At 37.0% G+C, this 71,897-nt stretch overlaps 3 protein-coding genes, 3 long non-coding RNA genes, 2 other non-coding genes and 2 pseudogenes across 11 annotated transcripts; 6 read left to right on the forward strand and 4 right to left on the reverse strand.

Annotated features, from left to right (window-relative positions):
- Positions 1 to 17,579: 17,579 nt before the first annotated feature.
- LOC147945159 (uncharacterized) lies at positions 17,580 to 20,204 on the reverse strand. Its single transcript, XM_087511352.1, has 6 exons — positions 19,549 to 20,204; positions 18,962 to 19,091; positions 18,586 to 18,876; positions 18,237 to 18,473; positions 17,720 to 18,038; positions 17,580 to 17,584 (listed from the first exon to the last, which is right to left on the reverse strand). Exons 1-6 carry the CDS (start codon positions 20,202 to 20,204, stop codon positions 17,580 to 17,582), a joined length of 1,638 nt encoding a protein of 545 aa, XP_087367478.1.
- Positions 20,205 to 21,522: 1,318 nt separating this feature from the next.
- LOC104783426 (pre-mRNA-splicing factor SLU7-B pseudogene) lies at positions 21,523 to 22,571 on the reverse strand (annotated as a pseudogene).
- Positions 22,572 to 29,480: 6,909 nt separating this feature from the next.
- TRNAV-AAC (transfer RNA valine (anticodon AAC)) lies at positions 29,481 to 29,554 on the forward strand. Its single transcript has one exon. It is a non-coding gene; the product is annotated as a tRNA-Val (tRNA).
- A 2,730-nt stretch (positions 29,555 to 32,284) lies between these two features.
- LOC147945160 (uncharacterized) lies at positions 32,285 to 34,346 on the reverse strand. The gene is made up of 4 exons (XR_015596230.1): positions 34,091 to 34,346; positions 33,415 to 33,543; positions 33,034 to 33,109; positions 32,285 to 32,595 (listed from the first exon to the last, which is right to left on the reverse strand). It is a non-coding gene; the product is annotated as an uncharacterized LOC147945160 (long non-coding RNA).
- A 521-nt stretch (positions 34,347 to 34,867) lies between these two features.
- Positions 34,868 to 37,753, forward strand: LOC104779471 (uncharacterized). 3 transcript variants are annotated; one of them, XR_766478.3, is made up of 6 exons: positions 34,868 to 35,131; positions 35,538 to 35,583; positions 35,691 to 35,764; positions 35,900 to 35,964; positions 36,548 to 36,658; positions 37,397 to 37,753. It is a non-coding gene; the product is annotated as an uncharacterized LOC104779471 (long non-coding RNA). The 3 variants fall into 3 exon arrangements; XR_766479.3 differs by lacking the exon at positions 37,397 to 37,753 and adding an exon at positions 37,267 to 37,331; XR_015596373.1 differs by lacking the exon at positions 35,538 to 35,583 and having other exon boundaries at positions 34,929 to 35,131.
- On the reverse strand, positions 36,798 to 37,375 carry LOC147945161 (uncharacterized). Its single transcript, XR_015596374.1, has 3 exons — positions 37,238 to 37,375; positions 37,035 to 37,119; positions 36,798 to 36,937 (listed from the first exon to the last, which is right to left on the reverse strand). It is a non-coding gene; the product is annotated as an uncharacterized LOC147945161 (long non-coding RNA).
- Positions 37,754 to 38,604: 851 nt separating the features above from the next.
- Positions 38,605 to 39,980, forward strand: LOC104779472 (expansin-like A3). Its single transcript, XM_010503834.3, has 3 exons — positions 38,605 to 39,024; positions 39,107 to 39,401; positions 39,493 to 39,980. The coding sequence occupies exons 1-3, from the start codon at positions 38,904 to 38,906 to the stop codon at positions 39,866 to 39,868; spliced, it is 792 nt and encodes a 263-aa protein (XP_010502136.1). The 5' UTR covers positions 38,605 to 38,903; the 3' UTR covers positions 39,869 to 39,980.
- Positions 39,981 to 43,175: 3,195 nt separating this feature from the next.
- On the forward strand, positions 43,176 to 43,249 carry TRNAV-AAC (transfer RNA valine (anticodon AAC)). Its single transcript has one exon. It is a non-coding gene; the product is annotated as a tRNA-Val (tRNA).
- A 4,073-nt stretch (positions 43,250 to 47,322) lies between these two features.
- On the forward strand, positions 47,323 to 48,516 carry LOC104779473 (expansin-like A1). Its single transcript, XM_010503835.2, has 3 exons — positions 47,323 to 47,546; positions 47,634 to 47,928; positions 48,020 to 48,516. Exons 1-2 carry the CDS (start codon positions 47,423 to 47,425, stop codon positions 47,864 to 47,866), a joined length of 357 nt encoding a protein of 118 aa, XP_010502137.2. The 5' UTR covers positions 47,323 to 47,422; the 3' UTR covers positions 47,867 to 47,928; positions 48,020 to 48,516.
- Positions 48,517 to 68,742: 20,226 nt separating this feature from the next.
- On the forward strand, positions 68,743 to 69,581 carry LOC109132410 (putative defensin-like protein 254; annotated as a pseudogene). The gene is made up of 2 exons (XR_015596099.1): positions 68,743 to 68,986; positions 69,137 to 69,581. The product of XR_015596099.1 is annotated as a putative defensin-like protein 254 (transcript).
- The last annotated feature ends 2,316 nt before the right edge of the window (positions 69,582 to 71,897 follow it).

Here is a 71,897-nt window from a genome sequence, read left to right on the forward strand (position 1 = left end):
AAAACTCTCTGTCAGTTTCGGGTAGCTGCTACAACTCCCTCTCAACTTGGCGATTTATGGTGGAACTAGGGTTTTCCCCAGTGGACCTAGCTTCCAAAATTGATTCAACTCACGGTCAATGTCTGATTCCACTCATCCTTCACGCACCGGAGAGGATTGTTCCGCTAATCCCTCCGCCAAGATCGGACAAACATCTTCTTCAGTCCTCAATTAGGCAAACGGTTGTGACTCTAGGGTTCTCCCTAGTGGACCTAGTCTCCAATCCCGAATCAATCCAAGACCACCGGCGATTTTCGCCGACCTATCACTCAACGGAGTTCTCTCTGCCGTTTCCGGTCAGCCGCCATAACCTTTCTCCCCTTTGGTTTTCGATAGTGAAACTAGGGTTTATTCGAGTGGGCTTTGCCCTTTCTACCGGCCCGTTAAACTTATTAAATATAAAGCCCACAGTTCTTGAGCCCAGCCACTCCAGGGTTTTATTAAGGAACAACATCTTGATCCCGCTTTCGTTGAACGGTGGATGCCGGCACTCCTTCAATCCCCTGCTCCCAGACCCCGTGACCTCTGCACCTTGTAATGCCCAATATTGTAACATCGGGGATAACCTCCACGCAATGGCCGATGTATCTCCAAACCCATGTAAGTCCATACATGATCCTTTGTTCCATGTGTTGAAGTCATGTTTTAGCCAATGGTGTGATCAAGATTATTTATTCTATGGTTTCCATTTGATAAGTAATGCATCATTGTTGCTATGGCTCTACATTAATTCCCTGCGAATCATGGTCTTAGTATCCCCTTTGGCATTGTTTTTTGAACCCTCTTGTGGGAAGTTTGTTGGTATATGGATCCTGAATCCAAATGACCTTTATGAGTACGGCTTTGCTATGATCAAAACCAACTTCGATCCTGTGATATCTATAGCATCTATCCTCAAGCCTCTGAGCACCTTCAACCTTGCTCAACCTACTGTCAAGCTGTTGGTCCTTGTTCTCCAACCGGATATAATCTCAGTTTTACTCCTTATCAAACGCCAAACTGTCCTATGACTATGGCTATTGTCTCATCCACTGATTTGATCATGGAAGAGTTTGTTGACAATCTTGACCTCACATGTACCAAGTTTCTCTCAAGGATTTGGCTCAAAACTCTCAAGAATCTCTTGTCGACCTAATCCTACTTTTATCTACTTTTCTTGTTGTTGTATTGGCATTGGGGAATGCCTTCTTTCCTTGTTTTTAAATTTTGTTTGTATGAACTTTATCTCAGTTGAATAACGGTAATGCAAGTTGTTTGACAAAAAAAAAAAAAAAAAAAAAAAAAAAAAAAAAAAAAAAATACTACATTGATTTTACATGCAGTACGAGAATCGTTTGAGTAAATGTGTTTTCACAGTTACATTAAAGTTTATATTTAAGAGTTATACGTACATGACTCATATGTAAATTGAGTACGTGTTTGTTATTGATTTAATTATGTACCTATGTAATTTCTGTCAAATTTTATAAATGGTATAAATATTTAACATTGATACCAAGCACAAATATAGTATGTAGATACATCATGAATACTTGGTGCATTGTTACGACTCCTGCATCATAACACACTAATGTATTATTAGCATACACAAAAATAGTATATATGTACCTCAGTACCTACATCATGAATACTTTGTGCATCATTACGATTCATCATAACTACACACCGATGTATTAGCATTCTATGTTTTAAATGTTTGTATACTTACTTTGATATTATATGAATTAAAATAAAATTACCTAGGTATGCCGATGCAGAGTGAAAATATTTTTTTGAATGCTACATGCAACAATAGTCCCTTTCAATTAGTATTATTCTCTTCTCATACATAGGTTTTGAGACAGCTTTAATTTGCGAATCGTTTTTGTTTTGCCTTGCACAAATTTTAGTTTCATCAACAAAATTACACATAAAATTACCAAACATCGATACCTCAATTGGTGAATATTTTCTCTAACAAAGTATAGAGATCGTTGGTTCGAGAGATGGTGTTAGGAAAGAATCATATAAAATACTCTGGTTTCTGTCTCGAAAGAATGTACGGACGTATGCTCTGAACATTAAAAAAAAAAAAAGATTGCAAATTAATGTTGTATGATATAATCAATGTTAGAAACCGTGTCAATTTGGAGAAATATTTACGATAAATTATTGCTTCTGTGCATGAGGAATTATATCAGCAAATCTGTGTGAATCACTCTTTAAATCATAATAAACGCATTCATTTTATTTTATTTTTCTTTGCCAACTACGAATAATTTATGGTTTTATTTATCTATTTCTGTATACATTGTATTTGTTTGGGGTTTATCAACTTAGATTTTATACACCACCTATAAGATTAGGTGCCTTTTCAATTTATAAAACCATACATAATACCAGTGTTCAAGAAAGCGCTCGGCGGTATGTGGGCGGTGACTCAGCGCCTAGCGCCTAGAACGCCTAGTCGGAATTTTAAACGTTTTTAGACGGTTTAGGCGTTTACAATATGAACATTATATATATGATATTATATATAAAATTATATAAAAATATATGTTAGAAGAAATAAATAATAATAAATCATAAACTAAAATTAATAAAAATACATTTCTTTAATTTAGATTAATAACATATAAACATTTATAAATATTTATATGAATATAAAACTTAAAATTTTAAATATATGTAGTTAAAAATAAAACATACATTAAAATAAAAATTTTGTGATTTTAGGCGGTCTAAGCGGTCGTCTAGGCGTCTGCTGAGCGCCTAGCGCCTAGACGGCGCCTAAACGGCCGCCTAGACCGCTTTCTTGAACACTGCATAATACTACTTCCTCTCAAATTATTTTCAACGCAAAAGTAATCAAAATGTACGTATAACAACAGACACATTAGTGGTGGTTACGCTAACTGTTTAATACACAATCACTGTTATTTAAACATTAATCATAACATATTACTTTGATAAAAAAAATCATAACATATTAATATTATTAGTAATTTAATTAGTAGTACCCGACAGAATATTTATAATTCCGATTTTACTCGTTACTGATATTTTATTTCAACCTGTAAATATATCCTTACAAAGAAACACAAAGATGATAAGAATTCTGATTCGACCCATCAGCCATCGCTATCTCTCTGCTATATCTGTTATTTTTTCACGAACTACAAATATACCTACGATCAATAATAGCATATTTTCCTGTTTTCAGTTGAAATTGTTAAGTGATTTAACTTAAATCTGTTCATTACTGTCCTTTTACTGTGATAATCAACTAGCTAGACATACATCATCTCCGCAATCTAGCTATTATTTTTGTGTAACTGAAATATAAAAATGTTGAATACATCAGCTTCTTTGAGTGTAACCATATTATGTAACGAAGAACAACTCCCAAACATATTTGCCAAAGTTGTATACTAAGGATATTTAAATTTATATTCTGTTCTCTACAACTACAAGTACATATTTTGGTTTTATTTTTTTAAAAAGTGTATATTTTATTAGTGCGTTTAGTAGGTCATTAAAATAATTATTAGATTATCATCATTTAAGCTAGATAAACTACTTCACGATTTTTTATATATTTTATTTTATAGATTGCAATCAAGTTCCCTCATTGATTTCTCCTTCTGGTGGAAGACAGGAAATGACTGTGGTATCAAATCATCTGTCACAAAAATAAAAATAAAACATACCAAAAAGCTATAATAATTGAGAAACAAACACATAAAATAAAAATGATTTAGAAGAAAAAGGAAAAAAAACTTATTTGTTTAAACAAAAAAATGTGAAATGGCCATCAATTGATATGAGGTGGCAGGGAGACCACTCATAGTTGGTAGGGGCACCTAAAAATTGCATGAATACCAGAATTAGAATTATTCCTTTTTCTTTTATCTCACCTAAAACTCCTTTCTAGTATTTATTTTTAAACAACTTTTTAGGATTATTGTTTATTAAGAGTTAACGACATTATTATGGTATATATTGAAAAAGAGGAAAAAAAAAAAAAAAAACAAGGTTGACAATGGTGTGATTGAAGGCATTTACGAAAAAGCATAGAACAAATGCCTTTTAGTCATTTCATTAATGCAGAAAATTCATGATTATCCGAAGCAATTTTTATTTTTTTTAGACTTCAGTAACGCTTTTAAGAGGACCAGCTCTAATTTAAAAGCTCAAAATTGAGAATGGACCCAAATAAATGTATCATTTGTTTATGATATTGACACTGTATGATATCTTGTAGGAAAAAAAAAAATCCATTTAATATACACTGCAGATATTTTGTGAAAAAAATAAAACTTGAAAGATTATAAGAAATCAAATTATCGTATGAAAAATCAAACAGTAATTTATATGGACATGAGAATAATTAATTAATTACTCTGTGTATTATATAATTAAGTGGAGGTGCGTGTAGCTTACGAAGCAGAGAAAGTCGCGACAAACAAAAACAGCTGAAGACAGCCTGGAAATTGCATACGTGTCGTCCAAGCATGAAAGTGAGCACCTTTCCTACTTTGCCCACTGCCCGCATCCCGAGTTTGAACCGCCCGCTTTCTAGTCCCACAAGCCATGTGGCATTTTGTTATTACTCGCTGCAACTTTCTATTAGCTGAAGTAATTCCTAAAGCAATACAATCATTTCTTTTATTTTTGTGTGTTAATTTGGTAACTGGTAGTACCTATTATAATCGAAAAAAATCAGAAATGTATGAGGGAAAATATCACAAAAGTATAAAAAATAACACAATTGGAGATAGCATCACTTTATTTAATTAAAAGGATAAGATTTTCTAAATTAGTTTTGTTAATAAAGAAAAAAAAAATTTTAAAAAATTATAAAATAAAGGGAAAATAAGAAAGGTCCCCTTAAAATTCGGTGGTCATTACTATTGTGCATGTCTTGGTGTAACATTTGATTGTATTGCGATATAAATGAATTAAGCTTCACAGACTAATAATTAAGGTGCAAATATACTATAATTAGCATTGGATCCGCGTTACGCGCGGAAGTTAGATGAGGGTGTTTCTTTAGTTGTTTTGTTAATTTGTTTTTTGGTTATGTATTTTTCTTCTTTGCGTCTGGTTATGTTGTTCGTATGTTTTCCTTTGCTCTTTTATTGGTTTAATTTTTCTTCTATCTTTTTTCAGCTAGTATAATGAAGTTAATTTTAAGATATTTATTATATTGAAATTATCATGATCTATTTTTTGATTAAAAAAAAAGGAATTAGAAGGTAAGTTTATATAGTAATAGTTGATCTCTCGCTTTAGTCGTTCGTTTTACTTAATTAAAATTAATTATCTTTTTGTCGTTGTATTGTTCTTTGGTTTTGTTATATGTGGTTGTAGGTAATCTTTTTATTATTTTATTGTTTAATTAGTTACTTGTAAGAGTAGTTTTTTGTCAATTGTTTTGTGTTTGTAGTGATTAGGTAGTGATTTTTGATAAAAAGTGTATAAAAATCTCGATTACTTACAATTCTGTTTTTCTTTTTTTAGGTGTTTCAGCTGTTAGGCCTTATTTTCTGTAAGCCTTAAAATTGTGTTGGCCCATTGAGCCTTTAGTGGTATGTTATTCAGGTGGGATTGGCTTTGTTCCCTTTGAAAATATGATGTCTCGTGAACGGATAGCAGAAATTTCATTTTTGGGATCTACAGGAAAGTATTTGAAACTATTTCTTGACGCTTGTAATCCTTCTGCAATCATCTCTTTCATCGATGCACAATTTTTTTTTTTTTTTTTTGGGTGTCTTTGGGTGTTTTCCTCTTCGCTTCGCATCTGTAGGAATTGGTTGTACCCTGCTGTTTTCGTTCCAGGTATGTGTTAATTGGTGTGCAAATCTGTTCTTTTAAAAAATTGTTTTGTTCCTTTCATTTCCTAATTAATGTACCCATTGTTTTTGAGTTCTTAGTTCTAAATTTTTGTTTCGGTTGGCCCTAGTGTGTGGGTTTCGAGTGGATGTGAATTTTGTGTTGTCAAATTAATTTTTCGTCTCTATGATGCTTTTTAAAAAAAATTTGTAGAGTGTATATTTTTGTGGCTTGTTTAGTAAGTCTTGAATTTAGGGTTAATGTGAACAAAATGGGGTATTCGAATTTTAGCATCTTTTCCTTCAACTAACGGGGTGTGCATCTCTTACATTTTTTTGCTGTTTGGTGATGGTTTTTTCAATTGTTGGCGAGTAATGTTAATTGAATTTTACTTGTGTTTCCCTGATCCTCTGTAAGTGTTTGTCTTTTTTTCGTCGCAGTTGTTTTTTCTTTAGATTTTTAAGTAGTCCTGTTTTTCAAAGCCAACTATTTTTATTATATAGGTGTCCTTGAAGCTAAAGAACTCTTTGCATATTTCTATCTCCTAGTGGTCATAATACTTTTAGACCTGTTTTTGGGATGTTTTGTGGGAAAATTTTTCAATATATGTTCATCTTGTATGTTCTGGTTTTGTTGTCATTGTAAGTGGTGGACTTTTTTTTTTCTCCAATCGTTTGTATTCTTGCTATACTTTCAGTTATGTTCTCTCGTTCTCCTGTTTAAATTCTTTTGGAGGCGTACGTAATGTCTATGAAAGAGAAAAACAAAAACTTTTATTTTGAATTTTGGAAATTTTAAGAGGATTATAACATTGGTGAACCTTATTGTTATTCCTTAAGCTAAAAGAAAAAGACAAACTTGATCATTTGTTTGTAGTAGTAGCAGTGTGTGCATCTATTCTCCATGTCATTGAGTGTGCAGATGATAGTTTGTTGGACTTTTGCCAATGTATTGTAGTAGGACTGTAGTTTTTGGACATTGACTATGTGTAACGACTTCTTGATATCTTTCCAGCATTGATCACTCCTTGCTTTGTTTTGTTTCCAGCCTAGCTTGTCGAGCCAACATTTTCCTTCTGTTGTGTCACCCATGCACAACTTAACAATTTCGTAAAGGTAAATATCGTTGTTGTAAGAACCTTCTGCTGCCTTTTTCAAGTGTGCCAACCCTTCTTCTGTGTTGTTCTTGTGAAAGTACTCTTGGATCCCTTTAATGTAGTGTATTAATGTAGTGTACCTGCAAATTTCCACTTGCAATGCATTTTTCCATGAGGTCTTGGTATTTCGTTAGTGCTGCTAGTGGATTTATGGCTAGTGGCCTTAGGTTGATTTTCTTGTAAACTCGGTAATTTTGGGCTGCTTTAGCAAGATGTGGTGATGCTTGCATAACATGCCTGACGATTGTGCGTGAAATCTGAGCAACTCGAGAGATAATATCTCCGAACACGTCGTCTGGTAGTTCTTCAATAAAGTAAGCTGTGTTTCTAAACATTTTTTGGAAGTTGTGTGTATTTTAGTTTAGACTTTTTTCAAAGTTATTTATAAGTTGGAAATGTGTTGCAGTTACGTTTATGTGTGTTGTATTATTTACTGTTGGCCTCCCTTTTTTCCTTTATGGTTGTTCCTTTGATATTCACGTATTAATGAGTTTTGCCGTTTTCTTCTTAATCATTAAATTATTGCATAGTGATGTGTGTAGTTTGGCTTTAAATTTATGGCCCTTTAATTTTGAAACCGTTGACAACAACTAGAAGTTTGTTTAGAAAAGAATAATGGTAACACATGTGGCGTACCGTTGAAATCCATTTTAAAAAAAAAGTTTTCTATCAATTTTTTAAATGTATATGTATGATATATTTGTGCCTGATTATATTTTGGTATTGTTATGAACATTAGTAGACATCATTTAAAGTATTATTGAATATTTAGTGTCTGTTGGTTCCATTGATGTGTCGTTTTATTTTGGAATTATATTTCCTCTAATTTTTAGAAAGCCTTTTTTTCAAATCTGTACCTTCTTATTAATTCCGTTTGGTTTTGTGTGTTGGATTATTTAATTTCAGGGTTTTTTGATTAAAGTAATGGGGTTCTTATTTGTAGCAGTATTTTTCAGTGTTAAAATTCAAATAATATTTATGAAAATGAATTTTGGAGTTTATATTTGTAGTTATTATAACCCGTTTAATTTTTTCACATGAATTGTTGGGCTTATTAATCTGAGGGAATTGCTTAGTGGGTTGTGTTGAAAAGTTGGCTTTATTAAACTGAGTGAGTAGCTGATGTGGCAGCATCAGGAGTGAGGAAACTGCATTTTATATATATAGATTCCACCCTTATAATTGCATGAGATCATTTTGAGCAATATTCTTTGAGATAATTTGTCTTGTTTTCTGAAAAAAAAATTGTCTTGTTTTATGTATCTTTCAAGATAAAATGCTAATAAAAGTTCTTGATTCTGTTAGTAATTTAATAAGACAAATAACATATTTTTAAAATAAATAAAACAGTAAACACCTGTTAGATGTTTTATTATATTATATATATGGAAAACCTGACATCACATTTTTGTGTAACTGATGTTTTTACCATCTAACATTTTATTTAATTAAAGCTATCCATAGTTTTCAATAATACAAGGAATTTATACAGAAGTCGGAAAAAACTATGCCAATGTGAACTTCACATTAACATCTCGAAATTCGTTTCCAGAAGTTTATTTTTATAAGCTATATATATATATATACACTGTATATTCTATATATCTATGTGTTAAAAATTCTATAATAGACAAAACAATTCAATATCGTACGATTACATGAATACCCGTGCATGGTGAAAACTGAAAACATAAAGGGTTTGATTGGTGACAATTTTTTAAAGCTTTACAAATATATAGTTTTAATATTTATTAATCACAAAAATTTTACCAAAAACTTTACCCTCAGTTTTTCTGTACAGCTTTTATTTACAGTTTTTTCTTACAGTTTTGCACTATTCCCTAAAATCTTACAGCTCTAGCTTACAGCTTTTTTGTACAGCTTTTTATACGTTACCAATCAGACCCAAAAATAAAATTGGTGAAAAATCGATTGGCCAGATGTGGGGGACACAACGCTTTAGGATAACAAGATTTGAGATCTACGACGTCAAAACGATTTAGAAAATAAATGTATTATGACCTTCAAATTGCTTAATGAAAACGACAATGCACAAAAGAAACAATAAAGTGGAAGAGAAGTGAAGAGAGAGGAGGAGGACCAACGATGTCATGCTTTAGTTGCTTACGTTGGCTTCAGGTGCAAGACGCATGAAGTCCTCATGAAAAAAAAAGTGGCTCCGCTAGCTATTATGGCTTATCCATAGTGTTCGGTGTTTTAATAAAAATATATATCCCTGTTTTTTTTTTTTCTATTAGCCAATCAACAGAGTGACTTTTTTCAACAGAACTCATTTTATTACATCATAACACACATCGAAAGTAATATAAAGTGAATGGTTGCAGCGGTCAGGGCGGCCAAATCTGTCTGCGGACTGGACCGCTTTTAATTTACCATTCAGCAAATATATTCCACAGTAGTGCGGTCCAAATAAAATAGAGACAAGACCACTGCGGACCAACTGCGGACCGTTTTTGTATACAAATAGAGTTGGTCCGCAGCGGTCTGTAGTCCACCCCAAAAATAGAGCGGTTTAGACCACAGACGGATTTGGCCGTCCTGACTGCAGTTACCATTCAAACCCAAAAGCTGGTCTGAACGAAATTAAAGACATTTATAAATAATTATATATGCCGACATGCAGACATGTATTAGATTGCGACCCGAGAAGGCGACATGCGCAAATCTATTTGATAAGACTCGGAATCTTTCATCATAAGATATGGCCTATCTTTCCTCTATTATTTCTCAAAATATGGTTTATCACTTCACTAGCAGTAGTATGTCTGAATTTTGTACGGAGTTATCTTGAAACTGATGAAATTTCTTAACCCAAATCATCTATATTCGTGTTTTACTACGACCACACCAATTAGAAATCTCATTAACTGTACAGCCCAACAACATACCGAAGAGTCTAATTCACAAATTAGGTTCTCTGATCTTGTTTCTTAAGAATATTACTCTACCAATTTATAATCGTATTGTTTATTTTTTTTTTATGATAGATGTATACTCTTTATTCTTTAACATCAAAATGAGATTCCAAAGATTGAACACTGGTGACATTCCAAAGATTGAACACTGGTGAAACTCTTGGCTATTTAATAAGTTAAACGTTGTGTAGTAATCATTTGAAATTTTGAATATGGTCGTAAAAACAATTCAAAGACCACAGTATGTTATTCAACAGCTATTATAGTTACCTTGTTCTCAGTCTCCATCAACAATTTTTGAAGTTTCTTACGCTTTGTTTAGATGTGGTCGCGTGTCTCGATGGTCTACCATGCAAATCTTATTCCAAACGATGTGCAACAGAAACGTAAGAAACTTGTTTGGAAAGTATTCAACGATTCTGAGAATTTATTTTTTTTAACTTAGGTGTTCTAGTTCATAAGACGCAGATTACTATTAACAAATATTGTTCCCTCATGTTTAAATTTCTTCCACATGCAAAAAGGTCTTTTATACGTTTCACAGATTCTAAACTCACAAGCACTATGGTTCCTTGCAGCTCTATGTAACGTTTAGAGCTATAGCTGATGGTGTAGAAATGGAAATTCATAAAAAGACCCTATTCAACGTTTTTTTTTTTTTTGCACGAATACTAACATCAATTAGTTTTTTTTAGTCGTAACATCAATTAATTTAAAACTTCAAATGGGTAAAAATGCTTTAATATCTGATGGTAAAATAATTAAACATGTTATCAACGATGGAGAGGTATTCTATACCATACTAATATATATACTAAGAATGCACGAAAGTCAAACATGATTTGATTAAGTAGCTTCTGGTCATCTTTTTTCCTTTTGGTAACGTATTTAAAAACTAAAAGAACAAAAAAATCTCTTGGATTTACCAAAAATAGATCATAGTCAATTAGTCATCCATCATTCCAAGTCATCAAGTTGACATCAAATCATATTCTTATGCTATTTGCAGATATAATCATATGTAACGTGGATCCTCTTTTTAATAAAAGGGAAATACATAACATTATTTTGGTAGATTTTATAATTTTAATAAATGATTATAAATAGGTTATACATAAATTATAGATTAATCTATATATTAATTGGTTACAAGTTGATAATACATATATTTAATATATTAATGATAACAAATAAAATCTTAATTGTAACCGAAAATCTTAAACGGGATATTCCAAATTGATAGTTCATGGATATTCCAAACTTTATTTTCGGAAGGTCACGTAGTTTCCAAAGATCTACAATCACAATATTACAAATTTATTTTCTTGAGATATTTTTGAGAGACCACAACGTTAACCAAATTATTAAAAGGATAAAAATATACTCTCAATCATAAAAAGAAAGTACAAAACTTTTTTTTTTGTATAATAAAATGGAAGTATATAATTTTTATATATTGGTTACAAAATAGATAATATATTAAATATAGGTTGGTTACAAAAAAAAGTTAAAGATGAAATCCCTGGGTTATATGAAATTACGAATACACTTAAGAATATCTCAAAGAATCCTCTTAAAGATAATATTTCAATGATTTATACAATTTCAAAAAAAAATCTTGATTATTCCATATATTGTTACACCATATATAGTGTTAGACATAACAATATATTATTAGGCGTAAAAAGGAATAAAATCTTGGCAATTAATCACACTTAATCGTGATTTCCGAGATTTTATTGTGGATTTTAAAATAAAATCTGACCTACACCCTTCCAAGCGGAAGGTGAACTGGAAGTTTTTCGGGTCAGTGGGTCAACAAGTCGGACCGATTAAATTACGGGTCAATTAGTTTATTAATTTGATTACATTTTATGAATATAACATCTACTTTTCTATAAATATATGAACAAAACATACATAGTTTTTTTTTTTTTAGTAAGACAAAACATAAATAGTTAAGTACTAAACAACTAAAATTAAACTTTTAAATGATTAGATAAAATAACTAATTGATTCTTTTATAAATAACAATATTTATTTTAATTTGTTTTGAGTTTAAAGTGTGACCAAAATAAAATATTTTAATTTGAGACCGACAACCCCGTCTGATCCGCCGGTTCAACCACCGGTTCACGGGTTTTTAGCGGGGTTTTCTGGTTTTTTGCTGGTTTTATTTGTTAGGTTTTTAGAGGTTACCCGGACCGGAATATCTATCGGGTTGTGGTTGGATCGAACCGACCGGCCGGTCCGCTCATGATTAGAAAAACATTGATATAAATCATTCAGATCTCTATTTACCAAAATACATCTCTCATATTCATACAAAAAAATAAAAAAAAATAACAATCGTTTCTCAGTTTACAATGCTAAACCGTCTTATAAACTATAGTTTATTTTGAAATTATAATATAAATAAAAGGAATTTCAATCTGTGCTCTAGCACGGGTCCAAATCTAGTTGAATCTGTAAAATGTTAATGCAAAGTCTTTTTTTTTTTTGTCAAACAATGCCAAGTCTTATGACATGGATGTTCGACGTCGTTCAGTTATCACCGTTCCTTACTTAAACAAGTAAAACGCTGTCGTATAATCTATCAAAGGACTAAGGGCAGTTGTGTAATTTTATAGACAGCAGAACCGCAGAAAGGATTCAAAGCGAGAGGGGATAGAGTGAGAGAGAGCTTCGATGACAATGGCGTCAGTGAGGGAGGGAGTTTCACAAAGTCGCTGAATCTCGTCTCGATTTCTAGCTCAGTATTGGGATATGGAGAACCGGAGATCGACGGTTGAGATGACAAATCCAAGAATATGTAAATTATGAAAATTGAGAAGATTCTAGAATATATAGTTTAGGAATATTTACATTTATCTAAATATATTATTTTACATTTACATTATCCTAGTTTAGGAAATCTCTTGTGTATATAAAAGAACATAAGTTGTAACATTATAATTATGAGAATCTAATATTAATTCTTCCTGAATACTTTTGTGTTCTTACTCTCATCAAATTTATCATGGTATCAGAGCCAAGTTCGCACATACTCAACCCAATCCACAATCTATATATGTAAATATTTCTAAACTATATATTTTAGAATCTTCTCAATTTTCATAATTTACATATTCTTGGGTTTGTCATCTGGACTGTTGATCTCCGGTTCTTCATATCCCAATAAAAATCTTTATTACAATAATCACAAGATGTTAAAATAAAGACCTTTACAATAATCACAAGAAAACTATCATATATTTATGGTTATGAAAACGTTTATTTTTCCAAGATATTGTCTTCGAAGTTGACGATGGTTATATAAGTAATGAATGAATTAAAAATCGAGGGTGAAGTTGACGCGGAAATGACGATGGTTAATATAAGTAATGAATGAATTATATATGTTGTCTTCTTCTTAATCGAGGGTGAAGACAACATACAAGACATTTAAGATATGAAGACAAAGAGAAGAAAGCACAAATTGACAAACTTATGACGGAGTGCAATGTTTTTATTCCAAAATATTTAAAATCACAAATTAATATTACAAACAATATCAAAAATCACTAAGACAAAACCAAAACTAATTATAAATTTATAATAGATATGTACGGCTATGTGATCTATATCACCTACTAGATATCGCACACAAGCTATCTCACCGAAGTATAAAGATGTCTATTTTCTAAATTTTCAAACTTAAAATGTATAGTATTCTAATATCTTTTCAAAAGTGTAGATTTTGCCAACTTACTCTAAAAAGTATCTCAAAATATCTGGCTTTTTCACTCAATCACAAAATATATCTCTTCATCTCCAATTTTATTCAATTCAAGGATCTTGCTTTTCAACTCCGTTTTTCGAATTAACTTTGTTCTTATGTGTGAACAATAAGAACAAGATGATTGAGAAAGCTAAAAGTATTGGGAGTATATTGGAAAACAAGATGAGTATCTTGCGGACTAACTATTATAGATCATCAAAGTCCGTTTAGGAAACCCAAACCAAAGAATATTTTAGAAATTCTACTGTGATAAAGATAAGAGATTTAGAAGATTTATTTATTCATGCATGTTTATCTATTTTCTGTTCTAATTATGTTAGACATAAGTTAGCTTCTAGATATATTGTATCAATTCTCTTGAGATCAGTAACACATAAAAAAAAGTTTTCCCCCAAATAATTTTCTAGTTTCCATAAAGAGTCAGATGATAGAATCAGAATTCAGAAGCTTCCCCTAGCTCACCTTGGCACCAAGATTTCCTCTTTATGAGAGTCATAAACGTGGGTGCTTTCGTGGCACATTTGGAAGAGGTGAATCGGTGGTTTCAGATGCACGGTCCAAATCTAAAATTAAGTGGATAAAACAAAAGTACTTTGGCGTGGGATATACTAATATCATCTACATTGCATGCACAACCTCTGTGAATGTTTTAACATAAATTTAAATATAAAATGTGTTGTAAGAGCATTTGTAGTTTGTTAGAGATTTTCAGGGTATGAATAGTTGCAGCAGTTGGGACGGATAAATCCATCTGCGGATCAGACCGTTTTTTATTTACTATTTATTATTTGTAGTCCGCAGTGGTGCAGTCTACATAAAACAGAAACAAAACCGCAGCGGACCAACTGCGGACCGTTTTTTCTTACAAATAGACTTGGACCGTAGCGGTTCGCTGTCCACACTTTGAATGGTAACTGCGGCCAGGGCGGTCAAATCCATTTGCGGTCTGGACCGCTCCATTTTAAGGCGGTCTACAGACCGCTGCGGACTAACTCTATTTGTATGCAAAAGTGGTCCGCAGTTGGTCCGTTGCGGTCTTATCTCTGCTTTATTTGGACCACACCACTGCGGACTACATTTACTGAATGGTAAATAAAAAGCGGTCTAGTCCGCAGACGAATTTGTCCGCCTCAACCGCTGCAACCATTCATAGCAAGGAATTGAATGGTAACTGTGGTTAGGGCAGCCAAATACATCTACGGTCTGAACAGCTTCATTTTTAAGGCAGACTACAGACCGCTGCGGACAAACTCTGTTTATATGCAAAAGCGGTCCGCAGTTGGTCCGTTGCGGTCTTGTCTCTACTTTATTTGGATCGCACCACTGCGGACTACATTTGCTGAATGGTAAATAAAAAGCTGTACAGTCCGCATATGGATTTGTCCGCCCCAACCGCTGTAACCATTCATGACCTTAGAACAGAGCGGTCTGGACCGCAGACAGATTTGTCCGCCCTGACCGCAGTTACCATTCATACCCTCATAGTCTCTCAAATATATTATAGTAATATCAATTATTTAGTTTAGTTATTTGTTTAAAATTTAAAAGAAAAATAAAATTTTAAACCAATTATATATTGCCATGTGTATAGATAGTTTCTCATGAGATTTTCAAAAATTCTCATTTGAGAATCAATTCTCACTTCTCACTCCTACTTTTTATTAATTTTTACTTCTTTTATTGGTGAGAACTCATTTGAGAGCACACCACTGTACATGCCCTAAATATCTTAAAAGCAATAACAAATTCAATTAAAATATTTTTATAAAGACATTTTAGATATAGTGTCTCAGACCATCTCCACTCATGAACAACTCATTCAAATTACTTAAAATTAAATATTTAATATTTTATTAATAAAAGAAAGTTATCTATTTAATTTTAAAGTCAACAAAAACTTCAGCATATAAATGATATTCTGAAAGTTCATGATTTAAACATCCCAAATTTGAAAGTTCAGTATTTTTTTGACATTTTTCTCGTTCTTAAAGTAATTAAAGAAGAAACGTTTCTTTAGTTTCTCTTTTCTCAGTTATGCATTTTTAATATTTTTTATTTTTTTTAATTAAAAGCAACCCTCTACAAATAACCAGTGGAGATGCCTCACATTTTCCCAGAAAAATTATCTTACAATATTAATATACATTTTGTAATTACTACTCCATCCGTTTCAAAATATAGGATGTTTTAACTAAACCAAACATATTAAAAAGTATTTACTTTTAACAAGTTTAACCAATCAGAAACAATACTGCATAATATAAAATACTAAAATAATCTAAAAATTGCATAGAAATTTGAAAACATCATATATTATGAAACAAAATACTTTTCTAAAACATCTTATATTTTGAAACGAAGGGAATATATATTAAGACACTCATAAATCTAATGGAGTTGCTATAATAAATAACAAAACATCTTTATTGGCTTCCTGCGAATTTGTTTACCATAATGTATATTTCTCTCAAATCAATTTTTTGAATCATCTTCATTTTTTAATGAATCAGGAAAAAGAAAACACAAATTAAACATTATTAAAAAAAATATAAAACTAGGGTAGTCATTTTAAATAAAAATAAAAGCATGTGTAAATATTATACTTTAAAATGAGAGAAAATAAAAATATATCATATACTTTCAAATTTTAAATTAATTTATTGTAAAATAATTTTACGTTATATTTAGTTTATATGAAAAGGAATTAAATTCAAAGGAAAATTTTATATAATGAAATATATTAAAAATGGATAATAATGTATTTGAGTCTAAAATTCAGCCGAGACGTCCTTCGCGAAGAGGGTGCAGGAGGCTATATATAAGGCTAGGCTCATTAGGGACGTGTTTGATTCCGCTGATTCCTCTTCACACAGTCCTTTTTTTGTTTTCAATCTAATATAGTAATTTATTGAAATACTATCAAGACATTGATCGCTACTTATCTTCGTATTTTTTTTTGTTTGTTCACAAATTGGTTTTGTAGTCAGTAGACAAACCAAGATTCATACTTTTTATTCAGCCACAGTCATCTATAATGTTAGTCTTGCAAGAAAAATCTTATAGTTGTTACTAAAACAAGACTCGTAATGTTATTCAGCCAAAGTCATCTTTAATGTTATTCCCTTTTTTTTTAATTGTCGTTTAAGATTTTTGCACACAAATTAAGGAAATTATTAAATTTTATGTTTTGCCCTTTATTAATATATTTTATAATTTTTTTATTGATTGAAACTTTAAAACAGCAGGGATAAGATTGGAAAATCTAACATCAAACATCTGCATTGAAAATCTAAAACGACAACTAATATGAAACAAAAATTAAGTCATAGAACGACCACTACAAGAAAACAAGCGTTTAGCGACTCCAACAATCGTCGCAAAAACCTACTTTGCGACTACTATGCGACTACTTCAGATAGTCGCTAAAAAATGGTCGCAAAATTTAGGTGTCTTAAAATGGTCGCAATTTTACGACGGAATTATGACTGCTCTTATATAGTCGCTAATAAGCGACTCTTTACAGACTCTTTATTTTAGGAAGCTTCGGTCGTAAAGGTAGTTACAAGTCAGTCGCAAGTTAGTGATTAAATTGTTTGACCATTTTCAGACTCCTTTCTTTCGTCGCAAAATAGTCCTCGTTCATTAGTAACCATTTTGCCACTAGTCTGATAATTTCATAGAAATAATTTTGGTCGCAATTTGGTGACATTTTAGCATATAATAAACCTGTTTTATCTATCAAATTTGGAATGAATCACAATAAATTAAAATTGAAAACCAAATTACCACAAAAGATATCATAATCATTCATTAAACATAAATATTAGCATAGTCATTGTATTAACCAAAAAGATCATCCTAAAGCAAAAACAAGTAAAAAGTCTCAAACAAGCAATTCATGTTTTTTTAGCAAAGACAATGTTTAGAACTTAGTAAGTGGATAAAGGGGATGTGGTGGCTGGTGTTGTGTCTAACTTGGTGGCTGGTGAGTACCTGACACGGTGGCTGGTGGTATGTTGTCTTCAGGTGTGGTTGCTGGTGTTGTTGCTGGTACTCTTGGTCGCAAGGAAGCAATAATAGTATCATATGTTGGATCTTTCTCTTTCACGTCGATGAGAAGCTCTTGATGCTCCTGCTCACGTCGGGCATTCTCAGCATCTAGATGAGCTATCTTCTTGCGAAGTTGTTCATGAAGCTCGAGTAGTGATGGTGGAGAAGATTCTGCATAGCTCTCCTTCCTTTTCCCTTTCCTTAGTGTCTCAACAAGAGATCCAAGACCAAAAAGGTTTCCCTTCTCATCTGTTTGAGTACACTAAAACAAAGAAAAACATCAAGGTTAGAAACAAGTCTTAAGAAATCAAAATGCTCAGCAAATAAAGAAACCATGCGGATTAAGAAAACTAAAATATGGATTAAGAAAGGAAAATACTCATTCCTTTCATCAAAATAAAGAAAGTTACCATTAAGAATAATCATACACACTCATCAAAATAAAGAAACTAAGAGTTACCTTAAGAAAGATATCATTCTTTTCATCAATGCTGAGAGTACGATGAGTTGAACGTTCAGAAGAATTCCCTGAATTTTCTGGACCATCATCGTCCACTTCACACAGTCTCTCCTCTAATGTTTTTTCATAAGTCTCAGCTACTTGTTTAGCTTTTTGATCAACAAACGATCCGTCAGCTCGAGTATGTGTCTTCATGAACACTTCAGCAAATGATACCGGACGGCCCAATTCTTCTTCCTACAAAGAAATTGTGAAATGTTAAAATCATGGAAACAAGGTGTTTAGAGTGTTATAATCATGGAAGCAAGGTGTTTAGGGTGTTAAAATCATGGAAGCAATGTTAAATTACCATTTCTTGATGAACTTGCACATATGATTTCTGACCGGCAAGGTGTTTATGGACTCCAAGACCACCACGATCGGAGTTTCTGCACTGCGAGGCATTTGAGCTCCTCTCCATTACATCAGGTTCGTTCCAATGATCACACATCTCAGCCCACAGTTCTGCACTGGTGATCCAAACAGGTTGTTTACCACTGCTTTTAGCTTGACTAACAATGCCTTTCATTCGCTTCTTGGCTATCTTTAAGAACCCCTCTCTAACAAGCTCAGTAATCCCAGTATCCCAATAGAACTTCCGCTACATATTACAATTGAGTTAAGTTAGTGATGATACTAAGTCAGTTATGAGAGATAATAAAACTTTGAAAGCTATAAGACATTACCGCAAATGTCCTGAAATATCTCTCTTGAATGGGTCTAGGAGTAACCTTCCAGCTGTAGTAAGGACCATCAAATTTCCTTCTAAATATTCCAGAGATCACCCGAGAAATTTTTCCTTTGTGTCTGTTAAACCTGTCACAAAACAAACACAATCAGTCTTAACCAATACAAAGTAACACAATCAGTCTTATCGAAACAATCAAACACAACCTCTAACTTAATCAACAAAACAATCAATCTCAACCTTCCACTAAGAGCAAAGAGAACAATCTCAATCTCAATCTCAAAACAAAACAAACAATCTCAATCTCAATCTCAACTTAATCAACAAAACAAACAATCTCAAAACAAAACAATCAATCGCAACCTACCAAACAATAAAACACAACCTCTAACTTAATCAAACAAAACAATCAATCTCAACTTAATCAACAAAACAAACAATCTCAATCTCAAAACAAACAGTCAATCGCAACCTACCAAACAATAAAACACAACCTCTAACTTAATCAAACAAAGCAGTCTTTCATTAAACCTAATCAAACAAAAACAAAGTCTCAACCTAACTCTAAGAGCAAAAAGAAATTACCATAGAGTCTCAACGCCGGGGATGGGATCGACAGACAGGACTGGGAGATGTTGTCGGCCTGGAAGAGCTAGCAGAACATCTAACAAAGCTTGGTAGTCTTGTTTGGCCGGATTAGGAATAGGGTTTTCTTCTTCGGCAGGATTGGGATTAGGGTTTTCTTCTTCGTAATCCTGTTCCATGTTTAGGTCTGGTTGTTCTTGTATGATTGGAGGAACAGGAGGCGGTGGTTGAGGAGCAAGAACTGGTACTTGAGAACCAACCCGCGGTGGTTGAGAACCAACCCGCGGTGGGGGAGAACCAATCCGCAGTGGTGGAGAAGCAACCCACGGTGGTTGAGAAGCAGGAGGCGATTGTTGTGTCCTCGGCGGAAACTGGGACGGCATAGTTCTATATGAATTAGTCACGGACTGAGAGCCTGATGGATTCGAGGAGTGAGACGACGTTCCGACACCACTTCGACCTCCGCGTGAAGTCGCACCATTCGAGGCGTGATTAACCGCGGCAGAACTGGGTTCCCTCGCACCATTGGAGGCCTGATTAACTGCGGCAGAACTGGGTTCCCTCGCACCATTGTAAACCCTAACACCTCCAGCGGATCTGCCTCCGTGACCCCTAACACCTCTAGCGGATTTGCCTCCGCGACCCCTACCAGCCATTAGAGAGAGTTGAGAAAGAGGAGAGATTTGAGAGAAGAAGAGGAGAGATTTGATCGATTGAGAGGACAAGAGGAGAGATTCGAGAGGAGAAAGAAGAGAGAGTTGAAAGGTTTTCGACACTTAGTGAAAATAGAAAGAGAGAAAGAAGAGAGCTTGTTGTGTTCTTTGCCTAGTAATTAACGAAGAGGAGTCGCAAAGTGGTCGCAAAAGAGACACATACTAAAAAAAGGGGGGAATATTACGCGCCTAAAACTTGGCAAAAAATAATAAAGTGGTCAAATAGAGTAACACAATGGTCACAGAAGGGTAGCGACATCGTCGCAAAATTAGTAGCAAGATAGTCACAATACAAATTTTTGGAATCTATCATTTTTGCACAATTCTATTGATATCAATCAACAATATGGACTCATAATTGTCTTATAGAGTATATGGAATAGTTTATGACCTTTAAATATTGTTTTCATATCTTTGTTTTGCAATTTTCATAAAATTACAAACCTTCTTATGAAAGAACATGTATACTCTTTACAATGATTTAGATATTATGAAATTTTTGTGTCTAAATACTAAAATGGAAAGCTTTGACAAAGTTTATATGACTGATATTGATCAATTCAAAGTGGAAATGTGTATAGAAACATGTTAACATTTCTCTAATGTGAAATTTCAAATTCAACAAATCGAGAGTTGCTAAGGAGTCGCAAACCAGTATCTAATTCAGGTGTTAGACGCTAAACAGTCGCAAAAGTGGTTGCAAATAAGTCGCACATGTCGTAGCACCTTCGTCGCAAAAAATAGGAGTTAGCAAGTTATCGATAAATAAACTTGTGACCGGAGTATAAGTTGCAAAATCGATGCTAATTTGTGATTCTTTGTTTTTTATAAATTACTGTCACTGAACAGTCTCAAATTGCGATTGTGTTGCGACTATAATGTTTCCGTCGTAAAAGTGCGACTGTTTTGCTTCTTCTGTAAATTTCGTCGGGAAACAGTCGTGAATGAATCGCTAAGTGGTCGCTATTTTTTACGACTGAATTAAGAGTCACAATTGGTAGTCGCTAAACGCAGGTTTTCTTGTAGTGGACAACTAAATTAAAACGGAGTGAGTATTTGTTTTATAAAAAAAAAAGACAATGTTGTTTAAATGAAACGTAATAATTAAGGTTTCTTCAGCTGACAATTGACATGGTTAAAGAGAATGAAACGAATATATTTCAGCGGACCCGCCTAGTGAACTCTCTTTATAAGCCTCCGGCCTGCCCGGTCATACTCGACTTGTCTTTCACTTTGTCCAAGCAAAAGCTCCATTGGGATGTCATCTTTTGTAGCTGCTGCATTCCCGTACTTTGCCATGATTGCGTCCTTTCTCTGAGATTTCTGGTTCTCCTTTGCAACCTTAACCCTCTTATAAACCAACTCAGCTTGGGAAGGAGCCGCTTGCATATGCATGTCCTGTCCTTTTTCAAAAGCTTCACATGAATAGGTGTTTAGCTGTTTGAACTCCAGAGTTTGGCCACTTTTTCTATATTGGTTATCTCCTAAACAAAAGTTATCATTCGGATCTGCATCCGGGAGCGGATCTTCACGCATGGATCGAGATTTAGGGTCGTAATAAGCTGAGTTCACATCAAGGTTCACCAAGTATTTTGCAGTGTCTTCTCTGATACGCAGATTCCTTACAGTTCCTGTGCTACCACCATCAGTCGTACGAACACGTTTTGTAACCTTAGCAAAATCCTTATCAAGCTTAACTTCATCAACCCTTAAGTCGTCGTCTTCTTCCTCTCTATCACTTGTTGCATCGTTATTGTTCTTCTCCTCTAGTTTCTTAAGGTGCTGCTCCTTGAGGTACTTCTTTCGTGCAGCCTCTTTCGCGTCAAACAGATCCATCACAAAACGGTAGTTCGAAGGATCATAACCGTTCCATCGGTCCCTCTTACCATCGTAGTCCAATATAATACTCTCGATTTTCTCATCAGGTGCAATGTTCTTGTCTGTGTATTTCGCTCCAACCTTGCGAGGTCTATCCATACATGTTTTAACATCATGCGTCATTGCACCACAGCTCTGACAAGCTCCCTTGCAATATTTCTCGGCTTGGTCAATCTTGGCACATCTTTGATAGTATGTTTTTGTGGAAACGGTTTCGGTTTTCCAATTCTTTTGATGCTCCAGACTCGGGTTTTCAGAATTAGACTTGGTATACCATGGAACTTTTGACAAAAACTGAGGTGTGTGAGGATTGATTACCTTTCCATCCTTGTCTACCTCAGGTGGAGCAAGCCCTGCTTTACGAGCTTCCTCTAATTCGTTTTGCTTCCTACGATCTTCCCTAGACTTAAAACCAACTGAAGCTGTCGCCATTGTTGTTAGGTCGTTTCGATTTACTCTTTGCACAATTGCACGCAACAATTAGAAAGAAAATTAACGGCTGCAAAGAATGAAGTTTGGTGGGATTTGTGATAAGAAACTAAGATCCCTAAATAAACTCTTAAGGGAAAGTTTTATCTTTCTCCCGTGAGCAATCATATTTATAGTTAGAGCTTAACATAATTTTTTAGGAAATTCTTTTAAACCGGAAAAGGAAAAAACTAATGAAATTTCTAATTTAACTAAAACATAATTTGTAAACTTTCCTTCTTGAATAAGAGTGTCCTTTTTCTTTTTCTCGACAGTTGCTTGTGTAGAGGATCAAATCTAAACATGTCTTGTCTTGTGCTTCTCATTGTCTTCTTCAATTCCTCTTTCGTTCTTCTTCCATTTTAAGTGTAGAAACAAGAGAGGAGAAGCCATTATAATATGAAGACAACAAAAAAACACTAAAAACAAAAAAGAAGAAGCACAAATTGAGTATTTGAAAATAATTCAATTCATAAATATTACTGGACAACAATATTACACAAATCACCAAAGCGATAAGTCATATAATACTTTTACCGATTTTTGGTTGTTGGCTAATCAGCATAGGCTGATTCTCAATAATACTGGCTTCAGTTTATCTCTCGTGCTGTATATTTCTATTTTAGCCAAGCTTCAAACAAATCTGAATTTTGTGTAGTGGTTGAATTACCAATAACGCAATAAGTAACCATAATCTTTCTTAAGTTTATATATCCACTATCAAGAAAAGAGACAAGTGCTTATTTTAGAACACTTTTCATAAGTTAGTTAATTATCTATAAATCATCACATACTTCTCCACAACTCAGTTTTAAGTCTCTAAGAACAAGATTGAGCTAATCGCGACTTTGAATTACTCGAAGAGTACGCAAAAACAAATATGAAAAACGAGAAAAGAACACAAGCGATTTAATGAGTTCAAGTCCAGAACCGGGAATGCTACGTCTCGCCGGAGGTATTACTCCGGTAATCTACTAGAACGATAAAGAGAACAATTCTGTTACAAAGCTCGAATCCTCTCTCTCACCTTCACTCTAGATTAAATCACTTTTCTCTCTGATTAAGATCTAACAACCTCTTAATCTCTTATTCTTTAAAGATAAAATCTGAGTAAGATAAAACAAACCCGATCTTAACCGACTCGAGCTTGATCCAAATAGAGAAAACAACCCTCACGTGAAACCCACGTGCTTTCTTCTTTGTAATTAAACCCTCTCTTTGACCGAGAGACTTCTCAACACTTATGCATTCCTTATGTAGAATCTGAGTCACAACACCACAATTCTCCAACTTGACTCTGATTTTCACCCTTTGCTTGTTCTTTTTCTAGTTCCTGGACTACCCCCTCCGGTACTTGAGCTCCACCGCTCAGTGTTCAGTAACCCGGTGCATCTCTAATGCTCCACTCAACTTCTCAATTGGCAGCACCTTCGTAAAGATGTCTGCATAATTGCATTCACTACCAATCTTAAGTACCTTCACCCGACCTTCATTGATAATGTCTCTTATGAAGTGTAACCGGATGTTGATATGCTTGGTCCTCTCATGGTGAACTGAATTTTTCGCCAGTGCTATTGCACTTTCAGAATCAGAATGAACCTCCACGAATCTCTGAGGATGACCAAGCTCACCTGCTAAACCTTTTAGCCAAATAGCTTCTTTAACAGTTTCAGTCAGAGCCATATACTCTGCTTCAGTTGATGAGAGAGCAACTACCTTCTGTATCTTCGACTTCCAACTAATGGCATTGCCTCCCACAGTAAACACATAACCTGAGATCGATCGCTTAGAATCTCCATCTCTTGCATGATCCGAATCACAATAGCCTCGCAATAAGAAATCATCATTCTTTCGATAACAAAGGCTTCTCTTCTCAGAACCTCTCAGGTACCTCAACACTCCTTTAGCTGCCTCCCAATGACTTTTAAGTGGCTTTCCCAAGACCCTGCTAATGACTCCAACAGGATAAGCCAAATCAGGACGAGTATCAATCATTGCGTACATGATACTGCCCTTAGTATTAGCATAAAGAACTGTCTTCATCCTATGAAACTGATCGTCATATTCCTGATCAGTTGCAGCTCTTAACTTGAAATGTGCTCCCAATGGAGTCGCAACTGCTTTTGACTGATTCATATGAAAAAACTTTAGGATCTTCTCTACATAACCAACCGGAGACAACACCAATGTTCCAGCAACACGATCTCGAGTAATTTCCATTCCCAAAATTTTCTTGGCATCACCCAAATCTTTCATCTCAAATTCCTGACCCAACAAAGTCTTCAATTCTCGAACATGAGATTTACCAGTAGATGCAATCAACATATCATCAACGTATAACAACAAATATATATACGTACCATCTTCAAAACTTTTCCAATAGACACATCTATCATAAGCACTTCTGTTATAGCCTATCTCACTCATGAATGCATCAAACTGTAGATTCCACTACCTAGGAGATTGCTTGAGACCATACAGAGATCTTTTAAGGAAACATACCTTATCAGGATGATCTTTATCTTTAAACCCTTCTGGTTGAGCCATTACTATCTCTTCATCCAAAAAACCATGTAAGAAGGCTGTCTTCACATCCATCTGTTGTAGCTCCATATCAAACTGTACAACCATTGAAAGCAGATACCTGATTGACACATGTTTCACTACTGGTGCAAATATTTCAGAGTAGTCTATTCCCTCCTTCTGAGAATACCCCTTTGCAACTAAACTTGCCTTAAACCTTGGTGCTTCAACTCCAGGAATTCCAGGTTTTCGTGTATAAATCCAGCGACAACCGATTACCTTAGCACACTCTGGTTTGTCTCCTAAATCCCATGTGTGGTTCTTTTCCATTGATGACATCTCCTCTCCTATAGCAGCATTCCATTTTTTCCAATCAGGATATGATAAAGCTTCTCTATATGACCTTGGTTCTGTCCTGCCTTTATCCTCAGTATAGTAAGCAAAACCCGCCATATAAGATTCATGGTATTTTTTATTCACCTTGATAGCTCTTTTCCCTCTATCTCTGACCAACTGGTAGTCACTTAAATCTTCCTCGTCATATTCTACCTCTGCATTTTCTTCTATTGTTTCTTCTTGATTTAGAGGTTGCAATGGCACCACTTCTTGTTGATCACTCGTAACTCCACCTTGATCAACTGAACCTCGATCAACTCCACCTTGCTCTAAGGATTCTGACTCGAGCCTCTTTATACATCACAGCTTCTCTGAATACCACATTACGACTTATGACACACCGACCTTCTTCAGAAACCCAGATCTTATATCCATTTACACCCTCTGGATAACTCGTGAAGTAACCCTTCTTTGCTCTTGGGTTTAATTTTCCTTGGTCAGCATGAACATTGCTGGTTTAAATTGTTTAAGCGGAAGTAAGAGCAAGGTTTGATAGAAGTAAAGTAGAGAGAATGTGATAAAATATGAGATTCTATTAGAATAGTGTTTACAATGTCGACTAAGAGCCTTAAATAGAAGAAAAACTAGGTTAACAATCCTATACACTCGACAACTTGTAAATAGGGACATAAAGAGAGAGAAGGGATTGATCCCAAGGCTGATAGCGACGTGACTTGGTCTCCCTAAGGGAAACTATCTCGTGACTTTATCCTCCAACGGCTCCATAACTTCTTCGAGATCCTTCTAATGGGCCTTGTTTGAGTGTTTCACCTCATCTCTTCTCATTACACTCGATAGGCCTCGGCCTTAATGGTATTCGTACGGATGACCGTACGGACAACCTCAAGTCTCGAGTCTAACATGGTCAATAAACATAAGCTAGACAACCAAACCTTCTTAATGAGCTTAAATCTGGTATTCTTGAAGTCCATCTTTCTTCAGGAAGATCACCCTCAATAGCAGTTGAGGGAGATCGATTTATCAAATACACAGCGGTGGAAGCTGCCTCAGCCCAGAACTGTTTCTCCATTCCACTTTCACTCAGCATGCTTCTCACCTTATCCATAATTGTGCGGTTCATCCTCTCAGCAACTCCATTTTGCTGTGGAGTGTAAGCACATGTTCTATGCCTCACTATACCTTCATCCTTGCAGAACTTATCAAAGTATTGATTACAATACTCGAGCCCATTATCTGTCCTTAACTTCTTTACTTTCTTTTCTGATTGTGTCTCCACCATTTTCTTCCAAGTGACAAACTTCTCAAAAGCTTCATCTTTCTTTTTCATAATATAAATCCATGTATATCTTGAGTAATCATCAATAAACGAAATAAAATACTGACAATTACCCAATGATGTTGGATTATGAGGAGATCCCCACAAGTCTGAGTGCACATAATCCAGCTTCTCCTTTGTCACATGTTGAGCTTGAGGAAAACTCACTTTGTGGTTTTTCCCAAATACACAATCTTCACAGAACTTCAATTCTCTGATGACTTCCCTTTTAATACACCCTTTCTTGACCAAATTTTCCAAACCCTTCTGACTCATATGTCCAAGACGACTGTGCCACAGTACAATCTCATCATTCGACACTTCTGAAACATGAGATTCACCTATCACCGTTTCCCCTTGAAGAATGTAGAGTGTCTCCCTCTTTTCTCCTCTTAGAATCGCGGAACAACCCATTATAACCTTGAGAATACCATTATGAGACTTAAACCAACATCCTCTATCTTCAAATGTGCCCAATGAGATCAAACTTCTAGACATTGTTGGTACAAACCTCACATCAGTTAGAATAATAAAGGTACCATTTTGATTCTTGATTTTCACACTTCCAATTCCCTGAACTTGAGACATCGAATCATTGCCCATCTTCACATAGCCTGAGCTTACCTTCTTGAACTCACATAACCAATCCCTCCGTGGAGTCATATGAAACGAGCAACCAATATCCAATACCCATTCATCAGTTTTACTTCCAGATGTAACCAAACTCTCACCAACAGCCACTAGAACCATAGCTTGATCACTTGAATTTGCTATCCCAGCTTCTCCATTGTCAGAACTCTGCATCTTTCCTTTGTTCATCTTAAGCCATTTAAAACACTGTTTCTTAAAATGACCCTCCTTCCCACAGATCCAACATACGCGTTTTCCATCTTTAGACTTCGATCGAGACCTTCCTTTACCTTTGTTACTTTGACCACTGTATTTCTCTACAGATCGACCTCTGGTAAAATGTCCCTCACCTACAGATTTACTGTTCTGAGCTACTTCCCTTTATTTCTCTCTTGCCGCAACCATAACATCATCTAGCCTCAGTTTCCCTCTCCCAGTACTATATTTCAAAGTCTCTACCAAACTATTGAACCTAGCTGGCAAAGAACTCAACAGGATTATAGCTTGTACCTCATCTTAGACTTCGATCTGAAGATGATTTAGATCTGCAACGATCTTCAAGAAATCGTCAATATTATCATCAATCTTCTTACTCTCCTGCATCTTGAAAGTATAGAAATTCAATTGAGAGTAAACCCGATGCGGCAACGTAGTAGGCATGAACATCTTGTCTAGCGTAGACCATGCCTCAGCTGCAGTTTCACACAGTTCAATGTTCCGCAACACCTTATCCGCCACATTCAAGAAGATCACGTTCTTCGCCTTATCACACCGTTCCGATCTAGCTAACTCATCCGCCTCCCGTTTCTTCTTCTTTTCAGGATCTTGTTCTTCCTCTTCCGTGAGTGGCGGAGACGGAGCTTTCTCCACCATCACATCCTTTAACCCGATCACACTTAGATGAGCTCGTATCCTTGTCTTCCATAACGAGAAGTCACCGGAACCATCGAACATCGCAATCGGAACTCCTGACATCTTGATTCAGCTTCGCTTCACCAAAACCGTAGCTCTGATACCAATTGTAAGTCTCTAAGAACAAGATTGAGCTAATCGTGACTTTGAATTACTCGAAGAATACGCAAAAGCAAATATGAAAAACGAGTAAAGAACACAAGCGATTTAACGAGTTCACGTCCCAGAACCGGGAACGTTACGTCTCGCCGGAGGTATTACTCCGGTAATCCACTAGAACGATAAAGAGAACAATTCTGCTACAAAGCTCGAATCCTCTCTCTCACCTTCACTCTAGATCAAATCACTTTTCTCTCTGATTAAGATCTAACAACCTCTTAATCTCTTCTTCTTTAAAGATAAGATCTGAGTAAGATAAAACAAACCCGATCTTAACCGACTCGAGCTTGATCCAAATAGAGAAAACAACCCTCACGTGAAACCCACGTGCTTTCTTCTTGAGCTTGTAATGAAACCCTCTCTTTGACGGAGAGACTTCTCAACACTTATTCATTCCTTATGTAGAATCTGAGTCACAACACCACATCAATCAAAGGGTCTCTTTTGTCCTATATGATATCAGTCCACAACAACTCAGACTGTTGTATTTTCTATGGTAAAATCCATTTTTAATCAGAACTGTACATTCATAGTGCTACACTAACAAGACATGGCCTCAACAAGACTTCAAGACACAGCAAAATATGGCACCCAAGAAACGGTGAAATGAACAATTATGGACAGAAACACAAATGCTTGGAACCAAACCTGTTTTGTCTAATTACCTGCCGTTGAAACAACAGTCTCCAACATAATTTCAATGCGCTAGCTCAAACAAATGCTTAATATAATAAACAAAACTAAAAGTGGGACAATGACAATTAGCACACGACTATAAATTAGCACACAACTTTTAAAAGTTGTTTTCCGTTACATACGAGATTAAAAGACTATGTGGATTCCAAAAATTTTACATGTGTATTTGTTAGTGAGGAGTAGAGCTTTAAAGGTGCCATCGAAATTGAGAAATTCTGCTGGAGGTTGTTCCATGGATGTTTCTACGTCTATAATTTTAAGAAATGTAAACTTGGCAAGATGGTTTAGTGGTGTAGTTGGTTTTCACGTCAGTCTAACACACTGAAGGTCTCCGGTTCGAACCCGGGCGAATCCATTTTCTTTTTAGTTTTCCCTTATAATAACCGTTGGATTATATTTAACATCTTCATACGTAACATTTCTCCAATGTTTGTGATTTGTATTTTTTGAAAATCACCTAAAATCTTCTAAAAATTAACAAAATATATAATATATACCTTTTATTTTGCAATACCTCATTGAGATTTGTGATCAGATACTATAACCTCATTTCGAGCTAATTTCTTCTATTTGGTACGTACGTACCTTTCTCGATAGGGGTCTAATAATAGAGCTAGATTGTTGTATAATCTTATGATTAATGTAGGCGATGCTCCCGGAAGTTTTCCTGGTTGCGATGGACACAAATGCAATTTGGATAAATATAAATGAGAAACCAAAGCACATAAACGAAGGAAGAATATAATCAGAGATGACACTAGCTTACTTGCTTATTGAGCTAAAAAATATCGTTAAGTAAAACTCTAGGCCAAAACAACGTTTACATTTGTTCTTCGTTTCCATGATCTTCTTGTTACCTTATTTGCTCAACATATTTTTTTCTTTGGCCTCTTTTATTACTTTGTGGATTAAATACAAACGTCCTCTGAAATTTTTGTTTAATTTGTTTGTCTATCAACTTATTTATTATATATCATACTCAAATATTAGGAAAATAGTGTTTTTCCAATAGAAAACAGTACTGTATACTCTTCTTATTATGGACATTAGCACTAAGCTGATGAGCGTTCCTTTACCAAATCCCATTTAGCACTAAATTCAAGAAGACATGAGTGTTTTATTTGATGTGCATCATTTTAAAAGTCAGCTGTAATTGATAATCTCACATTGTAAAATTGTAATCAATGCCGTGGGCATGACAGAGTCGTTCTTACATGAGATGTTTAGTTGTTACCAATCTGTTGAATGTTTTGAAGATTTCATTAACCAAAATCAACAATCTAATAAACTTTTGACATGTCCGATTCCGATAGAGTTAAATGATAAATATCACTTGATGAGGAGAGGCTAAGGCTCTACATCTAGGTTTTAATAAACTAGTTTGCTAGTGGAAATGTGTTGTTATGGACTAAAACCAACAATACAAAAACGTGTATATAGGCGAAGTAACGAAGAGGATTTGGGCATCAATATTTTAGGGGATTATAATTGTTATGTGTATAAAGTAAGATAACTATTTGTTTTAGATGATGATGAACTAGGACCATTTGCAACCTCATTCTATTTTGGAGAAAAAACTTCTTCAACCTTACATTTTCATCTCCAAAATAGATATTTCCAAATTTGATATATCTATATTTTATTAAAAAAACTAAAGTTAGTTATTAATTATAATTTCATATTTAAATTTATAGATAACTATGTGAATTATATAGTTTAATAATATTATTAAATACAACAATAACATATATTACATAGAAACAGAAAATCCAAGACAACAAAAAGTACAAACAACATAGCGAACAATTTTTTTTTTGAGAAATACCCTAAAATAGCACTAAAACAAGTTTTTTTCCAAACTTAACATAAATTTTTAAAAATAGCATTATTTAACATATTAAATATTTTTTTTTAGGTTTGGGTTCTCAATTTCACAATTAGGATATAGTTTTGAGGGGTAGGGTTTAGTATTTTGAATTTATGATTTAATTTTGAAAGATTAATTAGTGCTATTTTTGGAATTTTAGAGATGTTGTGGTAAACAAGAGACGAGAAACAGTTTAATCACACACAAGAAGAAAAAAATAGAGATGTTGTGCTAAGTTTAGAAAAAAAACTTATTTTGGAGATATTTTTGAGAATCTCCTTTTTTTTTTTTTTTGGGTATAATTGATTTAACAATAAAATTTAAAATACATAATGAGTACTTAAACTCAAAATTAATATAAAATACAACAATAACTAACAAATGTTTTATAGTGTAATTTTGTTCTATAACAAATTTTAAATAAAAATTTATGGTAATTTTTTGCTTATTTCTTATATAAAATATTTGGGTTGATTATGTAATTTTTATAAAAACGGTCATTAACAAATCAATACTTATATACAATATTTCAAATATATTTTGTCTGAAGTCAAAAATAGATGAATCTGTTGGAGAAAAACCAAATACCAAACTGGAGCAAAAAATGAAGAAATGAGTTGGAGATGCTCTCCTATCATTTTGTTTCGTCTCCTCGTGGTCCAAAGGTTTCTATATCCTATGCAAATAAAAGTTGCATATGTCTTTCCCATTTTTATGAATATTATCTCTCCTCACTTTAAAATTCATCTTATTTTCTTACAATTTTTGCAAGCTTAATTAAATCAAACGGGTACTTCCCCGGCTGACACAATATTTTTTATCATTAGATCTATCATTAAAATTTTCAATTTGGTTAAATTTCTTCGTAGATTAACTCCTCACTTTAACGAAAATTCACATATCTATCTATTCAAAAAATTATAGAAACGAAAGAAAGTGAAATTGGGTTTGGAATTATAACTAAACATTATTTAAAATGTGTGTCGGCGAGGTTAAACAACAAAAATATGTTGTTTGATCTTTTGAAAAGATGAGAGTATGAGACCGATCGATATATGTAAAGGTAGGTGCAAAACCACGTCATCCACCCATGAGTATATTTGGTAAATTTGTCATTTGACATTTAAGTTAACCAGTAACTAAATAAGCAATTATATTTGACATTTGACTAATGACTATGAGTTAACGCGTAATTAGAAAGAATACACAATGACTATATGACTATGACTGTCTGTGCTTATCTTCTTATAATTAAAAAGAGAAAGTACAAATTAGAGAATGTCCAAAATTCCTAATTTAATTATTCAAATTGCCACTGAATTATTAATAAAAGAGACACTTTCTTGAAATCAAGAAGGACAAAAATGACTTAAAAAACTAAAGATTCGATTTTAGCTGTAGGGTCCGCGTGTTTATCCGATTACCCACCGGATAATCCGACAACCTATCCAGCTGCATGGATATTGATTTAAAATTGGGCCTTATAAATTATTTTGTATGCATGTTGGGCCTTGCGTATAGGATAAATCCTGCAAAACAGACAAAAATGTAATAGTTATTAGTTTGTTACTAATCAAGGAATATAGCCTAAAAATATCCATAATTGAGTGGTAATAATGGCATATGTTTAAATGTTAATATCTGCCTAAATCACACAATGCAAATCACTGAAATTTTGACTAATAATTCTCCAGTCACCTTATAATTAGCATACAATTACCATATTTGCCACACAATACACTTACCAAAAAAAACAAAAATAAACATCGAACATAGCTAAATCGATACCAAAAAATCAATGTTAATTATGCGTATCAAAGATTTTTGTGCTTGCACAAGAAATCTATCATTTATTGCTTCTAACCTAAACACTAATATATGAATCACCTATAAATATCATCATGAAACGCATAGACCCAATCATCACACATTCACCAATTTTCAAATACAAGTTTTGAAACACATACCTCGCAATGACTGCATCCTACGAGATGTGAAGCCTTTCAAGACTTCACAGAAAGTGCAATTCAAGGTTCTTCATACCTGGGAGACATATACACCAATGTTTGGTGAAACAATTGACATGATACTCGATGATGCCAAGGTAAGTATAAAGATCTGATATTGTTGTATACATACACATTCAGCAGTATTTATGTTCATAAACCTAACCTACTGTTATGTCATTTTCAGGGTACAAAGTTCACTCTTCTGTGAAAAAGGATCTAATGAACCGGTCCCAAAAATTCAAGAGGAGAAGTCATGCAATTCATATGAATTTAATATTTGAATGTAACATATGATTCAATATAAAATGTTGAGATTTAGAGGTTAGAAGCAACTCTGACCTCCTTATCCTTCTATGTGAGAGTTGGCAGATCAATATGAACTTGAAAGACATGTAGAGTGAGAGAACCAGCCAAAGTAGCAGCATTCCTTGACAGGCAAATGACATCATCTCTTTTAACTTCATCAACCTGCATGTTCGTTTGCGAGGTAAGTCTTCCAATATAGCCATCTAAAAATGTCTAAATTTTAATACAGAGAAACCATCAGACGTATATTTGTAAGATTTTTATTTTATTTATACCTAAAGCCTAACTCATGTTGTGTCACTACCAGTTATTGCCTAACAAATATACTATGAGCAATCGATCCATGCGAAATCCTAATTCGATGAAGAGCTGGTACATATCAAAGAATTAGGATTTTAAAGCATCAAGCAGTGAGAGAGCTCATGGATTTGGAAGGCTCGGATCCTCGAGAAGAAGATGGCTCAAATGCATCTTCGGTGATGGAAGTGGAGAGAGATCTCACGGGCAATGTTTGCTATTTAGTTTCTGATGGAGACGGAGAATGGAATTTTGAAAGGAAAAAAAATCAAAATTGTATTGACAGAGAATATAGTTATATGGATTATATAGCAGAATCAATAATATTGAAAAAAAAAACTTATTTTCACCAAAATAAGAGAATCAAATCAATTTAAGAAGTAGCAAACTCAGTGAGAAAAAGAGTTCTTACACAATTGTTACGGAATAACCAGCCTTGGAGATAGATAAGAGTAGTTCTTTCCATTTAGGTAACCATTCGTGATGGGATAAGACAAAATCGGAGGCAAACACATAGAATTGTTAATTATATAATACATGATTGGTTGATCCAGTGGAGGGAAGGTGGTAAGAAACGAAAAAAGATTGGTAAGAGACCAATTTTAAAGGTCACGGAGGAAGAATCGAGGAAGAGAGGAGGAAAGAGACAAAGGAACAATGACTTTAGGTTTAATGTCTTTCTTCGGCTGATTTTTGTTTTGCTCCAACTCAAAATATAATAAATCTTATTATAATCATACAAATTATATGACTACTAGATTTTGATCCGTGCATACGCACAGAATAATTATTTGTAAAATTTAATATAATAGAATTTTAAATAATTTTTACAACATAATTTGGTTGTATATTATCAATTTATTTTTAGTAATTTTAACAATATAATTTGGTACTATATTATCAATTTATATGTTAATACTAAAAGTAACAATAATTTGTTAAAAGTAATATATTGGTAAGTATTTTACTATATAATTTGGTCGAATTATAAAATATCTATTAATAACGCTAGTTTTTAACAAAATATTAAAATGAGAAATAGGCTATTTTTTTAAGATAAAACAGAAAAAAGAAGAGACCCCATAAAGTAATAAAGTAATGAGAATATTTGTGTGATTGTTTAAAAAGTAACAACTAATGAAAATACTACACTAATTATTTGAATTAGAAGAACTAATTTTCTCAGTTTGTTTTTTTTGGAAAACTCGTTTGGTTTACTGTTAAATAAATAAAAGGAAAGGAGATTACTTAAAACAAAAATCAGAAAAAGGAGATAATGTAAAATCCTCTCCTTCGTCGGAACCATACTACGCCACCTAATTGCGATTTGAGCCAGCGCAACCCATACCTTCTTCTCTCTTTCACCACTGTTCTTTCGCCATACCTCTTTCCTTTCATCACCGTTCTCTCTCTCTGTTATATACATGAGCTGAACATGTATGATCGGGTTCAGGTAATTTCCTTTCTTGTAAGTTTTTTTAATTTAGTAAGAATCACTTCTTAAATTTGACAACGAAGTAACTGACTTGAGAAATAACAGACTCCTATTTAATTTGCGACTGTCCTCCACGTTATCAATTATTCTGATCAATGTTCTCCGTAATCTATTATATTGTATACTCTATTTGGTTTATTAGATCACAACCGATTTGACAATTCAGTTTTGATTTCAATTTGATTCAGTTTTTATTCAACTATTCAGTCTCTGATTATTTATTTATTTATTTAGTTTTTGGCAAACTTCAGTCTCTGATTATAAGTGATATTTTCTTCAGTTTCTTTACTTACCTTCTGTTTTGGGAATGAAATATTTTAGTCAATTTGTTCTATTACTAACTCTATGTATTTCTTGTTTTTAGTTCTGTGAATATTGGACAGATTGTGAACCAAAAGTTGGACAAAATGGTTCGATTTTTTTATGTACTTATTTTATCTCTTTTTATTAAGGATTACTGGCTATTGGAATTGAAACTTATAAACAATTCGTATAAACTTTCATGTCAATTTTACAGCTGAGAGGTTCTAAGAATTTTGGACTACAAACACAACATCCGTAATATGTCCGTTATAGCTCAAGTTGACGACGGTATAATCTTGACCTTCAAGCTCCTCAAGCTCTTCTATTCTAAGACAGATTTCGGCTACATATCTATCCTCAATCTATTCTCTTTTACGTAGACTGATTAACATATATGGTCTAACCAAATCACGATATCTTCAGTGGATGCAGTTGATATTGGAGTAGACATGCCATTGACATTATTGCAGGTTCATTCTATCACTAAGGTATTTATCGTTGCTTGGTTTAACTTTTTAAAAAGTAGCTAAAAATTCGAGTAAGAGTCATGATTTAGGAAAATTAGGAACATTAAACCAAAACAAAAAAAACATAGCAACTGTGTTCTTCAAATAGAAAATTGGATTGCATTGACTGCTATTATTCTTCTTATTGAAGGACACCTAGAGCAAAACATGCATCTCTAAACGTAGGATATAAAATACCATCAACAGTACGTAAATCTTCAAAACTGGTTTCACCTCTTCTATGTGTTAAAAGGATTCTCATGTAAAACTGATCACCAATAGCTGTTGACCTAAATTGCATCTGAGTAACACCTGAATTTCTTTTACGCCTGGTCCACTTTTTAGTAATTCTGTTCCAAACAAAGTGTTTAGGAAACTCAGTGTAAGTCAGCTGTTTTACTTATGGGTTGTGTGTGTTCATCTTCATCCACTCCAAAAATTGAGAACCATGAGAGTAATAGAGAGACATCTTGGAACTGAAAAAAAAAGATTATAATCAATATAAGTAAAGATAAACAGAATATAATAAAAATGGAGAAACTAATTGATTCAATAACTTGAACAGACGGTATCAAGCGGTGACTATCATTCCCAGAGAAGTGAAAGAAGCAAAGGAACAGACGTTATCAAGCGGTGACAATCGTTCCCAGAGAAGTGAAAGAAGCAAATGAATACTGTAAGTACAACTAACCTGGAGTTAAATAGGAGAATAAATCATCTTGCCCTGATCTTTGCTTGTACGTAGTGGTGTTAGTGTCAGAAAATTACGGGATAAGTACATATGAAGTTTATATAAAATAGAGTTGAATATGAAAACAAATACCTGAGAAGTTTAAGTAATCTGATCAATAGATTCCTAGCTACTTAATGGGAAATAATCTTCAACTTTGTTGCTCAAATCAGTTGTCATGAGTTGAGAAACTCTAAGAACATCATCTGGTTCCTATTGCCCAGCCTGCAAAGTTTTGTTGAAAATAAGGGAAGATATCGTCAAGATTTTTCCTTTTAACAAAGAATTTGCTTATAAAATTTAGGAAAAATAAAAGACTTACTGCATTTTAAATTCAGCAATCTCAGATAGGTCTCCATCAAGAAACAACTTTGTAGAGAATCTAGAATTTTGAACAGATACTTTACCTATATAAAAAAAATGTTTTGTTAAAAGGTCGCACAGAGGGATATGCATTGAAGAAAATCATAATTAATATGCATTGAAGAAAAAGTAATAGATATGAACAAAAGCTAAAGAACTTACCTCCAAAGATAATTGTTGTTTTCAAACAGATTTAGCTTTCTGAAGTTGAAAGAGGTTTTCGTGTTTGATCTGGTGGTGCATTGGTAATTGAAAATAGAAGAGGTTTTTTTTTTGGTAACGAAATAGAAGAGGTTTTGAGGTTCGTTTTTTTGTGTTTAGAGAAAGTTGAAGAAAATTTATATAGAAGATGAGAATTGTTGTAACCACCATGAACGTGGATCTGTTAGTGGAGTTGTGCTTCTCGTCGAGCAGAGGAGAGGAAGATGAAAAGGTGAACACACGTGTTTTGATGCTTAGGGTATGTTTGTGGGCTTCATATATTGTGCATAAGCCAAAAACTCAAGGTTCACAAAAAATTGGGCTTATAGCCTTGTACTTGGGCTTAATATACACATACAGCAAATCAAAACCCTATTTAATAGTTCAGAGATTTGCTACAGTTTTGTATAAAAGTTCCTATTTTTTTGCCACGATCTGGTTTACATTTTTTTCCTAAATTAAAACAACAGCAAAATCTGATGTGGCTTTATTCCATTGTTAGTTTTTTTTTGTTTTTTACAGAATTATTTATCCACGATCTTTGGAGTTTTTTTTTTCAGAAATTTTGTTTTATTTTGTTGACAAATTAAATTGAAAAGAATCTGATGTGGCACAATCTTATTGGACAAGTGACTTGTGCTTTATAGGATAAAGGATGTAACCAATGTAGAAAATTCGCTTCCTGTAGGTGGATCATATTTAATTGTTTTATCTTTTAAATTAAACTTACTATGATATCAAATTAAATTACAAGTATTATTGTTAAATAATACGTATTATTTAACAATAATACTTGTAATTTAATTTGGTATCATATTATTGTTAAATAATACATATTATTTATTTAATCTTAGACTAAATTTTTTTTATAAGTATTGAAATAATAGTAAAAAAATATACATTTAAAGAAATTTTAAACAGTTATGTATTTTTTATATTTTTTTTAAACATGTCGTTTATTTTATTTTAGATCTTATGTTTAATCGGATTTGGATCAAAAGATATGCTTCTTTTTAAAGCGGGTCATGTATTTTGTGTATTTTGTTTTTGCAAATAACATTACCATATTACATAAGTAGAGCAGATGCAGCACATGCAGCAGATGCAGACATACTATATATTACACTAGGATAGTTTTCTGGGGTTAAATTTCTTTAATCTGTTGTAGGACGAATCTAGCACGACTGGTTTGAATTATTAAACCAATACTAAAACTATGACCTTATTTTATATACTGTATATTTCTTTTTGAATTAATTAGGTTATAGATTATATTCTTATTTACTATACGAACTACGAAATATATCGACCTACAAATAAGAAACAACACTATACAATAAAAATAAATTAAAACACAATAAGAAAATAAGAACATACACTAAAACACAATTTGGTGTTCCAAAAAAATAAAAATGAATATCAAAATACAATAAAAAAAAACTATCCCACGGTGTACAGCGGGTTCGAACTTAGTTAGATATTAAGATTCTGAGCTGGCATCATCTCTCTATTCATCTTCACTATTATATAATCCCATTATTTGTCCTCTCTTCGCTTTTGATATCAATTCCATTTCAATCTCTTTTACTCATACAAATTTTGTTTCCTCGAAAAAAAAACACACAAAATGAGAAGCTTTCTCTACCTACGCGTAGTAGTGTCCCTCTTCTCATCATATGTTAACGCATGTGACCGATGTCTTCACAGTTCTAAAGCATCTTATTTCTCATCTGCCTCTGCTCTCTCTTGTAAACATTCCTATCTTCTCTCATTACTTCTTTTAAAACTACTTGTTTCTTTCTTTTCTCATGTCTTGATATGTTTTCACAGCCGGAGCTTGTGCTTATGGCTCTATGGCTACCAGTTTCTTCGCCGGACACATTGCGGGAGCTATACCTTCCATTTACAAAGATTGTGCTGGCTGTGGAGCTTGCTTTCAAGTCAGATGCAAGAACCCCAAGTTGTGTACCAGTAAAGGAACCATTGTGATGGTCACAGACTTGAACACGGGCAGCCAAACCGATCTTGTTCTTAGTAGTAGAGCTTTTAGGGCTATGGCTAAGCCTGGTTCTGGTGCTGACAAGTATCTTCTCAAACAAGGCATCGTCGACGTTGAATACCAAAGGTTCCATTCTTGAAACACCCAACTTCTTGGTTTGTTTATGGTCACTTGACTTATTTTGGTACTAATAAAAACATTTTGGAAATGAAAACAGAGTTCCTTGCAATTACGGTAAAAGGAATTTGCACGTGAGAGTGGAAGAAGCAAGCAAAAAGCCAAACTACTTGGCGATAAAGCTTTTATACCAAGGAGGCCAAACCGAAGTGGTAGGCATCGACATTGCTCAAGTTGGTTCGTCACAATGGAGTTACATGACTAGAAGCCACGGAGCCGTGTGGGCTACTGACAAAGTACCAACCGGAGCACTACAGTTTAGGTTCACGGTGACAGGCGGCTACGATGGCAAAACAGCTTGGGCAAAGAGAGTTCTTCCGGCCAATTGGAAAGCGGGGAGGATCTACGATGCGGGCGTTCAGATCACCGACAATGCTCAAGAAGGTTGTGATACATGCAGTCACATATGGAACTGACTCATTACAATTCTTCTTATTTAGGCAAACAACAAACAAGTACCATTCGATTATATATTAGAATTTATTTATACGAAACAAGAGGACTAAGAAGATCTATATATGTGGTATATGTACACGGTACACTGCTCAAGAACCATAGTTCATTCTAAAAAAACTAGAGTCACTATATCATTGCAATGTGCAAGCAAATTAAAGAATCCGACAAGAAAACAAAATAACATAGATATGTTATACAAGCTATTAAACACGCATATTGGATGCAAATGGTTGTCAACTAAAAATATAAAATAATGAGATGAAAAAAAAATGAGTGGAATAAATTGTGACAACCATTTTGGAGGCATCATACATTTTTTTTCTTTTCGTCAATCTGATTTCATTGATCTACAACAAGAGAGATTACAAGAGCTGGCAAGGATATCAATCCTTCCAGAGAACTAAGCCGGCGAGTACAAATACACTCCCGGAGACTAAGACCAAAAGAGGTGAAACAAAAGGGAAAAAACCCAAACATGTAAAATACACTACATCCAGTTTATTACTTCTCAGATCAAGATCTAGAACTTCAAAAAGAGACAAATAAAACCTAAATCTTGGATAAATTAAAACAGATCTGAGATAAAAAAATCACACAAATGGATAAGAATACAAGATTCTCCTTTACCACAGATTAAAACCGAATGGAGATGCCGTGCGACCCTCTTTATGATGCTCCGATGAGAAGCCTCAGAGGCGGTGAGACAGATTCAGAACCTAGAGAAATAGAAGGAAGGAGATCTAGATCTACAAAGTGAGATTCTTCATCTAAGACAGAACAGATCCGGTTGACGGCTGCCTCTGCCGTGAAAGGGGACAGCCAGATCCGAAGCTGAGCTTGATGGAGATTCAAAGACAAGCACCAGGAACCCAGAAGGCGATAAGGTTTAAGATTCATAATCTAGATCTGAAAAAACCAGATCTGATGCCGTTGGAAGAAAACAAAGACATAGATGAGCCGAAGATTAAGAAAAAACAAGACTAAAAGAAAGAAAACCCCAGCTCCGGTGCTAAAGAAGCCACCGGAGCTGGTTAGACCTAGGCGGCGGCAGATGTTTTCTAGAGAGAAGGGAGAGGTTTTGATTTTTAGAGAGAGAGAAAAAGGACGTAAGTTGGAGGCATCATACTATAGTGAGGAAAATGAAAAAGAAAAAAAAAGTATTACATTAAGATATTAGAAAAAAATAATCGATTAAAAAGAATTCGAAGAATAATGACATAAATTTGACAATATTTGTTGTAGCATTTACAACTAAGCACAAGTAGAACATATATAGACAAAAGTTACAACTTAGAGCAAGGCCATTGCATATCCTGTGGGATGTCTTTTGGTTTTTTTAATAATAAAACAAAATAAAAATAAAGTTTTAATTGTAAAAATACACAGATCTGTGTCTCTGCACCGATGAGTTTAGATACCCAGAGACACTAAACGTGTCATTATTCTAGTGGTTACTCTTTGTTTTGTTTTATTTTGTTTTTTTTTTCTTTTTGTTTTCTTTCGGTTGCTTCCCTCTCTCTCTCTCTCTTGATACCACTGAAACGAAGAAAGTTAAATCAATTTATCCAAATCGATGAAATCAGAACAACATAAGTTTTGATCGGTTTCCAGATCAAATATATCTCTCGTTGTCGTCATCTTCTTCGATCCAAGTCTTCGACCTATGGAGAAGGCTGTGGAATAAAAGAGACTTACGACCTCGACAAGGAGGAGAAGTTGCAGCTAGTTGAAGCAGAGAAGAAGAAGATTAAACAAGAGTATGAGAAGAAGGAGAAACAGGTCGATGTCAGAAAGAAGATATGAGCTCTCATCAACATCTCTTTTGTTTGTACTGTGGTCTGAGAATTATGTGTTCCTCTTTTCTTGCTTTAGATATATATTGGTTTCTTGCTTGTTCTGTAACAATGATTACTCAATGCAACTGAATGCTTCATTTTTGTTTCTCACATGGTAAAGATACTCATAATTGAGGATGACTAATGGGAGGAGAAACAATAAAAAGAAGTTAGTGAGAATCTAAAATTAAATTAGTATTATTTTAAAATTTAAGACATTCATGTGAGTATTATCAATGGGAATGCCTTTAGAGCTCTGTTTGAATTTTTGTCCAAAAAAAAAGCTCTGTTTGAACACGAGTTGTTAAAGAACTGGGAGCATTTGGCGGTTTTGATACAGGAAGAGCGAATTCCTAAGGAGATATGCAGATCAATACCATGGCTTATGTGGGAAACTTGGAAATGGCGGAATAATTTTGTTTTCCAAGGCAAACAAGGCGACATAAGAGAATTGGTGGCGAAGGCTTTCCAGGAATTCTTTCAATGGATGGCAGCTCAATCAGCTTCTGGTAATCTAGGCCTTCACTGGGAGGGGAGATCACCAATCATGGAGGTAAAATGGCGGAATCCATTGGTAGGTGTTGTTAAATGCAATATTGTTGTATCTTGGCATAATAACACAACAATGGCTGGTGGCGCATGGATTGCGAGGAATGATCAAGGTGAAGTATTGTATCATGCTAGACAGGCATTACAGCCTACAGAATCACAGGTGCTAGCTTTCCTGAGATGTTCCTTATGGACACTTGCTTGAGGCATTGCATACTCTACATGTGGATTGGATTGAAGTGGTGTTGGATAATACTGCGGCTGTTGAGGCTATAAACAACCCACAGGAGTGGCCACGATATTGATTCTTACTAAGGGAAATCCAGAATTTATTGTCAAGCTTTAACGTTTGGGAGTGCCACCGAATTGCGGCTTCAGCAAATAAAGTGGCAACGGCTATCGCGAATAGTGTCACACGTGATGGGCGTCTGCAGTCTTACTTATCACTTGGGGGTCCTTCTTGGTTGCTTGACCAGGTGCGAAATGAGGCAGGTGCTTAAGTGTGTCGACACAATCATACAGCAGAGGGAATGATCAGTGGTTTGGTCATGCTGGGTGTTGCTCCGCTGTTTCAACTGGTGCACTTGGAGGATCTTCTGATCTCAGTATCAAGTGAGAACTGGTGGTTATTTTCTTTCAAGTTTTCAGATTTTTTCCATTTCCTGCTTGTAATCACTACAATCTTTCGCTCTATGAGATGACAAAAAAAAAAAAAGAACACGAGACATCCCTAGAAAACTGCTTAAGTGTTTTTTGCTTTATATTTCAGAAACAATTTAATAATTATATATACATATAATACTGTATATGGGACTAGATATTGGAGACAAAAGAGAAACATTATTGTTTTTATTATTTTCAGTAACTCAAAATTTGGCAAAAAGGTTTTGTGGTGTAGTTGGTTATCACGTCAGTCTAACACACTGAAGGTCTCCGGTTCGATCCCGGGCGAAGCCATATCTGTGTTTTTGATCATTTTTCCTTAAATGTTCCCAACAATATATGCGTTGAAATGGAGATTTTAATTCTGAAACCTATAATTTTTAGTACTTCGATAACTATTAGTTATCTTTGATTTTATCCATCTTGATGAAATATTTGTATAACTCCAATACACAAAAAGTGCTGGAGACTTTTGAGCTATAATAGGATTCTTTAATCTAATGGGCAAGACTCAAACACATACTTAAAATGCAGTTTAATTATCTCAGGTAATGCAAAACTGTTTGTGTGGGACAAAAATAAATCGGCAAAAATATTCTTGCTTATGTCTAACTGTGGTGATGTCTAAATTATAGGTTTCAGGTAATACACATGGTGATGTAATGTCTCATCTAACTTTATAATTTATTGGCTTTTGTCCTTGGTGTTGATTGAGTTTGCAATTATTTTGATCTTCAAGCAGGCCAAATATAGCTCGATCGTAAGGGTTTGGAGTTTTTTTGTATGTCACACTCACACGCAATGCAACCATTGCAATAGTTGTTATCAGAGACATTAATGATTCTTTTATAATACCGCCAAAGAGAATCCAGCAAGAACAACGGAACGAGCACTTTTGTATTTTTTGTGAAACATCATCAGGTTTTCGACAGGGATCCCCTGTGACTCTTCATCATACGTACAAACGGCTGTTTAAGTCCATCAACAAGCAAGCACAAGTGTTGCCTTAACAGAATCATATTCATATCATATTTGTTTTGTTTTGTTAAGAAATACTTTGCAAGTCGGAAAAAATTATCATGTTGAAAAAAAAAATCTAACAAATAACTGATTTGAATATGTTTAATTTCTAAGAAATTTTTATTAGCAAACTGTTTTTGGAAATTCTTTCAAAATGTTACAAAAATTAAGAGTCACAAAAATAAGTGTAGCTCTTTTAAAACATTTTAAAAATTGGCTTGAATTAGCCGAACTAGACGATGTGCTTACTTAAACAAAAAGAAGGCTAAGATTAGGTGAGAAAATGCATTGGTTTTGGCATTAGTCATGCTCACCTCAGTGGACTCTTTCGCAGCCCCACCACTCCAAAAAAATGAGAAGAGGATCTCAAAGATATACTCTTCTTGTTACTAGACATTAGCATTTACCAAATCTCATTAAGCACTAAGCTCAAGAGGACATGAGTGTTCCTATATGTTGATACGCATCATTCCCTTTAGTTTACCACTCAGTAATTGATATAGAATCTAGAGAAAATAGAATCGTAATCTTATATTTCGTATACCCCCGACAATGAAACAAAAAGAGAGGGAGTAGTATGAAGATATATATTCACATGTAGTAATCAATGCCATGGATATGACAGAGTCGTTCTCACATAGATATGTTTAATGGTATACCTACCTGTTGAAATATTTTGAAGATTTCATCGACTTAAATCAACAATTTAACAAACAAAATTATAATATGTCCGCTAAATGATAATTAACTAGAATATATCCCGTGCTTAAAAATTATTGTTTTATTTAAAAAAAAAAATTATAAGTATTATATGAAAGTTCTAAACAATTTGTAAATAAAATAAAATAAGGATGATAAGAGAATCATAATTTGAAATCTTAACAAAATCTTCAATTTAATTATTAAAAATAATTGTATTGTATACTTGGATATAAAATCTTAGTTTTCAAAATTCTGATTGGTTTATATATATTCTTTTAAAAAATAATTGGTAATTTCGTCCATAATTTATTAGTGAGAGAAATTATTTAGATTTTTTAATATTTGATATATGAGTGTTTTTTATTTTTAATTTAATTATATTTATTTAAATAGTTAATTAAGCTTTATTAATTTTTTTATAAATTTTTACACATTTTAAGGTTAGTTTCATACTTGTACTTCTCAATTAATATAGTAGGATAATACTAACACAGACATATAAGAGTTTAATGATAAATCTCTTGAAAATCAGAGGAGAGGCTCTAGTGCTCCACATCCTAATTATTATTTGCGTTTATACTTTATACACCTGAGTTGTTATGGACTAGAAAACCTAATCCTTTTAGTTAAGTTCACGTACACCTCTCATTTCCTTGTGACTTTTAACAACAAATGTAGGCTTCAAATGGTGATTAACAAACTGAACCAGCTGAATAGGTTAATAATGATGGGTTGAATAAAAATGAGCTGAACCATCAAAATGAGCTGAAGAAACTGAATGAGCTGAAGAAGCTGCAGAAAAATAAATTAGTATGTTAAATGGTGACCATTAAGTTGAATAGCTGAATACAAAAATATAATATTAATAATATCTCTATAATAGTATCTGAAATTATATATTTTAAATATAAGAAATATATTTAAAAAAAAATAATATATTATTAGTTTTTATTTGGAAATAAATTTTTATTGCATAATATTATTACTAGAATATCTTTTATTCCTAACAAATAATTTTAAATTATTTAGTTTAATATTGAACATTAAATAATGTGAAAAAAAATTTGCAAACAAAAAATATATTAGATAGTGATGATTCGTTTGTTACATATTTCAAAATATAAATATATGTATAATAATTAAAAAATATAAATATAATTTTAAAAACTAATTTTTAAACTCACCATCTTTAACTTTCCTAGATTATCGAAATAACAATCTAGATTTCCACGTTTGTTTTGTTAATTGATATTTTTTTAAAAGCTAAAATATTAATTCAAATATGTAAATTGAGACAATGTAATTTTTTTTTTTAAGTTTTCCATTTCATTCAATCTGTTCATCTCCTATTTTATGGTTGAACAATTTTCAGCCAAAAAGTGCTATTTTTCAGCCATGGGATGGAACCCAATAAATTTAGGTTGAAAACATATTTATCTTAAATGGTGAGTGTTTGGTTGAACAATGTTGAAAAGCACGTTCAACTCATTCAACCAGGTTGAAAAATACAACCATTTGCAACCGTAGAGTTCTTTCATAAAACAAAAGTGAGAGGATTTTAATTTTAATTAGTGAGGAAGACACATATATAGTAGTAGTAATTAATACAGATATAAAACACTTGGGTAGATTTATCATTTTTACATTAACCAATGATACAAAAACTTGTGTAAAGGAAAGTGATGAAGAGGGTTTAGGGAAAAAAGGAAGAAAGTGAAATTGGTTTTGGAATTTGTTCTTATCTTTACCCCCTTCGCAAAGCCATCCCCTTTTTAGGTTTCTCTCTTGTTTTAAAATGATTTTATAGGGTAAGACATGTTTATGGATATACTCAATGATTTAAATATCAAATGCATGCTCTATAAAGTAATAATAAAAATTGGGATTCAAATTTTTGTATATTTCTATCTGAAAATACTTTCAAATCACTTTAAATCAAATGTGAAATTAAACTTTTATTAAAATTAAGTATCGTTAAATAAATAATATCCAATTTCAACTAGTAAATGAAATTATTAAAACAAATAGTACATGATTTTTTGTAAAGATTTTAAACAACAATGATCTAATAATACATGATTTTGTTTAGATTTCCAAATCAACTAAAATCCAATAATCATACTATTTTATAAACAAAGTTCTGGCTGGCACATTTCCGAAATTTTGTTTTTATCACCAAACAAGAAATATATGTTTGCGCCTTCAAAATATTAATAATCAACTACAAAAAATATAATCTAAGTATTTCCTAAGGTTACAAAGGAAAAAAACAAATACTTATGGGTTTGTTTCGTTTCTTAATTAGTTTTTCAATACTCTACCATATGTTTGTTACCTAATCAGAAGACCGACATGTACAAAAGGCTAAAAAGAGCCGGTGAATTGGCCATGTCATCGTCCCACCCCATGACTCATATTGGTAAAACTAAAAATCTTCTCTCTTTCACACTTGTTCTTTTTACTTTGGTTGGACTAATGAAAGTAATTAAATATCATTTTATTAACATACGAGTAAAACGCGTAATTAAGGAAGCTACACATCACACACATAGCTATGACGTGACCGTGTGTGTTAGATATGAAGACGCTGAGCTGGCATCAACTCTCTCTTCAATCTTCATCACTATTATATAATCCCATTCTTTGTCCTCTCTTCTCTAAACTCATGTTATTCACATATCTCTCTTCTCTCTAATTTGATCATATAGATATTATTTGTTTCTTCAAGAAAAAGAAAACACAAGAATGGGAAGCTTTCTCTACCTTGTTGTAGTCATCTTCATCATCTTCTCTTCATCAGTTAACGCATGTGATCGATGTCTTCACCGTTCTAAAGCATCTTATTTCTCCTCTGCTTCAGCTCTCTCTTGTAAAGATTCAATCTTCTATTCTCTCATTACTTATATAAGTTACCATCTGTTTGTTTATTTTTCTCATGTTTTGTTTTCTTTTGCAGCTGGAGCTTGTGCTTATGGCTCTATGGCTACGAGTTTCTTCGCCGGACACATTGCAGCGGCTGTACCTTCTATCTACAAAGATGGTGCTGGTTGTGGAGCTTGTTTCCAAGTCAGATGCAAGAACCCTAAGCTATGTAGCAGTAAAGGAACCATTGTGATGGTCACAGACTTGAACAAGAGTAACCAAACCGATCTTGTCCTTAGTAGCAGAGCTTTTAGAGCTATGGCTTAACCTGTTGCTGGTGCTGACAGAGATCTTCTTAAACAAGGCATTGTCGACATTGATTACCAAAGGTTTGATTCTTAAAACAACACCTAACTCTTTGTTTTTCTTAATCACTTTAGTTATTAATAAGAAGCAATTGGTAAATGAAAACAAAAACAGAGTTCCTTGCGATTACGGGAACAAGAACATGAACGTGAGAGTAGAAGAAGCAAGCAAAAAGCCAAACTATTTGGAGATTAAGCTTTTACACCAAGGAGGTCAAACAGAAGTAGTAGCCATCGACATTGCACAAGTGGGTTCTTCACGTTGGGGTTACATGAGCAGTAGCCACGGAGCTGTGTGGACGACTGACAAAGTACCAACCGGAGCACTCCAGTTCAGGTTCATAGTTACAGGAGGATACGACGGCAAAATGATTTGGGCTCAGAGTGCTCTACCAGCTAATTGGGAAGCTGGTAAGACTTACGACGCTGGTGTTTAAATCACAGACATTGCTCAAGAAGGTTGTGATCCATGCGATGCTCACATCTGGAAGTAATAACTCAATTCCAAATCCAAATTCTTTAGGCACAAGAAAACACACTCTTTGATAGGATTATATATATATGTAATGTGTAACAGAGCTGTTTATTCAACTGAGTTTAAAAGAACAAAAACACAAATCTTGATTCCAATAGAGTTCATAAAACATTACTTTACAACTGGGGGAAACGATAATTAAAAAACACAGATAACAAACGCAAAGTAGAAACCCTAAAACAAGATTTTGAAAACCCTAAATTCCCAATTTTTCAAGAACTGGTGAATTTGGTAACAGCCTTGGTTCCTTCAGAAACATCGTGTTTTGCGAGCTCACCAGGGAGAACAAGTGATGTGACCCTGAGACGCGGATGCGGATCGATGAACAGTTGCGTCTTCGGCCAAGTCGAAACCGGTGAAAGTTTCCTTGGTCAAGCCTTGGAGGTTTGAATCTAGGGAAGATTCAAACGACAGAAACGGGAGAAGAGGAGATTCCAACGAGTCGTTTGCGAGAACGGTCGTGAGGCCTCTTCGGAATGTACGAATGCGGTCGGATGAGTTGGATGCGGCTATCGGGAAGATGCGATGGAAGCGACGGTGGAAACGAATCGAGATGGAACGATGGAGAACTCGAGGACTTGTGGATGAGAACTCGAGGTTGTGAAGAGGAAACGATGGAAGTGAAACGAGAGGGGAAATGAGAGTGGATCGAGTGACGACACAAGAGGCTTGGCTCTCCTCTTGATACGGTCGCTAACAAACGTTGAACCCGATTCAAGGTTTGCTAGGGTTCTCTCACTTAGACAATCCCGGATTGAGCTAATGAGAGGTTGGAGACAAGTCAAGAATCTCTCTTGAGAAAAGTTTTATTTTCATTCAAGTCTAAGGAGGTACAATAGCTAAGAGAGAGTTTAAATACATTAGGTCAAGTGAGGGCTTAGGGACACGCGGATTCACTATGATCCGCACAGTTGTCCTTAGACGTGTTTCCCTTGTAAATGGAACACGTCACCTCTGTTGACTTTCAAAGCAAAGCTCTCAATGTTCAAAAGCAAAAGGATCAAAAGACGAATATTCCCAAAGTTCAAATTTAAACCAAAGATAAGAGGGAAGAGAGATAACCGCCTTGGCCTTGCGCGGGAAGCAACTTAGCCTTAGGCGTTGTACACCAAGCTCCATGTCTCGTTAAAACCTCTCCGGTAAACCCATTGGGAAAAACCCGGAGTAGGGAAAAGAGTACACTTCCTTGCTTAAGTGACTTGATCGTCTTCACTCATGGGTAAGAGTGAAGACTAAGCGAATGGAACCTTCGGAGTCTTCTTGGGACGGTTGAGGTTGGATGAACAGGTTGAGCCGTTGCTTGGCCGCCTTCGCTGAGCTTCTCGAACGTGTCGTGGCTCCGGAGGTGATTGCCGGTGCTTTGGTCGCCTCGGTCGCTTGCGTCTCGGACAGGTTCGGCGTCTCCGGGTCGTCTTGGTGGTCGCCTTGGTCAGCCTCGTGTCTTGCGATCACATCATTCCCTCCCTCTTCAAAGCGTTTTGTCCCCAAAAAATCCTCGTCGTCACCTACATCAAATGGGACGAGATCAGTTACGTTGAAGGAGGTAGATGTACCAAACTCACCTGGAAACTCGAGTCGGTAGGCGTTGTCATTGATCTTCTCGATGACTCGGAATGGACCATCTCCTCGCGGGCTGAGTTTGTCCTTGCGCTTTTGTTGGAACCTCTCAGGCCTTAAGTGTAACCAAACCCAGTCGCCAGGCTTGAACAGCATCGGTTTACGTCCTCGGTTGAGGAAGCGTGCGTACTGCTCGTTCCTTCGTTCTATATTGGCTCGAACCTCCTCGTGTAATGCCTTGACCATCTCTGCTCTCGCGGCTCCATCTTGATTCTTGGCTTCATTCGGCGGTATAGGAAGGAGATCCAGTGGCGTCAACGGTTTGAACCCATAAACAACCTCGAAAGGAGACTTCTTCGTGGACGAGTGCACCGCCTGGTTGTAAGCGAACTCGATTATCGGAACACACTCGAGCCAGGAGCCTTTGTTGCTAGCGATTGCTGTGCGGAGTAGAGCGCCTATCGAACGGTTGACGACCTCCGTTTGGCCGTCGGTTTGAGGGTGAGCCGCAGTGGAGTATAAGAGCTTCGTTCCAAGCTTTCGCCAAATGGTCCACCAAAAATGTCCAAGGAACTTGGGCTCTCGATTGGATATGATGGTGCAGGGCACGCCATGAAGCCTTATGACTTGACTAAAGAACAAATTCGCCAATTGCACAACATCGTTGTTCTTGTGGCACGGGATGAAATGAGCCATCTTCGAGAACCTATCAACAACCACCATAAGACTATCTTTATGCGCCAAGAGAGGTAGGCCGAGGATGAAATCCATGGAGAGATCGATCCATGGTGCGGTTGACACTGGCAAGGGCATATAGAGGCCATGTGGATGAGTTGTCGACTTGGAAGTGCGACAAACGATGTATCGACCAACGTGCTTCTCCACCATACTTCGCATCTTTGGCCAGTATAAGTGCTCTTTTAGCACGGCCAAGGTCTTAGTGATACCGAAATGACCCGATAGTTCTCCACTATGAGCTTCACGAACAAGCAACTCCCGGATAGAACCATTTGGTATACACAGCTGTCTTCCCCTGAACAGGAACCCCTCATGAAGGTAGAAATCGGTGGAAATTCCCTTCCCATGGTTCTGAAAGCAATTCCCAAACTCAACGTCTCCAACATAAGCATCCTTGATGCTTTCAAAACCCAACACTCGCGCGTCCATCGTGGTGATCAGTGTGTGTCGTCTTGATAAGGCGTCGACGACGACGTTCTCCTTGCCTTTCTTGTACTTAATGACATAGGGAAACAACTCGATTAACTCCAGCCACTTTGCATGACATCTCTTGAGGTTAGTATGACCGCGGAGATGCTTTAGAGTTTTGTGATCAGTGTGGATCACAAACTCTCTCGCCAGTAGATAGTGCTGCCACACCTCCATTGCTCGAACGAGAGCGTACAACTCCTTGTCATAGGTCGGGTAGTTGAGCGCTGCACCACTAAGCTTCTCACTGAAATACGCGACTGGTCGGACTCCTTGAGTCAACATGGCTCCAATCCCAACTCCCGAAGCATCACACTCGACTTCAAAAGTCTTGTTGAAGTTAGGCAACGTGAGCAATGGCGCGTTCGTGAGACGTCTCTTGAGTTCAGCGAACGCCTTATCTTGTTCTTCTCCCCAATGAAACTCGCTGTTCTTTTTGATCACCGAGGTGAGAGGCGCGGCCACGGTACTGAAGTCTTTCACGAACCGCCGGTAAAAACTTGCTAGGCCGTGGAACAATCTGACTTGACTGATGCTTGTTGGCGTGGGCCATTCCTCGATCATGCAAATCTTTTCCTAGTCCACCTTAAGATCCTGCGAAGACACAACAAAGCCTAGGAAGACCAACTAATCAGCAGCAAACATGCACTTTTTCAAGTTTGCGTAGAGTCACTCTTCGCGGAGAGTAAACAAGACTGAATTTAAATGTTCAACATGATCAGCCAAACTCGAACTATAGACAAGTATATCATCAAAGTAAACTACTACGAACTTATTAATAAATGATCTTAAAACATGGTTCATGAGACGCATAAAGGTAGAAGGGGCGTTAGAAAGACCGAATGGCATTACCAACCATTCGTACAAACCCTGTTTCGTCTTGAAGGTGATTGTAACGCCCGCGATCCTGAATAGGATCGTAGGCCATGGCTTGGTCCGAGATGGAAGGATGATCTCAGACAAGTCGGGGAAGAGCTACTCGTTAGCTCGGACAAGGGGAGAAAACGAGCCAAGTATGGGACAGCTTCGGGCCAGCTCCGGACAGCTCCGGGCCAGCTCCGGACAGCTCTCGGCCAGCTCTGGATAGCTTGAGGCCAGCTGCGGTCAGCTCGGCCAGCTAGTGTCAGCTCGACCAGCTGCCAGGGAGCTCGACCCAGCTCGACCAGCTGGACGACAGTGGACAGTTCACTGACCAGTTGGGAGCTCGGGACCGAAAGGGCACGGCCTAATAGCCATGGCCGAACGGGTACAGCGAGCGTACATGAGCGAACAGGAGTGAATGAACGGATTCGTCCGAAGGGTGCCTTTTGGGGCCAAAACCGCGGCCCAGGACCCTATATAAAGGGGGCGATCCTCTCATTCTGCGGACACGTTCGGATACAGAAAAATACACCAAAAACTCGAGAGTACGAGTAAAGATCAGGAAGAAGGATCCGAGAAATAAAGAGTTCGGCGAGAAGGGTAATAAGGGTCGGAGGTACGGTACAGTACCGTCCTTATAGGCTCTGGGAATTGGGGTAGTGCATCAAACATAAGCATAAGTAATGCTTCGGTTGGTCCGGTTGGTCGGAGGAAAGGGGGTGCGGCTCGGCGGTTGGACAGGGATCGGTACAGACCCCCAGTACACCGTCCGAACTGATGCGCATGCTACCTCCCTACCGATCAGCGTACCATCCGGGGTGTCCAAGTACGGACAATTCGGGCGGAGAAAAGTAAACGCGGCTCGGCGGTTGGACAGGGATCGGTACAGACCCCCAGTACACCGTCCGAACTGATGCGCGTGATAACTCTCTACCGGCCGATCTCTGTACTGGACGGTTATTAGTACCTAGCGTGCATTGCATGACATGTACAGCGGGAAAGGGAATGTTATTGATGCCTACTTTGTTTCAGGAAAGGAGGGTGATCGCGGGAAAGGAAGTGCTTAGGCGCGGGACTCATGGCCGGGAAGATGAGTGGTGGTGTGAAGGGTAGATAGGATCGATTATACAGCTTGTTCTAGCTTATTATGCAAACTCATAAGTTGTATCGAATCCTTTGATTACTTAATGAATATCGAATAATTATTACTCTAAGTATTATATCATGAGGATTATGTATGAATCACAGAATGTGCAAACGAACCTTGTTTAAAGGAATGGGCCCTAAAATATGACTAAGTAGTGTAAAGGGACGGGAGAACCTCTCGGGCCATAGATGGCCGGGGATGGGGTCTTTCAAGTTGGTATCAGAGCATGCTTGGTTCTAGGACCGGTAGTGCGGGTTTGGGGCATCACCACTCATCGGCTTCATGGGATCTCGCGGTAGTTGTTCTTACTGTTTGCGGTTTGTTAATTTAGCCGTGACTAATGCATAATTTTGCAGATGGGTAAGAGCAGCAAGGAAAAGAAAAGAAAAGGCAAGGAGGTGGCCGATGGGACCATGGACGCGGAGACTATGGTCGATGGGACCATGGACGCGGAGACTATGGTTGATGCGGACGTAGGGAACACGGACACCCTGATTGCAGTCGGACCTGAGGCTGGAGAAAAACAACCGGATAATGATAAGCCGGAGAGTAGCGGAGCTACGGACGTGAATAGGCAACCGAATGTTGTACCATCGTCCCAGGAACAGTGGGAAACGATGAAGGCCATGATGGCACAGCTGGACGTGCTCACAAAGGCGTTGGTACCGGATCCTGTGGTACCAACGGTACGTAGCAAGATTGTTGCGGGGACCATTGGGGTAGGTCCTGGAGATTCTCCGAGAAAGAGAAAGGACTACCTTGATGCACTGGAACATGTCACAAGGCTAAAGACAAAACATTTCTCGGGTAGTACGGACCCGATTGTGGCTGACGAGTGGAGGAGTCGACTCGTAAGGAATTTCAACTCCACTCGCTGCCCGGAGGAGTATCAAAAGGACATTGCTGTCCATTTCCTGGAAGAGGAAGCCCATGACTGGTGGGTATCAGTGGAGAAACGTACAGGTGGTCAAGTCCTAACCTATGCGGACTTCGAGATAGAATTCAACAAGAAATTCTTTCCCCCGGAGGCTTGGGATCGACTGGAAAGCGAGTACCTGAACCTGGTACAAGGGGTAATGACGGTACGCGCGTATGACGTTGAGTTCAGTCGCCTTCGGCGCTTTGTGGGAAAGGAAATTGAGGATGAGAAAGCACAAGTACGTCGCTTTATCCGTGGACTAAGGGTAGACATCCGCAACCATTGCGTGAACGGTGTCTTTAACTCGGTCGTGGAAGTGGTGGAAAGGGCGGCTATGATCGAAGCTGGGATAGAGGAAGAGAAACAGCTCAAACGCGAGAAAGTTTCTTCTCGTTCGACTCACCCAGCCAAAACCACCGACCGAAAGAGGAAGTGGGACAAGGCGGATAACGCAAGGTCTGAACCCAGGTATGGGGAGTGCAAGACTTGCGGAAAGTACCATAGCGGTTCTTGCTGGAAGACCGTGGGTGCATGCGGACGCTGTGGAAGTAAGGACCATGAGATCCGAAACTGTCCAAGGATGGACAATGGCAATGGGCCAAGGACCTGCTACTTATGCGGGAAGGAGGGACATTTTAAAAGGGAATGTCCAAAGCTTGACCAACGGGGAAACCGTGGCGAGGAAACTTTACCGCCACCACCAAAGAGACAGGCTGTTGCACCACGCGTGTATGAGCTGTCTGAGGAAACTGCCGATGGGAACTACAGGGCGATTACTGGTATGTAACGAGAACCCTTTCTAGTTCAATTCGTGCATTACATAGCATCATGGTGCATGTCTATGGGGATAAGGGTACTTAGCATTCTAGAGGAATGTGTAGGGACCTTAAGTATAGGAGGTGTGGAAACACACACCTTGTTTGATTCGGGGGCCACACACTGTTTTGTGAGCCCAGAAATGATAGGAAAAGGTGGGTTCCAGAGAGAACCAAAGACCGAATATGGAATGGTCCGAGCAGCCGGCGGGCAGGTGATGTTCCCGTACGGTGTAGTTCGCGGCATCTCGGTCATTGTCAATGGTGTGGATATGCCTACTGACCTAATCATTGTGCTACTCATGAAACATGATGTTATCTTGGGGATGGACTGGTTGGGAAAGTACAAGGCTCACCTTGACTGTCACCGAGGGAGAGTAAATTTTGAGGGAAAGGAAGGAACATTGAGATTCCAGGGAATAAGATCAACTTCGGGAAGTTTGATCATCTCAGCAATCCAGGCGGAAAGGATGCTGGAGAAAGGTTGTGAGGCGTACTTAGCCACAATCACAACAAAGGAAGTTGGGGAAAATAAGGAACTGGATGAGATTCCGGTAGCCAATGAATTTGCCGATGTGTTTGAAGCGGTACGGGGAGTGCCGCCAGATAGATCAGATCCGTTCACCATCGAGCTGGAACCGGGGACGACCCCTATATCTAAAGCGCCTTACCGGATGGCACCGGCAGAAATGGCGGAGTTAAAGAAACAATTGGAAGAATTGTTGGAAAAAGGGTTTATCAGACCAAGTAGTTCACCTTGGGGTGCACCAGTCTTGTTTGTGAAGAAAAAGGATGGTAGCTTTAGGCTATGCATTGATTACCGGGGGCTGAATAGGGTTACGGTGAAAAATAAGTACCCATTGCCCCGGATAGACGAGTTGTTGGATAACCTCCGAGGTGCAAAGTGGTTCTCAAAGATAGACTTGGCCTCGGGGTACCATCAAATTCCGATAGAGCCATCGGACATTCGGAAAACGGCTTTCCGGACGAGGTACGGCCACTTTGAGTTTGTGGTTATGCCGTTTGGATTGACCAATGCACCGGCAGCCTTCATGAAGATGATGAATGGTGTCTTCCGGGAATTCTTGGACGAGTTTGTAATCATTTTCATTGATGACATACTTGTCTACTCGAAGGATTGGGAGACTCATCAGAATCATTTAAGGGCAGTTTTGGTGCGGTTAAGGGAACAAAAGCTTTTCGCGAAATTAAGCAAATGCTCGTTTTGGCAAAAGAGTGTCGGGTTCTTTGGACACATTGTCTCGGACCAAGGAGTGTCCGTGGATCCGGAAAAGATCAAGTCGATAAAGGACTGGCCACATCCGAGGAATGCCACCGAGATAAGGAGCTTTCTTGGGTTGGCGGGATATTACCGAAGATTCGTCAAAGGCTTTGCGGGTATGACTCAGCCAATGACGCGATTGACGGGGAAAGATACCAAGTTCCTATGGACGGAGGAATGCGAGAAAAGTTTCGCGGAGTTAAAGGCGATGCTCACAAGTGCTCCGGTACTGGTGTTGCCGGAAACGGACGAGCCGTACATGGTGTACACTGACGCCTCTATAACCGGGCTAGGTTGTGTATTAATGCAAAGGGGCAGTGTAATCGCATATGCTTCAAGGCAACTGCGTAAGCACGAGAGGAATTACCCAACGCACGACTTAGAGATGGCCGCGGTGGTGTTCGCGTTGAAGATTTGGCGTTCATATCTCTATGGAGCCAAGGTTCAAATCTTCACCGACCACAAGAGTCTGAAATACATATTCACCCAGCCAGAGTTAAATCTAAGGCAAAGACGGTGGATGGAGTTTGTCGCGGACTATGACTTGGATATTGCCTATCAACCGGGAAAGGCGAATCAAGTCGCCGATGCTTTGAGTAGGAGACGCTTCGATGTGGAAGCTGAGAAAAATCAGGAAGCATTGGTTAATATGCTGGGGACCTTGCATCTAAATGCATTGTCGGGAGAAGTGGAGCCATTGGGCTTAGGGGCAGCTGATCAAGCGGACCTACTTAGTAGAATTCGTTTGGCTCAGGAAAAGGACAAGGAACTAAAGGGTTGGGCGGAGAATAATAAGACTGAGTTCCAAACATCGAACAATGGAACCATTGTGGTGAATGGACGGGTGTGTGTGCCGCAAAGTAAGGAACTAAGGGATGAAATCCTAAGGGAAGCGCACCAGTCTAAGTTCTCAATCCACCCCGGTTCTACCAAGATGTATCGCGATCTGAAACGATACTATCACTGGAAGGGAATGAAAAGAGATGTGGCCGCGTGGGTTGCTAAGTGCCAAACCTGTCAACTCGTTAAGGCCGAGCATCAGGTACCGAGCGGTTTGGTCCAAAGTCTACCCATGCCGGAATGGAAATGGGATCATGTGACCATGGACTTCGTGACTGGGTTGCCTATGAGCAAGTGGAAACACGATGCAGTCTGGGTAGTGGTTGACAGATTGACCAAATCTGCACACTTCATCGCAATCGCGGAAACGGATGGGGCCGAAGTGATCGCGGCCAGGTACATGGAAGAGATTGTCCGGCTTCACGGGGTACCGGTGAGCATTGTCTCAGACCGTGATACACGGTTTACCTCGCTATTCTGGAAAGCTTTTCAAAAGGCCCTGGGAACAAGGGTGAACTTGAGTACAGCGTACCACCCACAGACGGACGGGCAATCCGAAAGAACAATTCAGACGCTCGAGGATATGTTGCGAGCATGCATACTGGATTGGGGTGGAGGCTGGGAAAGTTACTTGAACTTGGTGGAATTCGCATACAACAATAGCTACCAAGCTAGTATCGGAATGTCACCTTATGAAGCGCTATATGGCCGAGCATGTCGAACGCCTTTGTGCTGGACGCCGGTTGGGGAACGGACGCTATTCGGACCCGGGATTGTGGACGAAACGGCCGACAAGCTAAGGTTCTTAAAAATCAAGTTGAAAGAAGCCCAAAACCGACAGAAAAGTTATGGGGACAAGCGTCGGAAACAGTTGGAGTTTGAAGTGGGTGACTTGGTGTACCTTAAGGCCATGACCTATAAGGGAAAAGGGCGTTTCACTAAGAGGAAAAAGTTGAGCCCAAGGTACGTTGGTCCGTACAAGGTACTTGAACGGGTAGGTACGGTGGCGTACAAGCTGGAGTTACCACCAAAGTTAGACGCTTTCCACAAGGTGTTCCATGTATCTCAACTTCGGAAATGCCTAAGAGAAGAGGATGAAGTGGTCGAAGATGTTTCGGCCGAGTTGCAAGAGAACTTGACCGTGGAAGCGACACCTATTCGGATTATTGATCGAATGGTAAAGGAAATGCGCAGGAAGAAGTTGAACATGGTAAAAATCTTGTGGAACTGCGGCGGACGGGAAGAAGCTACTTGGGAAACTGAAAACAAGATGAAGGCCGATTTTCCTAAGTGGTTCAAGGAGATGGGTGAAGATCAACTTGATCCGGATTCGGGGACGAATCCCCTTCAAGGGGGGGAGACTTGTAACGCCCGCGATCCTGAATAGGATCGTAGGCCATGGCTTGGTCCGAGATGGAAGGATGATCTCAGACAAGTCGGGGAAGAGCTACTCGTTAGCTCGGACAAGGGGAGAAAACGAGCCAAGTATGGGACAGCTTCGGGCCAGCTCCGGACAGCTCCGGGCCAGCTCCGGACAGCTCTCGGCCAGCTCTGGATAGCTTGAGGCCAGCTGCGGTCAGCTCGGCCAGCTAGTGTCAGCTCGACCAGCTGCCAGGGAGCTCGACCCAGCTCGACCAGCTGGACGACAGTGGACAGTTCACTGACCAGTTGGGAGCTCGGGACCGAAAGGGCACGGCCTAATAGCCATGGCCGAACGGGTACGGCGAGCGTACATGAGCGAACAGGAGTGAATGAACGGATTCGTCCGAAGGGTGCCTTTTGGGGCCAAAATCGCGGCCCAGGACCCTATATAAAGGGGGCGATCCTCTCATTCTGCGGACACGTTCGGATACAGAAAAATACACCAAAAACTCGAGAGTACGAGTAAAGATCAGGAAGAAGGATCCGAGAAATAAAGAGTTCGGCGAGAAGGGTAATAAGGGTCGGAGGTACGGTACAGTACCGTCCTTATAGGCTCTGGGAATTGGGGTAGTGCATCAAACATAAGCATAAGTAATGCTTCGGTTGGTCCGGTTGGTCGGAGGAAAGGGGGTGCGGCTCGGCGGTTGGACAGGGATCGGTACAGACCCCCAGTACACCGTCCGAACTGATGCGCATGCTACCTCCCTACCGATCAGCGTACCATCCGGGGTGTCCAAGTACGGACAATTCGGGCGGAGAAAAGTAAACGCGGCTCGGCGGTTGGACAGGGATCGGTACAGACCCCCAGTACACCGTCCGAACTGATGCGCGTGATAACTCTCTACCGGCCGATCTCTGTACTGGACGGTTATTAGTACCTAGCGTGCATTGCATGACATGTACAGCGGGAAAGGGAATGTTATTGATGCCTACTTTGTTTCAGGAAAGGAGGGTGATCGCGGGAAAGGAAGTGCTTAGGCGCGGGACTCATGGCCGGGAAGATGAGTGGTGGTGTGAAGGGTAGATAGGATCGATTATACAGCTTGTTCTAGCTTATTATGCAAACTCATAAGTTGTATCGAATCCTTTGATTACTTAATGAATATCGAATAATTATTACTCTAAGTATTATATCATGAGGATTATGTATGAATCACAGAATGTGCAAACGAACCTTGTTTAAAGGAATGGGCCCTAAAATATGACTAAGTAGTGTAAAGGGACGGGAGAACCTCTCCGGCCATAGATGGCCGGGGATGGGGTCTTTCAGTGATCTTCCACTCCTCACCCTCCTTCATACAAACATGATGGTAGGCGTTCTTCAAGTCGATCTTTGAGAAGATGCTGGCGCCACTAAGTTCGTCTAGCATATCATCGAGGCGTGGGATGGGGTGGCTATACTTGATGGTGATGTTGTTGACGGCTCTACAGTCAACGCACATCCTCCATGATCCGTCTTTTTTCGGGACTAGGAGCACTGGAACAGCACACGGACTCAAGCTTTCTCGAATGTATCCTTGCGCCATAAGTTCTTTGACTTGTCGCTCGAGCTCCTTCACCTCTTCGGGATTGACTCGGTCGGCTGGTCGGTTGGGGAGTTGTGCGCTTGGTATGAGGTCAATCTGGTGCTCAGTGCCTCTGATCGGTGGTAGACCCTCGGGTAGCTCCTCCGGGAACACGTCGGCGTAGCGTCTAAGGACGTCGCGGATCACCTTCGGTAAGGCGTCTAGTGAACCATCGAGACCTGAAAGCAACACATCTCGAAACACCATCAATAACACTTGGGCTGAGTCCTTAAGGGACTTTCTAACATCACCATACTGAATCAAGAAATTCTTTTTATCGTTCGAATCTTTAGACAACTTGTCTTGCATTTCATGTACTTGCGTGGGGCTCAAGGGTTTCAAGGAAATACGTTTGTTGTCATGAACGAAAAAGTAGTGGTTAGTGTAGCCGCAATGCATGGTGCACTTATCAAACTGCCATGGACGTCCCAATAAGAGGTGGCTAGCTTGCATAGGCACTACATCGCATAGGATTTGGTCCTTATACGGACCAACACTGAATGGGACCATGACCTGTTCCTTTACATGGATCACGGTCTTATCATTTAACCATTTCAAACGGTAAGGGCGAGGGTGGTTTGTGGTTTCAAGAGAAAGTTTCTTGACAAGACTGGAACTTGCCACGTTAGTGCAAGAACCTCCGTCTATTATCAAGCCACAAACGCGACCACTTACAGTGCACCTCGTGTGGAAGATGTTGTCGTGTTGATTGGTGTCGTCGGTGGCTACGCTTGCGTTCACAATGCGGCGTATCATCAACAGTTCTCCAACTTCGGGCTCAACAACAGCTTCTTCCAGTTCAGCCTCTCCTCGAACAATCTCCTCGGGTGCCTCATCGTCGGACTCGATCTCGCCGGCTTCGGTAAGGATCATCGTGCGTGCGTTCGGACAGTCTCGGGCGTAGTGTCCTCTCCCTTGACACTTGAAGCACATGATGTCGCGGCTCCGGACGTCGGTGGTGTTGCGACTCGGGTCTTGGCGCTCATTGGTGGCTGGCTCCTTTGGTTTGAATCTCGAGTCAGCACTGGTCGCCTTTGGCTTGTCTTGGTAACGGTTCGAGGGCAACGCATTAGGAGTCCATGTTGAAGCTCCTTGAGTTCGGACACGAGACGCGGAGGCGCTCTTCTTCTTGATTTGACTCTCAATTTGCATCGAGAGGTGCAATAGCCCTTCAAAGACCTGATAGGGTTGCGCTCCACCTTGCGCGCAATGCGCTCTTGCAAGCCGTCCAAGAACTGTGCCATGAGTGATTCCTCGGAGTCGTCGACTTGTAGACGGTTGCGCAGGTGCTCAAACTCTTCGTAATACTCCTCCATTGATCGTGTTCCTTGCGTGAGTCGCCGGAACTTCTTTTGTAGGTCGCAGTGATAGAATGGAGGCACAAAGCGTCGTCGCATCTCTACTCTGAGGACTTCCCAAACAGTGATGGGTCGTTCTCTGTTGCGGCGTTGTCCAGCTTCGAGGCGATCCCACCAAGTGAGGGCGTGATCGGTGAAGTGAGCCACGACATATTGAACCTTGCGCAAATCCGGATAGGCATGACACGAATACAAGTGCTCCATGCGGCTTTCCCATTCGAGGTAGGCTTAAGGGTCGGATTTGCGTGCGAACGTGGGTGCGATCATCTTGTGGGCTGGTTCGTAACGCCTCGGAGCATCGTCATACTGATCGTCTCGCCGGTGGCGTCGTCTAGGCCTTGGTTCGTAATCCTCCTCGGACTGGTCGCTCTCCGTTTCTTGTCGTTGGCGTCTCGCGGGTTGGGGATCTTCACGGGGAGGGTTTAACATCTCAATACGTGTTAAACGTTCAGCAAGTTGTTCGATGCCGGTTTGCAGTGCAGCGAGAGTAATCCCTATCTCCGGTGGTGCTGGTGGTACTTGGTCGGCCATCGTACGTATTGGTCAACGTGATGTGGCGAGGCTTCGCGGTTCGAGTTGAATTTAAACCTTGCAAAACCAAAAAGCAATACTCGCACGCGTGAGTACCAAACGCTCAAGGACCACAAGAGATTAATCTTATCACTCAACAAGAACGTGCTGACAGCTATAACAAACCAAACCTATGACTAAACAAATAAAGCAAAAGTAAAAAGTACTACAAGACAAAATCTGCTTTATGGTCAAGATTAAAAACACGGATTCAAAATGCAAAACTAGCTTTAAGGATCTAAAAGTAGACAAGCAAGAACAAGGATGAACACATATATGAACAGGATGAACAAAAACGATAACTAACACCCTAGACAAATGACTAACAACCTTTGGAACAAATTAAACCAAATGAACAAACGGAACCTATGGAACAAAAAGATGCAAGCTTTGCTACCAATGAACACAAAGATTGAAACTTTAAACGAAAGAGATGAGTTATGAAATGAAACAACCTGACTCGAGTCTTTAGTTTTGTATCGTTTTGGGAACAGCCCTAACTCGAACCTTGTTGCGAACCCTTGTAGCACCACTAGAGACACCGGAGATTGTCACCGCGCTCAGCCTGTGCCGCCGTGTGAAACGTCTTCACCGGAGAGGTAAGATCCGTGAACCAAACCCGAGAACTATGTTGTGTTTTCATAGATTGTTGGAACCAATCTAATCACCAAGCTTGAACCACCGCAGATCTGTGTTGCCGAGTCTTCCACTTCGCCGTTCAGTTCGTCAAGTCAAGCCGTCGAGAAAAGTTGCAGAACGAGGTAACGACGAAGCTTTACGTGATTACGTCTCGTGTTGTTGTCGTTGTTATGTTGTTCGTTTATAGCTAAACCAATACTTAACCAGCTAAACCAAGAGGTTTATGTACACAACCGAACTTTGATTATTGAACGTACATACATGAGTTGAATGGTGGTGTCGTACATGGTTACGTGTGTTGGACGGTGATGTTGATTAATTTAAGAACGCATGTAGTTGTAATCGGTTAGTGTGGCTGGTTTAGAAATTGGTATAAATCTGGGAGCATGCGAACGTATGAATTGTGTCGTTATGAATTATTAGATTGTTGGTTTGATTTAATTATTAAACTACATCTAATTAATTTATTTGAGAAGCACCGGCATAATTAAATCGGATGTGGTAATTAGATTATTAATGGAAAATAATCTTTGATTGTTTAATCTAAACCATTGCAGATTGAGATTGTTGTTGGGTTGGATTTCTGTTGTTGCTGGCTTTTACTTGAGGATCAACCAATTTGCTAAGTGAGGACTAGTTGGTGTCTTTTTCATATACTGATATGTTTAGATAGTTACTTAGTTTAAAGCTAAGTCAAGTATACCTATGGTTTATATATAAATAATTTTAGTTGATTGTTGCGTGTATACTAATAATATATATAATATATATTTACAAAATAAAAAGTAAGGAAAATGAATTAGTAATAGGATTTGAAAATTAAAAGAACTAGATATTTTAAAATGGATTGTGTGGTGTGTGATATGCATGTTTGTGTGATAAAATAAATTGTTTGAGTGTGAGGAGAAAATGTGCTAAGACACAAAGAAGCGGGTGAGCCCTACAAAAAGAAATCTTTGTAGTTGTGTGGTGGTCTACCGGCACGGTATGCGGCTTGATCAGGATGATTGATGAGCCGACGTCTGTGCTATGCTAGGAACAAGTGCAAGAGGCGCTTGGGGTCCGTAAGCATGAGCACGAGTGATTGATGCTAGGACAAAGTGCATGAGGCATGGAGGTTTCGTAAGCATGGTGCATGAAGAATTGCGAAAGCATGATGGATCTGATAATGCACGAGGGTAGCGTGTGATGACACGTTGTATCTGACCCGTCTTTAGGGCGGTTATGGGACATAGTCTCATTTGCTTGGTGTGTGTGTGTCGTTGACACGTGATTGATTGCTTGTCTTAGATTTAGACTTTGTGATGGTCTAAGCATGTTTGTGTATGAAGACTTCGTGAGCCCTAAGGCTTGCCCTCGCTGAGTAATCTTAGATTGCTCACCCCTCTCTTTCTCTTGCAGGTAACCATGAGGAGTAGTTGATAGAGTTGGTGTTGGTGTTAGGAGCTGGAGATTATTATTTTATTTTCCGTTGTTGGATTATCGAACTGGTTGTTAGTTTCAGTTTAACGTTTAATGGATGGTTTGAAAGCTGTTTAAGTTGAATTAATGGATTTTACGGTTATTTTCCGTTAAGTATGGTTTACTTGTGGTATAAGTTAACTTTGTGACATGCCATGAAAATTGGGTGTTACAGCTTTGCTTGAGATACCAATATCTGGATGAACTTGTTTCAGAACCTGATAAGTACCGAAGTAGCTTATCAAGGATAATAAAAGAAATAGGGATGAGGAACAGAAGAAAAGGGGACTGAGGTGAAGAATCGGATCGGAAGGAGGGTGAAGAGAGAAAGAGGAAGACGTTTAGAAAGAAGAAGATAAACATTGTTGTTAATTCATTCGATAAAGGTTCACAATCGATCGAGAGTGATACTTAAACACAACAAAATAAGATAAAAGGCCTAATAACAAGAGCCCAATTGCCATCTTAACAATACCGTCCCAATGAGATCCACCATGTCCTCATGGTGGAAGGTATTGGAACTCTCCAAATTTCGTAGTCTTGCTCCCTCCAGCATCAGCTTATGTAGACTTAAGATCAATCCCTGTTGTTACTGCAATTTCTTTCTTGCTCGAGAATGTCACTTCCAACTCTTCAGTGGGATATTTGGAGCTTAGCTTCTTCCTCTTTTGACAATCACCACTCAACAGCTGTTCATGTCTTGCATCATTAGCGCTTTTGCCACTACTATCCATACGTGCCCCTTTTAAAGCTATCTTGTCCTCAAGATAGTCAACATCCCTTTCAACATTGCTCCTTTGCTCATATTTATGGGATCCTTCTTGCTCTTCGTCACTCCTCATCTTAACTTTTCCTGTACTACGCTTAAACTCTTCATCCTTTTCATAAAGAGTGATCCATTCTTGGTTGTTAAGAAAGGAGAAGGTGTGTTCCTGCCAGTTAACACAAGTCTCTCCCAATTTGGATAGCCAAGTATAGCCCAAAATCAGATCAGCTTCAGTCTTGGTTAAGTCCAGTGCGAGAAAATCCTCAATGATCTCAACTCCTTGAATGAACAAGCTGACCCTTTTGCAAGTGCCTTCACTCTTGATGACCTGATCATGTCCCAAACCAACTGACCTGGGTTTGGTCCTTCTCTTGGGCAGCCTAAGGTGAATGGCTAACTCTTCTGACATATAGTTCTGTGTAGCTCCAAAGTCAATCTCGACAAACACTCTATGACCTGAGATAGAGCCCCAAAACTGTAGACCCTTCTTCTTGGATAAATCTGTTACTGATCGCTCCTTATACTGACTTATGGAATCAATAATGTCCTTTGCACCTTCGTATAACAATGTCAGGCTCATAAACTCCTCGTCGTTACCCTTGCAACATGAAACTTGCCCATTTGCCATGTGTTGGGCCCCTATATACCCACTCATTTCCTCCAGCCATTTAGCAACACCCATTGCTTCTTGAAGTCCTTTAGGTTGCAGTTTCCTAACCTCCTCCTGTAAGGGTTGATTCAAGCCTCGTATGAACACAACTACCACATATTTCTCTGGTATAAATCTTGCTTCTCTACGCTTAGCTTCGAACTCTCTGCAATAACTCAATACAGAATCATCTTGAAGCATTCCTGAGTATACTAAACGGTTTATCTCACCTTGTATTCTTGGACGGTTCTTAAGTTCTTCCCTGATCACGCACTTGAATTCTTTCCAGCAGGTAGGACACTTCTTTGCCCATAGACTCTTGATTCTATCACCAAATTCTCCTTCTAAGCTTGAATAAACAATACTTAACCATTCTTCCTGAGGAATCTTATTCTCGCAGAAGTATGTCTCCCAACTGTGTACCCAGGTTAGTAGCTCTTGATAGAAGCAACTCACATATTCATCTTGTTTCCTTGCTTCCCCATCTCGTGAAAATCCTATCGGTGAAACGCACTCCGCCAAAGCCGCCTGATACTGTCTGAACTCACTGTTTGATCCTCTCGTACCTTCACACCCAACAACTCCCAACGTTTCATCACGACCTGGTTTTAGAACTCTCTCCTTTGCGTGTTCAGCCATCGCAAAATGCGTTTCCTGAAATCCAATGTACAATACTGTAGTTTTATCCACTTCAGCTCCAAGCCCTTGACGTCTCCTTCTTACTTGTTCCCTTGCAACTACATATTTGGTCCAAGACTTCAAACCACTACTAGCTCTACCATTTCCATCGTGAACAGCCAGAAATCTCGGTAAATCATCAACTGGTTCAACCCCTTGAGTTTGACAGAACTTGTTCACACCTCTAATACGATTTCCCGATCCCTTTCTGATATCAACTCCATTATCAAACTCTTGTGACGCATCATAATCAGAAGAGATACACAAACGACTAGCCTTACTAGCAACAACCTTAATCCTAGAGTCATTCAAAGAATATCCGAGTCGTTTACCATGTTTCTTCATGAAGTGTTTTCTGACCTTTGTCGCCGATTTAAACTCATGATGTCTCCTGCGTGTTGATATCTTCCTGGCATTATGATAGTTTCGCTGAACAGGAATCCTCTCTTCACCAAGAGATTGGACTGTGTGTGGAAGCTCGGAGATCCACAGACTGAAAGAAACCTCTGGTAAGGCCGTGTTCACCAAGTGTTCGACAGAAGTCCCAAGAGAAATTTCTGGGGTTTTTCTTGGTGTTGGATCTGATGGTGGAAGATCTTGACTCGCGTTGATGGACTGTTGGACGGATGGTGGAAGATCTGGACTCACCTTGGTGGTTTGATGAGTAGCTGACGGAAGATCTGAGCTCACCGTGGCGGACTTGATGTTATGTAAACCGGTTTGTAGGTCGAATAAGAGTTGCTGTCTCTCACGATTGGTTTGCATCATCTCCTGCACATAACACTTAATTTCCTCACAAGATCGTAGGATACGATCGCAAGTTTCATCACTGACATTCATTTTTTAGTTTTTTTTTTAGTTTTTTTTTTTTTTGATAAATCCTTGAGTTCAACTCTCAATGAAAGCACCAATTTGATAAGTACCGAAGTAGCTTATCAAGGATAATAACAGAAATAGGGATGAGGAACAGAAGAAAAGGGGAGTGAGGTGAATAATCAGATCGGAGGTAGGAGGAAGAGAGAAGGAGGAAGACGATTAGAAGAAGAAGATAAACATTGTTGTTAATTCATTTGATAAAGGTTCACAATCGATCGAGAGTGATACTTAAACACAACATAATAAGATAAAAGGCCTAATAACAAGAGCCCAATTGCCATCTTAACAGAACCTTGAAGAGGTAGATCTTGTATGTCTCGACGCTCTTCTTCTTCATCTTCTTCTTCTTGTCGCCACCAGTTCCAGCTTCTTTCGGGGGTTTCTTGCCGGCTTTTGGTTTCTTCTCCGCCGGTGCTTTCTCGGCTTTTGATTTCTCCTCTACTGGCTTCTCGGAGGCTGGTTTCTTCTCCGCTTCTTCTCTGCTCTCGGCGCCATTGTTTTTGACTTTTGTGTTTTTGTTTTTCTGGGTTGAAGAAGAAGATGAAGAAGCACAGATCTGAATTGTGTTTTATTCGATGAACATGTATTTTGTTTTTATAGTAGTTCGACTAATTGATTCTGTTGGTTATTAGGTCTTGACGAAGATCGATGACGTCGGAGATCCTAGCCGTTGATTGTGTTTTTAATCGACGGCTCATAAGAATGTTTGTAAACTAGGTCAGCTCATGAAGCGGGATCGCTGACTTGTCAAATATTTGGTATATGGTTGCGCGGCGTTAAATCTCCGTTCCCGCTCCACTAAAAGTTTTGATGGGCTTTTTTATTGGGCTCATTTAAATAAATAGGCCTGATTCAAAGCTGATCTGAGTAATTTAACCAATGAAAATAGAGTAATTATATGCTACATAATACTATATTTAAAAATAAACCAAAATTAAAGATAAAACTAAAGAAAAAAAATATTTATATTTTTAATTTGACAAGATTAAATATCAATTTAGGTTTATAAAAGAGTGTTTAGATTTTTAGCCTTTTAGGTTTTACAATTAAATGAAATTATATGTTGGTTTAGGTTTATAAAATAGTGATTAATACATAGTTTGTTTCCATAATATGTTTTGTTTCTCTGATTTTAATTTTGATTTGTTTTTAAATATAGTATAAGGTGGCATACTACTCTATTTTTATTGGTTAATCTAATAGGGGTGAATAAGGAGGTTCATATAAATATGAATTGATATAATTAAATATGAACAAGGAGGTTCATAATTATATGATTTGATATAAATATGTTTATAAAAATTTCAATAGTAATTAAAAATTTATGCATATCCATGTTTTTATATAATTTTTTGTAAGTCAAATCTTGAAATAATTACACATATCAGATTTTCACTTATAAATGATAAGTCAAATCTTGATACAAAGAAAAAAATATTGATAAATCAAATCTTGAAATAATTACACATATCAGATAATTTCACTTATAAATGGTAAGTCAAATTTGGATACAAAGAAAAAAATATTGATAAATCAAATCTTGAAATAATTACACATATCAGATTTTCACTTATAAATGATAAATCAAATCTGGATACAAAGAAAAAAATATTGACAAATCAAATCTTGAAATAATTACACATATCAGATTTCACTTATAAATGGTAAGTCAAATCTGGATACAAAGAAAAAAAATATTGATAAATCAAATCTTGAAATAATTGCACATATATATATTTGGTAAGTTAAATCTTGATATGAACATATAAATTAATGTAAATTTGACAAGAGATGAAGTGCAACCATTAACTTCACCATTGAAAGTAAAAGAACATTTACTTAGAGAAATCAAAAGAACAATTACTTAGAGAATGAAAAACATTTCATTTAAAAGTATACTATTGGTTTCTCTTCTTGTCGCCGTCTTCTTTGGTAAGTGTGCACACTTTATCAATAGTAACATTTTCAAACAAACTAATAGAATTTTACATATATTTTTACCAATTTTTGAGACTAGTCTTTGTTAAACTTAATTTTAATATTTTTGTTTCAAAGATAATTTTTTTAAATTTTTGGTGATTTTAAGGACAAAATTTTGCGTACGTGGATAAGTGCGATACAGACGAGACATGCATGCAAAACTGTTTTTGCGACAATGCGTACTGCGACAAAAAATGCCATATTTGCGTGTATAAATTATATGGTATGGATTCAGTTGATATCAGTTCTTCCAAGCAGCATGGTATTCAAGATCATAAAGGTTGTGGCAATGGAGCACCTCCACCGCGAAGATTGAGATTATAATGATTAAACTAGATTAAGACCTGTGCTAGAGCACAGGTTGAAATTCATTTTATTTATATTGTATTTTTTATATAAAATATAATTTATGTTATTGTTTCTAAAAGTTTTTTTTGGATAAAACATTATGCAATAAAATCATATGCTAAATATGAAAGCTTGAAAAAAGCACATATTTTGTAAGTTTTATATTATTAATGATTCTTGATAAGTATCCGTGTTATAACACTGGTTAAATTGTACTTCGTAATCTATCTTGTAATCCACTGTTTAACTTGTAACCAATCAATCTATCAATTTTGTAATCTATCTTTGGTTAACGTTGTGGTCTATCGATAAAATCTGTGGAAATAAATTTGTAATATTGTGTTTAAAAATCTTTGGAAACAACGTGATATAAGACTAAAATCTTCCAAAAATACAGTTTTGAATATCTATGATTTTATTTGTTACCATTAATATATCAATTATCAATTTGGAATATCCCTATTATTTAGGTGTAACCATTAATATTAATATATGGATTAATCTATACTATCTATAACCTATTTGTAATCATTTGTAACCACTTATTAAAAATATAAAGTCTACAAAACCTATGTTGTGTACTTCCATTTTATTAAAAAGGGGGTTAAAAATATCAGTCTAATAACAAGTTATTAAATAAAATAATTTATTTAAATAATTTTGATTTGTTATTTTTGTTGATGGCCATAAATTATGAATATCGTCTTAAATAAAATCAAGATGAGTTAAGATTACAAATTTAAACATAGAAAACACATAATTGAACAATATACCTTATTGGTTTACATATTAGTTTTGGTTTCCTAATCCTACAAATCAAATAATTTTTTTTGGGAAAACCATTAAACTATATATAGGTGATGTTCATTTGTTCTTCCAAATGGTCAATCTAGATGCAGATGAAAAATGATATTCGTGATGCAGATGAAAAATGATGTTTGTTTAGTGCAATTAAACACATCATCTAGATGTATTTGTCAAACTCATCCAAAAGGTAGAAAAAAATGTGGATGATTTTAAGTGATGGATTCATATGGTGATATACTTCCAAAAATTGTAAATGTCTAAAATACCTTAACTTACAATATTTTCAAAACCACATATATGCATCAAAAAAATTTCTCAACTTGTAAAGTCAAGAATTATCATTTTTCCGTCAAAACCGCAAAACGGCACGATTATATTTTTATTTTTTTTTACTAAAATGTAAAAAATACAGGGGTTTCCATCAAAATAAAATCTTTTTACCAAACTTTGTGTTACACCAAACTATAAGTCATGATTTTTGCAAGAAAATTTGCAATATTCCGTTTTTCAACCAAAACCAAAAATCACGATTTTGGCGAGAAATTATGGAAATGTGCACACCAGAACTGAAAAATCGGAGAATTGTGTTTTCTGTCCAAAATTGTAAAAGATAAAATCGTAAAATTGTGTTTTTTCGTCAAAACCGGAAAATATAAAATTGTGTGTTTCTCACCAAAATTATAAAAGGTAATTTGCAAAGTAGCATATATGTGAATGAGGTCAGAAAAAAAAAAAATTCTCACATATGATGCAGCCTCTTAATGGTATCTCTATTTTGGTTTTTACTTGATGAGTTTAGTTTATATTTTGTTTAGCTTCATGTGTTAAGTGGGCTTTACCTTTATGTTGGTTTTCTTATATTCATTAGGCCTAGGGTTTTTGACGTCTATCTTTGTTATTTATAACCTCCTTTGTGTTTAGAAGAGAGAACATATTATTGAATAAGAATCAAAGCTTTCAGCTTCTTTATTTTCTCTTGAACATTGGTTATTCATCGAATCAACGATTTTCAAGTCTCGTCTCTTGTTCAGCTATTCTTCGAATCAACGAACAACTAGACATTCCTTCTCTTTGGCCATTCCCAGGAATCAACGAGCACACGTGAAAGGACCCAACTTTTTAAAAAAAAATAAAAAATATAAAATATAAATAGCGGAAATAACCAATATAATTCACCAATAATTAGCGGAAATAACCAATATAATTCACCAATAATTAACCAATATAACCATACCCACTAGCCACCTAGCCACAATCACAATCAATAGCGGAAATAACCAATATAATTCACCAATAATTAACCAATAATAATTCAATAACCAACATTAATTCCAAATCATAAACTAATGATCCAAACACCATAAACCAGAGAACCAACAATCCTAAACAACATTCTAGGACTAAACTCTAGCAACCTAACAGAAGCCAGACAACCAAGCGAACCACTAGAACATCCTCCTCTTCATTGCCTTGATTCTACGATCACACTTTGCCTTTACCTGCACCACAAACACAAATTGCAATGCATGAGTATTTTATAAACACTCAGTAAGGCAATCCTCCCATCTATTGGGCTATACATTCAAGCAATAGAGACATCTCTAACCATCAACCAACAATCAACAATCAACGATAACAAACCAGGACTCTGCATCGACCGACACCAACATGCATCGACCGACACCAGATGGGGATGCATCGACCGACACAAG

Source organism: Camelina sativa, chromosome 4 (assembly GCF_030686135.1).
Source record: "Camelina sativa cultivar CO46 ecotype springtype chromosome 4, ASM3068613v1".
NCBI classification, from domain to species: Eukaryota; Viridiplantae; Streptophyta; class Magnoliopsida; order Brassicales; family Brassicaceae; genus Camelina; species Camelina sativa.

Excerpts from the sequence above, each read along its gene's own strand:
- LOC104779472 (XM_010503834.3), top strand. The coding sequence starts at position 38,904 with ATGAGAAGCTTTCTCTACCTACGCGTAGTAGTGTCCCTCTTCTCATCA. Across the intron at positions 39,025-39,106 it reads ATCTGCCTCTGCTCTCTCTT|CCGGAGCTTGTGCTTATGGC; the intron begins GTAAACATTCCT and ends ATGTTTTCACAG. Across the intron at positions 39,402-39,492 it reads GTCGACGTTGAATACCAAAG|AGTTCCTTGCAATTACGGTA; the intron begins GTTCCATTCTTG and ends AAATGAAAACAG.
- LOC104779473 (XM_010503835.2), top strand. The coding sequence starts at position 47,423 with ATGGGAAGCTTTCTCTACCTTGTTGTAGTCATCTTCATCATCTTCTCT. Across the intron at positions 47,547-47,633 it reads CTCTGCTTCAGCTCTCTCTT|CTGGAGCTTGTGCTTATGGC; the intron begins GTAAAGATTCAA and ends TTTCTTTTGCAG.
- LOC147945159 (XM_087511352.1), bottom strand. The coding sequence starts at position 20,204 with ATGGCTGGTAGGGGTCGCGGAGGCAAATCCGCTAGAGGTGTTAGGGGT. Across the intron at positions 19,092-19,548 it reads CCCGGCGTTGAGACTCTATG|GTTTAACAGACACAAAGGAA; the intron begins GTAATTTCTTTT and ends GTTTTGTGACAG. Across the intron at positions 18,877-18,961 it reads GATATTTCAGGACATTTGCG|CGGAAGTTCTATTGGGATAC; the intron begins GTAATGTCTTAT and ends TGTAATATGTAG.